We start from the raw sequence: 60,948 nt of genomic DNA on the forward strand, positions 1-60,948 counted from the left end.
GGAGGAGGTATAGCTCCTGTACGCCTCACAAGGCACATCTTAAAAATCATGTTTTAGAATCAGGTCGATCACTGCTGGGGAAAAGTCTCATAGCCAGAGCTCCATGGCTGCAAACACACCAATATCAGCATCTGATACATGAATTTTGGGTTGAACTGGAACCGCCACTTAAACATCCCATGACACGGGAAGAAGCCCACCAATTCCTCCCTGCTCCCCCGCTGTTTTAATCCAGCTACATGTTCTCTTAACTACACATCTTTCAATGGTTGGGCCTAATATTAAAGAAACACAAACACATTTCAATACCTAGCTAACTCATTAAGCTGGCTTTTGACAGGGTCCTAGCAAATTTAGCCTACAAGCAGCCTCGAGTTCCTCAGGACAGCATCTGAACCACAGTCAAAAAGTCAGTTAATCCATTGCCATCTGCCTTTATTTTGTTAGCCACCCAGTTGGACATAACAGTCCCAACGTTAGCAATTAGTGTGGCTACTGCTGCCTACAGCACTAATTAACAGCACCTTAGTTCTTCTAAATATACCCAGATCTTTTGACAGCATCAGACATGGGGAATTGGGGGAAGACGGGGGGAGAAGTATCTTTGCTTACCCTAGGTCAGAGATTCAACTTCCCAAAATCCTGCTCACCCTCCCAATGTCATGTTCAATCTTTCTTTCTGCTCATTTAAGCATCTTAGCTCTCACAGCACGCCTGGGGGAAGCAAAGAGATCCCCACAACTTTATAGTCGCCTTTTGGTTCCCTAACAAAGACGATGCTCAAGGGTTTTGACTCCAAATAGCATCCGCTCATGTGTGAACTGGCCACAGCTCTACTGACAGCAGGTAGGGCTCAGAAAGAACGCACAAACTGTGGTCATTACCGTGTTATTATGGTATTACTACAGCAGCAGCAAAGCTTCCTGTTAGTCCCCCTTGATTTCAACTAGATGATCAGAAATAAGGCCTGAGAGGGTACCTGTGAATGCACACATGAGAAATGAGACTACTGAGCTTTAGCTTGTGCCCTTGGGATGGTACCAAGATCAGAACTGCTTTCCCAGAGGCACCAAGTTCATTTCTTACATCACACAAAATCAATAATTCAACTAATGGCTGACCTGTTTTCAAGTGTTTTCACTGGAGACGGGACACCTTTGCCATACTGTTTGTCAGCCAAACAAAACAACACAAAAAACCCAGTGTGTTGACACAACGAACTAAAAATATAATACACATTTGTGATCAAGTGTTCTACACTTGAAATTAAGCCCCTTTGAGCTTAACTTCAACAGGCCTCAGTCCATCAGCCAGGCAAGTTTCAACCCAGTACTCTCAATCCAGACACAATTAAAATATTTAGACTATTACTTGCACACTAATTCCTTTCCTATCTCCCCTCCTTTTTTAAGTAGATAACTTTGAAGCTGTTTTTTCCTCCCCCCTTCTGATTTCCTGCTATTGGCAAATAAGAATTTTGGAAAAAATCCTCCTTAATATTCTTCCTCAGGGCCTCAGAAGAGGACAGTGTTTTCTCCACATTTAACAAGCACAGCTGCTGCTTGTCATGCAAAAATCCACCAACTTCAGATTTACACATTTTTAGAACAACATCAGGAGACAAAGTAGTCTTGCAGAGCTTAAGTCAGACTCTCTGCTCAGTCCCTAAAAAAAAAATCCCCCCTTCCCAAAAAACCTGCAACAAAACACCTTCACTCCACAGCATGAGATGTACTACTTGCTGAGGAGCACCTGAACACTTCCAAGGATCATCTGAGCATTCTCAGTAAAGAAAATTATCGTCTTCAGAATCAAAATTCATGTAGATATTACAGCAAACGTCTTTCCCACAGAGGTTTTGGACTTTTTATTACTATTTATTTGTATTTTATTTTACTATTTATTTATTTGTAAGACTGCTTTGTCCTTGTGGTCAGGTAACAGTCTCTTCCATCCAGCACCAGGCTGCAGGACAAGTTGTGTCAGTTCTTCAGTCTTGAGCTCCAGTTGCTTCTACACAAGGACTACATTGAGTCTTAGCTTTGACAACAACAGAGATGCAAAACTAGATTTGTGCTCCCTTCAGCCCAATTTCCATTAAGCCTGCTCCTGTGCTCCAATAGCTCTTTCAGTGCTATAACAAAAGGAAAACTAGCTTTGAGATCTTTAACTAGCAGATACATATCAAGAGCGTTCAGATAACTGGTAAGGGTGCTCTTGTGACTGCATAGCACTGCTGAAGCTGAGCATCAGCCACTCTCTCATTTTTTTTCAGCTCCACCACTTTTCCTGTTCTACTAAACCTCAGTATTTCTCAGCCCTGGCTCTTTGCCCATTTTAATTTCATACGCTGCACAAACCTCAACATCTGAGTATATTATGAAGATGTTTTCCCTCGCATCAGTACTAACATCAGCGTTGCTAATAGCTGTGGTTTTTCCTCCCATTGGACTCTGAGTTCTGAAGCTGTAAAAGAAAAGATAGTGTACTTGTCTAGAAGGGAGTTATTGTTCCTAAATTAATGTTATCATTTCCAAGGCTTAACTACAAAAAGAGGAGAGAAGGTTTATGTTGGCATATGAATGTACACCTCCAGTGCTGTATATGCATCTCTTCTGCAAACCAGGATCCTGTTAGGTATGTCCAGTCTGGAGGTGGATGCTCTACAGAGCCTGCCTCAGTGCTCAACAGTCCTTCCATACTTCTGAGACTGCTTAGCTCCTCAGACGCATGACAGTCTTTGTCCAGAAGACAATTTCATTTATTGCCCACTACAAATCTAGTTATTTCCAGATCCTCTTCTACCAAAGTCAATGCTCTTTGCTATTCAGCAGATCACTTATAAAAATACACGGCAACTAATTCTGAAGTCCTTTCTCCACTCTCAGACAGCAGTCTGGGTAGTGAACATTAATTCAACCCTCACGTGGACCCAGTTCAGCTTTTACCCACTGGCAGCAGAGACAAGCCCAAGCTTCATCTACCTTTGCTAGCTTTGGAACCAAGCATGTGAGGAAGCACGGCACAGACGCACGGCACAACTCTTATCTGTACACAACTTGGCTCAGATCTGTAAGAAATTTTACTAGGACCCGTACCTGAACTAACATCCCCTCTGATAGTACACAGTCCTATGCGTGGTGTTACTCAGATTTCCTCCAGTTTACAAATCTCGGCACTGCCTGCCACTGTTTTGTGGCAAGATAAATTTGCTCTTCTCGGAGCTTCAATAGGCTCAAATCTTGCTCCTCTCCTGAGAAGCCTGCCTCTGCTGCCTAAGGCTTTTTTGTTGGTTTTTTTTGGTTTGGTTTTTTTTTGTTGTTGTTTCTTAACCACAGGCTCCATCAGTGATTCCACAGGAAAAAAAAAATACACCAACACCCAGCTGTGAAAGCCCTGGGGAATCCATTCTGAATAACCTCCACCCAAATCTCAACTGCTTAAGCACATCTTTTTCTCAGCTTCACTTTGTGAATTCTACAGATCAAGTCTTCAAGGACATGCAACACAAACAGAAGAGACAGGACTTCTGAAGTGTTTCTAAATTCATTATGCATTAGTTTTATTTCCAAGTAATTCACGCATCTAGACTACTTAAGCTTACCTGTATACTATTCCCCGTCCAACTGTTTTGTATCTGAAGAGTTCGGAGCGTATGGCAGATAACCCTTGGGAGTCTGCAATTCCCCGGTCCACAGTATGGCTCTACAGCTTGAACTGCCTCTCCTCCAGCTTCCTTGTAAATTGGCTGCATGCTTGAGGCTCCAGCCTCCCTGTGTAGTTACTCCTTGACCAAAGGTGACCAACCACCTAGACAACTCCTCTCAAAGATTAAATAAGAACTGATGGACAGAACCCATCTCTTTATCCAAAGATATACAGCAACTGCTGGCAACCTAAGTTTAATAATCTTCTACACTTGGCACCGCAACAGCTGTTCTTGGAATTTTACTTCAATGAAAAGGCAAGTAAGAAAGACTTTAAAGCAAAGATAAGTTTTAAAATCAAACAGAATTTGCAGCCTCAGGTACACATTGCTCATCAGCTCAATTAATTCATGAGGCATACGTCAATCTTCTACGATACCTTACTACAGCTTTAGATGACCAAATAGCTAGATGCTGTTAACAGAAAAATCAAGAGCGACAGAAGCTTTGTTTCAACTTCCCCTGTTGCAAATTAAAAGCAAAAAACAGTAGGGCTGGAGCATCTATGCCCATTGCCATTTTGGATCCTATTCCAAAAGGAACAGGACAAGCAGCCGGACTTTACTGAACCCATTCTGACTAAATCTTCTACATGGGGAAAAGGGATCAAGAGCATTGAGGTCTGACATCTTTACATATCCATTATTTGTCATTCATTTTTCTTCCACCAACTAACTAGATTTAATCCTGATTACAGTTAATGAAACAACAGCTAATGTAACATCAAAGACTGTTCTCAGCTTTGAAGCCTTGATTCTAGTTTTTGTAGCTGTGACAACCTAGTACTAGAAACTTACTCCACAAACTGTGCTTTCCCAAGAGAAGAAACAGCAACCTTAGAGATGTTTTTACCCAAGAGAGAGAGATGGAAAAGAGGACCAACATGACAGAAGGTTATTTTTAAACTGCCTCCTTTAACACAGTTTATGATGGCTATTTACTAGCCACGCTTAAGTGGTTAGAAAACAACACATTTCATTAATATTTTCTTAACAGTAATAAACTTTCAGATCAGTTGCAATTTAATTCCCTGAGCAGGTCTTTTCAGAAGCACTTTCAGCTAGCACGCTACTTGCTCTATGTGTAATTCTTCTAACAAAGACAGTACCTCACTGACTCTTCAGAGCTAGTATTGAAGCTTCAGTTTCCCCAAAATTAGGTTATAGTCAAACTTGTTTTAGTAAAAAGAACACTGCTTCATACTCACGGAAAACACTGTGTGGGTGGAGTATAGTGAAATCCTGTATTTCACAATATTTTAACTCAAAACCCAGCTGCAGTAAAATTTCAGTTTGCAATGCTAAAAAAAAAGCTGTAACCACAATGAAGCATGACAAGTTTGAAGGTTAAAACAAAACACAGTTCACTGTGCCAACAATTTAGAGCTGCAGATGATTATCAAACCCCCAAACTTCACACCCTCACACTTCAACATGAAAAGTCAAGTTGGACACATGAAAATAAAAAGCTTGGTGAAGTACGGTAGTTGTGATTTTTAGTTTTCACTGTGTAAATTAGCTTAAAGCTATTATTCCTAAACACCTAAGCTGACTACTTTGATAGCACCCAAGAACCTTTCAAGGCAGATATTCATACTTTATGCATTTAAATCAGGCACCTCAGCCAACAGCCTAGGCTATCTACCAGAGAGCAAATTCAGACTTTACCTCTCCCTGCTGCTCATACAGGGAGTCTGAAGTTAAAACTATTTACGCTGCTTGCCTGCAATCAGTCTCAAGGAAGTTAAGTTCTGATTAAGCACAACATCCTGAATAAGAACAAGAAAACACCAGAGCTCTCACCATGTTCTAGATTTGTGTAACAGCAACTGCAAGCCAAAGGACTCCATGCAAGACACTAAAGTAACAGCAGAGAATTCCTGTTGCAGAGAGCTTACCACCTAGATAGGAAACATGCACAAAAGGAAGAGGGAAATACACAGAGATGATGCTCTAATATCAATTCTCACAGTTTAAAGGTGCAAGAGTGAAGGCTTTTGACATTGTTCTCAAAGCCTCGGCCCTGGAACAACGTCTAAATGAAACTGGGTTTTTCTTTGGAGGGGGAAGGGTTCTGAAATGTCAGCTCAGTGCATCCAAGCTGCTAAAAGGCATCTCAAAAATAATTTTTAGGCTCAGGTATTTACATCAACTACCTGATTTTTCATTACTTAGCTTTGGCAGTACTACGAAAATCAGGCTCAGACAGGGCTAGTGACAAGAGAGAGATCAGAAACCAGGCAGACAGAACCCCAGTCCAAACTTAAGGCAAGTTACATACATAGTTTTTCCAGCTTCACGATACAGGTAAGCAGCTGGCTACCCACACTTAAAGTATCTCCAGTTACGAGTACTCCCTGCTTGGCAAGTATTTTATTTAACAAAACAGCCTCATCAAAAAAAATAATTCACTTTTCATTTGTACTTTGGACATCGATACTTTGACTGGCAGAAGAGAAGAGGGATGAAGTCACATTCCTTACGTACCACAGGCATTCCACATTAAGATGGTTGAGCAGGCACTGGTCAGATTTTGAGGAAGAGCAGAACAGCAGTAGGGTAAGTCAGAAAGGCACTGGATTAAGAAACAGGAGTAGGTTAAAGTTACTCAAGAACTGCCAAAGGCATTTAAATGAAATACAGGCAAGCAAACATTTTAAATGCAGATAAGCTCCCTTGTTCCACTAAGCACTGGCTGAAACAGTAATGGCAGAATATTTTAGTAGTACTAACAGAAGTCAAAAAAAGTGACTTCTACACAGACTGAGATGGCCTTGCATGCAGACAGCACCACAGGTCCACAGATAATGCCTGCAGTGTCCTTGTACATGACTTGGAAGTCCGCACCAAAAAAGGGTACAGTCAAGGTTATTACAATGTTCAAGGCAAAGCAAGTAATATCGGCGTAACTGAAAGAACACATACAGAAATCCACAGTAAAGAGACTACAGAATTAGGTCACCCAACTGATTCAAGCTGCAACCTGCTCATAAATGCAATGGAGTCTTTCACCCAGACAAGTTGCTCTTATCTAACTGTTTCACAGGTGAAAGTAAACATCTGAGCTAGTAGGATGTAATTTGATCATGGCAGAAAAAAGCAACTGCTTTAATAAACTTGATCTGGAGTAGAAGTCTGTATCACTAAACACACACAGATCCAGAACCTCCACGACAGCTATATAAGACGTGATTTTAACATCTAAACTATACCTTTCTAGCCACAATGTGCGGGACACTTCTGCCATTTATTTGGGTGGGTTAGAATGATTTCTAACCTTCCAGAGAAAATACATACAGCAATTAATAAAAAAAACCAACCATCATGAGAATTAAAACTTTTATTAGTGTATTCACATATTAGGCAAATGCAACACGCATGAAGCTTATTTCTTAGGTTCACAAGTTCTACCAATACATTAGTCTACTGGTAAAACTAGCACAAACTGGTAACTGCTTTGCCAATTTTTTTAAAAGGTGTCTGGCCCACTTTTTCAAGGCTTGATTTTTGGTATTGCTTCTATGCCCTAGTCATTATGGCATAAAAATATCCATCACTATCATCAATTCAGTCAACTGATTAAAAGCTGTAACACTGGCCACATTTTTGTTCTCAAAGCTAAATTATCACTAGCTGTACTTACAAAGTACAGTACTAGTGTAATGGATGAAACAATGGGAAAAACAGACAAAGGCAATCCTGCTACTGCCACAATAACAAAAGAATGACAGACAGCTAGATCACAAGATTGTTAGTAAGATGTATATTTTTCAAGTCAGAATAACCCTTCTATACAGTTTCCCAACCCTTCCCCAACCCAGACTTATTTGTAGAATATATTTCAGAATATTTTTAATATGGTGCAGCTGTAGTGTCCAAGGGTTCACAATAACATGCACTGTCATGAAGAACCTAGAAGTCCTCCTTCGCTGGTCATACCTCAGCAACCACTATCCTAGAGGTTTTGCAGAAGCAACTACTTTTAATAACAAGGCCCATTATGACATAATGAATGCGTATGATCTGGTATGTAAGTAAGCTATAGAAAGCCACTCAGATCAGAAATTTAAACTCTGTTACTGAAATATGTTAAGAAGCTGCATCTATTTAAAACCTATACGAAAGAGTCTAGTTTACCCTGGGAAAGGATTTTTCAAGGTATTTGGCTCCAAAACCTAAAAACCATGATTTTTAGTGACATCTGTTTAATGAAAAAATACAGATGTAAGGGGTAAGCCAATAACCTTGTGTACTTAATCCAGTATCCAATGCTATAGTAAATTCTCATTCCATGAGAAAAAACACTAATTTCAATGATTCAAGGTACAAAAAAGTCCCAAATTACATCAGTGCCAGCAATACTGCTGGTAACAGATGCATCAACTCAGATGGGTAGGGAAAAGTAGACTCCTAGTGTGATGGATACTTGGAATTTATAGTATGAATTCATTTTAGGCCCCATTAAGCATATAAAGTGTCTTAAGATTTCACAGATGAATCTCAAGACATTTCTTTCCCTTCCAATGGAGGGATTTTCTTTTTCTTTAAGAAGGCAGCAAAAAGTTAAGCTTTTCTACAAGGAAAGTCTGCTTTTTATGTTTAGGACAACTCGAAAACCTGCTTATATAAAAAAATATAAAAGAATAAAGGAGTAGAGTCTTGGAATTTCATGAGAGATTTGCCCCAATCAAAAAAAACAAACGACTATTTATGGGAACTAAAATGTAGAACAGCACAATACCGTGATATTTGAGATCATGATACATTACCTGTACATATACTTAGCTATTCCATGTTATTGATAAACCATTAGGACACTCAATTATATACCCAATAAAAACACCATTAAGAGTCTTTAGAACTGTCCCTTCTTCTTTCTGAAGAAGGCATTTCTATACACTAAATTTTCATCTAGTATCAGAGTATAGGAAACAGAATCCACAAGGTGCTTTAATTGATGAGACCTCAAGTGCTGTTTTTCTTTTTTTTTTTTTTTTTTTTTAAAAACCTTTTTGGATAGTAAACAGTTCATGGGGACCACACACAAATACTACGACAGACGAGCTGTTATATTAAGTCTGTTGATTGGACTCGATATTTAGCCCACTGGTAACGGAGGAAGGAGTTTACGACATGCTGGAGCAGCGTACTGAAGGGGAGCCCATCTGAGTCAATACTTTGTCCAACCATTGTAGAGGTCCATTCAGATGAAGTTCAATCCAGCAAGGAGTGCTTGTTACTGTTTGCCGCCTAGAAAATAAAGAATAACAGGAAAGTCAGAAAGCAGCTTTGGCTGCCATAAAGTTCTCCATCATATGATCAAATATGTTTCCATCTGCAGAAAGATAAAAATCTGCAACCATAACTATTACTAAGCTTTTTTCAGACAACCTTTGAAGAAAAAAACCCCAACCAAATAAAAAAAACCCAAAACACCCCACATATATAAGATACATCAATAATTACATGCTTATCCACAGTACATCGAGAATATTCTGCTCTGGAGAATAAGATAAGAACTGCAGCATTTGCTTCAAGTGCCAGACGAAGAGCCTTACTTCTAAAAAGAAATTCAAAACTGAAGATTGTCCAACCAATGTAGTGTTCACATCACAGATAGCTGTGTGCAGCTCTATCTTAACCTTCAAAGGGTCTGCATGCATAACTGGATTTGAATTTTGTAGACAACTACTGAGAAATATGGAATAGAAACACTTGGCTCTGCACTGTCAGCATGGTCAAACAGCACAATGCTATGGTGATCATAAGGTCTGGCTTTTTGGAGTAATTGACAAGGTAAATGTATAAGGAAACTGCTAGATGTTGTCAGAAACACTACATCAAAACACAGTGTGTGGTTATACTGTGCTAACTGATGCTATCTCAAAGGAACACCAAACTTCGTCTCCGATTTCCTGTGATCTTATACTTCTACATGTGTTTTGTAGCGTAACATCCTCACACAAACAATTTAAGTAAAAATTGTGTTTCCCTTCTCTTCTACATAAACTTGCCTGTAATTTTCCACAATAGAAGCCCTTAATTAAACACCATGTAGAAAGCCTCAGTAAAGCTGAAGGAGTGACAATCATAAAAGCTTCATTCACTCTCCCATATATTCTCGTTTTAGAGACCTGTTTTTCAAAAATCCCCCTCCTCATCTCCAAAGTAGAGAAATCAGTATTGGACATACTCTGCCTGAGAAATCCTGTTATTTCACTGTACCCACTCCAGGCATGGGAGTTTTCTCAAACTAGACTGGCAAGACTACTGTTGCTAAGCCAGTTTTTCCTAGTAATTCTAGCTATCCCAAAGTCAAAGCAAGGAGGCATTAAGATTCAAAGGCAGCAGATTAGTCAGGCACAAACCCAGCCCCTTCATTTTTACTGTCAGCACTGCAACCCTTCACTTTAAGGAAATCTGTTTATATAAACAGAGGAACTGAAAAGGCAGAAAGATTAAGCCAGTGAGAGGATGGATTTCAAAAGCTGTCTGTGGTTTCACATTTTCTAGGAGAAGAAAGCAACTGGGGTCTCTGCTCTCTCAGCACTTTAAAAAACATTGTTATCTTAGCCCCGAATGCCTATGCCACAACAAAGTGATCCAATAGAAGAACAATCTAAACCACAGGAAATACAATTCCATTTAGTCTCAAATCCTCTCCCAAAGAAGGAAGTTCATTATTCCACCGCTGTCAACTCCCCTACAATATGTTCCACAACACACTTCCTCAAAATTTTATAACTGGTTCTGTTCAACAACCCTGGCTTTGCACCACACTGGCAAAAGTTGATGAAATAGTGACAGTCTCTCAGCAGCCATCTCAAAGCTAAAACTCAGCCTCTTCTACCCATGGACTTCCAGTTCACATATCACTAAGTCTCTGTTGTAATTACCTCTACTTAACTTTCTTCAGAAGATGACCCTAGACAGGGATAGTTCCTGTGTTAATGTGAACACTTGTCTGCTGAACTTCTACCACCATCCTCAATTCAAGCCAACATGTAACAAGCAAAAAGCTATAAACTATTTTGTCTACCAAGCTCATAAAATCTACCACCTTGCCATATCTGCATGTTTATGCACATATGCCATATGCCTAAAATGTAAGTAATGCTTTGGCTTTGCCAAAACCTGTTCTATGAGAAACATTCTTGACATAATAATGAAGCACAGAAGTTTTAACAAGAATGATGGATTTTACAGTGCTTCCTGGTCTATTTTGACAATTTGGACTACATTCATTTAAATTCAAGGTTGTGTTTGCAGGAACAACCTCTTCTTGCTTTAATCACAACTGCGGCATAACTTACAAGTTTTGTGCATCAATAATTTATTAGCATCATCTTAAACAGAGATGCAAAGAAACTAGTTCAGCATTATGTCAGTAATCAGTTTCTGTGCTGTTCTGGCAGCGTTTTCACTGCAGCTTTTTCAATCGTATGATCTCTGAAGGGCTTATAGACTACTAACAACCAACATTCTCCTTCCTTAGAAGTAACTTTACCAAAAGCCTCCCCACTGTTTTAACCCAGCACTTACACTCCATTCACTTCAAGTTGTGTCCATATAATCTGACTGATTAAGCCTCTCTTCTGTTCTGATTTGAATGTTGTATTTAATTATGCGTAGCATGTATACATACTCCTTTTGAGCCAAATCCAACAGTTCTTTAAACTTGAGCCAGATTCTTTCTTGTGTACCTCTTGCTAACAAAGAGGTACCAATTTATTCCATTACTCAAATTTCTCATTTCATCTAATTAGGCTTTTACAAAATTGGCTTCATTTAGCTGAGAAGCCTCCCCCACGTACTGACGCTGCTATTTACATGTATATATTTCAAGAGCACATAAAAGAATCAAAACCCCAGGATTCACAGTGGAACATACATGCCATTATTCAACTTTAGAAGTTATATGGATTTAAAAAAGCCATTATGTATTGCAATAGGATATTGATATGTCAGACTTCATTCTTTCAGGGGACAATTTCTAGAGAGGTTTAAGGGATTTGTTTAAAACCACAACCCTAGCTCTCCAAAACAATGAAATCTTTAATACTGCTCAGTTAAAAGTCAATTCCTTTTCTTCCCAAATTCCCATACTACATTGAAAACAGACACTGTCCTCAACTATAGCTCTTAGTTTGTGCTAATAGAGAATACAATTGGAATCTATTCAAAAAGCAGATAAAAGACTTTTTTCCACTCAAAAAACTGTTTTTAGCAGTTTTACTACATAAACACAGTCATCTTACTCCTGCAAAGTTTTTCCCACTACAAGTTCCAAAATATTTGCCATCCCTTAAATGTGTGTTCTCCAGCTGTTCTATTCTGCAGAACACACTCCAAGTGACTCCAATTCTTTCCACTGGGTACTATCAACTGCATCCTGCACCACAACCTAACGAACTCATTATACTCCATATAGAACAGAACAGAGACTAAAATGACTGTATGCCTAAACCAGCAAATAATCTCAGAGCACAATCTGTGAAACTTCCTAGATGTTGTCAGTGATTTCACCACAATAAGCAAGCAAGCAGGACTGAGCGAGGAAATGGAACTTTGACAACATTCCTTGCTCAACAGCTGACTTCAGTGCAATACCAAAATCAGTTTACTCCTCTTTATGACTTAGGAGCTCCACAGCTGAGGGGGAGAAAGAGGAAAATATGGCTTCAACTTGCAGACAGCATATCTACAATAGCAGTAAGAAGCCTGTATGTATGGCTTTCAAGCCAGACAGAAATAGTGTATTAGTGAAAGAAGAAAAATTAAGTCTAAATTTAAAAGCAAAGGGTTTTTTCTTACCTGTATTCAGCTCCCCATCCTTTAACAAAACTCATTCTTATGGTACACATTCTAGTAAGCTGGTAAACTGCTTCAAACCCCTGATTCACAGATTGAGCCAGAAGAGCAGCAAATTCTTGGTTATTAAAGATTTTTAGATTGCATCCTATAAAGAAAAAAAAAAGTCTAAAGGGTACAATCGATGAATACTTGTGTTTGCTACACAGAAGCCCAAAACTACGAAGGAACTGTCAAAAGGAAAGCAAATGTCATCCAGTGAATGCATTCACTGGATATTTTTATGAGACCTTTGGTAGGCTACTAACCTGGTGGAATTTTGCACACAGTTGCAGGATGCCAGCCATATCTTTGATTACAGTTGGGGCTCTGAACAAAAATCGCGCTATCGCTTAGGCACTCAGCAAAAACTTCTCCACCAATGTAATAGAGACGTACTCCCCTTCCTGTAGCAAAATTCAAAGGCACTCTCGTTATGTTATGACCCAAGCAGATTAACAAACAAGGGAGTATTTTGTTTCAGAGAAGGCCAAGGTTTTTCTTTACAAGAGAAACAGAAATCAATTATCTACAGGACCACACTGCTGGGCTGACAGCTGTAGCAGGAGGAGAACACAATTAACTTGCATTTTTCTCCCACGACACACAGTATTTGAAGGAGGAGCAGAATAATTTTTGGTCAAGAGTGAGACAGAATTTTCTAGCCATGTAATCCAAGTTAGGAAGCAGTGTTCATTACTAAATAACTTTTTCACTTAAAGAAATATCAAAATTGAAATAAAAAGATTAGATTCCACAGAATTAAAACTTGCGCCAATATTAAAGTGTTGTATGTGAAGTGGCACAGGCCACTATGAAAAAAAGGAAAACACAAGTATACCACTTCAACACTCTCCACTTACATGCATCCACACTACTTCACAACCCACTGCATACCCCTTCTCTGTAATACTTTGACAAAAACAACAGGACTTCATTTAGCCCTATTACAAAAAAACCAAACCGTACAAAATCCTATTGTTCACTTTTAAATTGTGATCTTGTGCTCTCTCTCTCCGAGTGGAAAAAAAATCTGTATGGGTTATTTCTATCATAACTAAGATAAGTAATGTACAACTGATCTCCCAAAGAAAACTATTTATAATTAACAGGTCCTTTGAAGGCCATAGTTTCTCTTCCCCTTTTTCTTTAAAAATATTTTTCAAACGAAATGCGAGCTGCTCTATAATAAAAAAGTGAGAGCTCCTTACATTTTTGCTTTTCCTCATCATTGACAATTTTGATCAGTCAGCATAGGCATAGCCTGGCTTTCTGCATATCTAAAATTTTATTAGACAAGCATTTGGCACAGAGGAAGTCAGAAAGTTCTACTAAAGAGGTTGAACTTTTACTAAAAAAGTAAGAAAAAAGAAAAAAAATCTCATGAATGTTGCTAAATAAAAGAATCGGGGGGGGGGGAGAAAGAAAAAAGTAGTTTATTGAAGAACTTAAAGCCAAGATGCTGCATTGTGGGAAAACAACATTCTTTAACTAACCATTACAAAGAAAATCTTAATCATGTCAAAACAGCGTGTTATCTCAAGGGCAGCTTCTCATTTCAGAAAAGAATTCAAGAAGTACTACCAATGTTCATTCTGCATTTTATAAATTAGAATAAACTAAGCAACATATTAATATTTTGTAATTAAAGCTTAAATTTCAATTATAAACAACTCTGAATATAAATGCTACCCAGGGCAGAGTGGTCCTATGAGGAGCCTGACAGCCACAACCCCACCCCTCGGGATGCTTTGGTGCATCGTCTTTTTGCAGAAGGCAGAGAACAGCATCGTGAGCAACAGAAATCCCATACAGCTGAGTGGCTTCCTCCTGTGTCACTCTCAGCCTGACAGCTGTGTAACTGCTGCTGCCACCAACTTAGTGACTACTGATTGAGGAAAGGCAGCTCCCTTCAGCTCCAGCCATCACTACATCTCTTCCCACCTGCAACTGGCTGCTACATTTCTCCCTGATTTCAGAAGTGGTGACCTCTGTGTCTTTCCACTTTTGTCGTTAGCAAGAGAGACCAAGCTCTCCTTGACAAGCCTGAAGAGAGAAGTTCAATGGCTGCTGCGCAAGGGTGAAAGGATCCCAACACACAGATCTGCCCATCCTACCCGGATCATTCCAGATAATTTCATGGCTAAAATGAAATTAAATAGTTAAAAGATCAGAGATATTTACCTATGTGTCGCCTTGTCATTTCCACTGTAGCATTTCTGTTTACATTGGAAAGCAGACCTAGACAAAATCGTTCTGAATTTGATGGATCTGTAAAGCCATCTACAGTCAGGGAAGGCTGTGATGCATGAAAGGTTTCTCCCACTCTTTGATTCAATTCATAATATGCTATTGAACACCAAAACGCAGGCTCCGAGTAAGTAACTGGTTGCAAATCTAAAAAAAAAAAAAAAAAACACACAAGTTTTTTTAAAGATAAGCTTAACACAGAATTTGAGGCTGAAAAGAAATCTATCTGCCCTGCTATTCATCTCTTCCAGCAACGACAGCGGTGGTCTTCTCAAACTACTCAAATTATTGTGCTTGCTGTCATTTTTACCTACCCCGGTAAACAGAATGGAATTCAATACTCCACACAAGGGAAGGAGGAGGGGGAGAAGGGGTGATCTAATCTGACCATTGCTCATGTAGTTCAGTACTTGCATTTTGCTCAGCAAAATGGTTAAGCTAATGTTACTGTGAGTGCCAGATGTTGAGACATTTCTGTTACCTTTCTATAACTTGCAAACATTTTGGCAACATTAAAGAAAAGGTTAAGCTATCAAACACTGAATCACACAAAGGAAAAAATATTAATATGAAAATGTTGTTCCCTTGTATTACACTAGATCTTATACTATCTCTTTATCTAAAGGCAGCTCTTAGCTCCTTTTATTCTCTCTTACTAGAGCTCAGTTATCTTCCCTGTGCATCTTCAGCTTTTCCTGCACTGCTTCCCCTTTTTACCTACCCTAATTACTTACTCAGCGTTCTGAACAGCATTTTCCTGTCACATCGTGTCACCATTCCTTAAACAAACCCAAGGGAACCTGATCTTCCTGAGGCATTTATACAGACACACAGCAGTGGCACCTGATCAAAGCAGGTGGGCAACTAATGCAGGAGCAACGATTATGTTGTGGTCACAGGTGGAACAGTACATGAGAAGAGCAGCAGAACACATACACAGGAGACAGCAAGTCTGGGCAGCACTATGGATAGGCTAATGTCCTTTAAACTATTTATTTTATAAATGCTATTCCCTGCACACACAACCATGTTATTCCTTCTCTTTGCTAGAAGCTCAACAGTTACAGAAATAGAGTAGTTATTAACAAGTTATTAACCCAGCCCTACTATGTTTATCATCAGGAAGCCAACCTAATAGTCTCCTCCTAATATAGATCTTTTTAAAAGTACATTTTCATTTTTAACTTAATTATATATATAAAGAAGAGTCATCACACACACAGAAACAATTAAAAGTATTTCCAGCTTACCCAAGCTATGATTAACTGGGGAGAGAGTACTAGGAGACAGCTCTGCTGGAGATCCTGTTGAGGCAATACAGATTGTTTCAGAGCAAATGATTCTTGTTATTTCAGATGGGTAGGTATGACCACTATCTAGATATACTTTTACATTAAAATTCTTTAGAATAAGAAACCTCAGAAATCCTACAACCAGTTTTCCAGCATGTCACATGCTTATTCTGAATTAAGATTACATTTAATTTTCCAGACTCCTGGGAACCTACCCCTTCTCATAAAGGCTCAATTAACATCTTAGTTGTTGTATTTGACAGAGCTCTCACTTCATGCACACTCTGTGAACGTAACTATTTGTGCACTTCTCCAGTGAGAAGGTAGTGACTTCTTCCAAATTCAGTGGAAAAAAAGCTAAGAAAAAGTGGACAAGACAATCAAGATATTACCTCTCTCTTCTCAAAGGAGAGAGTTTATCTCTAGAAAAGAACAAGCTGGATTTCCTCATTTGAGGAAATTATTCTTTCCTGGAAGGAGGAAGTAAAAAACTCAGAAAAACATGCAGTCTCCAACACAATTTGTGCACTAGTAGGCAAAATACAGAGAGGTTTTGCACAGAAACATTCCTACAAGGACTGCTGATGTCAAGCTTTTTTAATTAAGGTACCTATTGTCACATAGTGGGAAAATATTGCAGTTCTTACAGAAACTAGTACAGTTGATTCCAATTAACTGAAAAAGGTTGCTAACATTAGCTAACCAAACACACACTCAACTCTGCCAGCACACAGCAGGAGGTTCTTATCCAGCACATTAACTGTGCTTTGTCCAAGTCCAAGGCCAACCAGATTATCTAAAAACCCTTTCATACAAAGGCACAAATGCTTTATGTTTCTACTACTCTTTCAATAGAGCCTTCCATACAAGAATTAATTTGAAACACAGCAGAAGGGATAAGGTTGTCACAGTTCAGAGACAGGTTCTCAAAATGCAGCATTTCTGTAACTTGTTCAGGCCAACAGACATTTTGCTTCAATGAACCTGTTTCCAGAAGGTAAAGTTAGGGGTAGGTTGAAACCAGTCAGCTATTAAAAATCTATTTTAAGGCTTTCTGATGAAGACTTAATTAGACCTGTATGCTTTTGTTACGAAACAATTGAAATGTACTTAATATGGCACGGAATGTTTTGAAAGCATTCCCCTAGCAAAAACCTATTTTGTTCACAATTGACTGAAAGTGATATTTTAAACAGAAAACACCAGGTTGTACAGAGGGCTACTGCCGTCATCGTTTAGGCTGAATTCATGCTGCTATGCAGAGGGATCACAACTAGTGATCCCAAGTCTTCAGAGTAGTGAAAAAATAAATTTTACCTGTATCCATGCTTTGGTTCAACTGCTGGTCACTCGTTTCTCCATCTTCACTGATGTACCCTGGAGGTGGTGTTTCTGTCAAAAAAAAGAAAAAAACAAACATAAAATCCACCTATTGGTTCAATGACAGGGGAAATTTCTAAGATTTAGCATTTGAGGGTTTTGTCCTCAAGTCTTCATGAGCTCCATGTGATACCTGAACATTGAATTAGAATTTCATTTTGCTGTCGCTTTTTCCTTCCAGTGGGACTTCAAACCCATTACTTGCCTTATTGTCTATGTAAAATGTATCATCTCTTGTATGCCAGTCAATTGCTCAAATATGTTATATAATTAACAGATAATCCTTGTTTGTTCCATTTAAGACAAGATACTTTCACTACAGTGAGTAACAATTTTGCAATTGTGATCAACAGCTTTCACATTTAGTAGAATTACAAATGAAAAAAACCATCTGGTGACTTCTACCAAAAAAAAAAAAGTGAGCTGTCTTTATGTAGTATAACCATCAGATCAGATGCCCTCCCACACTTTATAGAAGCTGCTAGATTTAAAGGTTATTTTTCAGTTCAGTCCCCAAATCCATTTTTCTTCAATACCCAACAGTTGATTTCACTCATTAATAACTACATTATCTAACTAGTTACACTGCATAAGCTCTATTATCATTATTATTATTACTTCCAAGCTCTATTAAAATGATCACCTATTCTTTTAACTAGCTTTCTTTAAAGATGGAGTTTCACAGCCCAAAGTAAACTCAGTAACAAGTTTGAAGCATTTTGATATTGGAAACTGTGTCTAATTCCACAGAAATATCTTCAAAACCCAGGAGAGCATGGTTGTTCCTTTTTGCCATTCAAAACGTACTTTGTAATCCAGATAATGAGTTAACCAACTGTCTTTCAGGAAATAATTTTCTTTGAACTGGGCAAGTGTCTTTTCCTATATATTAAAGGCAAAACCTGGATTTCTTTAGTGAAAGTGTTTGAAGCGAACTATCTCTACAATCACCTTAGAATTGTCTCCAAGACATATGAGGGATTAGACACATTTAATTACATTATTACCAAACAGCAGAAATTTAAAGATAAAGCCTTTTGCTTAAGAATTAAAATTAGATTATATAAATATCATGCCTGAGATTTACAGCAATATAGTACGATCAAAAGGAAGTCAGCAAGAGGGAACTAGATTAAGTCACTTGATTAAATAAAAATGAACCGAAAGGATTGTATATTTGGTTCATTCTGTAGAACTAGTGTGCTAAATATCAATGTGACAAAATTCAAATGAGAATTTAAAAGGACAATTAAGGGAAATCTTTACTAGCAAGAAGTATGATGATAAAAATCATACTTGTTTTGAAGATTTTTACAGAATTCATTGTGATGAAGCGGACTCCACCCATCTCCAAATCATTCATGGTAGTTAAGCCCACAGCCATGGTAAAAGGTCAATAACCATTTCCAATCCAACCCACGCCTCCTATTTCCAGTTGCTAATCTAGGCTCTTTGGCACAGATTATTTTCCGTATCTAGTCCCTGTCTGAACAGAGAAGATTTCCTCCGCTGGGTACTATTAATACTGGTTTAGGGTCAGAGGTTGAACACCACCGCAGCTGGAAATAAATACTCAAGAGCGGTATTAAAAATTCTTAGCAGAGCTTGAATGCTGCCAGAAGTTTGGACAATGCAGCTCAACGCATCCACAACTTGAAAGGGAACATACAGCCCCAAAGGCCATCCTGCACCTTCATGAATGCCATCTTCCCAGCTGTAAGTGAAAACAACCTCTCTGTAGACCGAGTACTGACACAGTATCATGGTGCAAAACTACCAGAGCTGTTACTCTGGCCTACCGCTAAAGGAAACGGTTCTCTGAAGTAGGCTGTCAAGACACACAAGACTTACCAGAACCTAGCTAAGTATTCAAGATTAAGTTAGCAAGGCCAAATAAAGTAAGATGCCATGATATGACTTCAACAGGAGAGTGTCAGTGACAAAGAGAAGGCGGCAAGGTATGGTTAGCAGCATATACATTTGAATATAATGTGAATACCCACAGTCACCTTGAACAGACTTCCTGCAAAAAACTACCTAGAGTTGCTTTAGCTCATTTCCATAGCACTAGATTTTCAAATGGTGGCTTTCCAGTAAGTTGTTTACAAATGCTATCAAAAGCCCTCAGATTGAGTCAAAAAAGTATACATAAATTAAGAAAGCAATACCAACTTCTAGCACTTTAAATTGCTCTTTAAAGATCTCCTGTCCATAGGAGGAAACAAATGTGGCACAAATTAAACAGATGAGATCAAAGTAATTTAAAATTTTTTGGTGCCATTTCAATTCTTGGATACATTTAAAGAAAACACAAGCAACATCCTGTTTAAGACATGAGGATACAATTTGTACATTGCACATATTTGAGTTTTAAGGCAGTCATCTTATTCTTCAAGAGACTCCAGATCTGGATTTACAGCTTGTTCCTAACATAGCTGCTAAACATTTATGAGAAAACTTCAGCTTTGCTTGGTTTTACACTCCAGGCAACTTCCTGAAGAGATAGGAAACAGGAAGTTGGGGCAGGAAACAAAGGTCACTGATTTTGTGTTTCAATAAGGGTACAGGCTTTCGGGTGCACTGTAGCAGATTAGTCTTGGTATTTTTTTTGGGGTGGGGAAGAGGCAAAGAGGGGGAGGAGGAATTCTTTAAGAGTTCAATATTGTTAGGTTGTTCTTTCATACTAAGACAACAAAACTGTACACACACAATAGTAACAAATACACAAAGCAGACCTTGATCGATTGCGAACTACAGATCAAAACACTTTTTAAGTCACTGGTCTGCAACTTAAAGATTTCTCCATATACTACACATGGCAAGACTGAGCAGCAGTTTACTACTCAATCTCCTATACACAGCATTTGGCAACCCCTATAGGTAAAACAGGTTTAAAGCATAAAGTGAAAGTCTACTTTGTACTCATTAGCATTCTGAATCTTAAATAAGCTATTGAAACCAAGTAAGCTATTGCAAAACCACAGCAATGTGGTTTCACACAGGCTCATGTTCTGCAAACAACAGTGTTCAGGTATTTCCACTGGAATTAATACATAAAATCAACTAGATTTAGTCTAATGGTGCATCTTTCAATTAATTTGATCACTTAGGAGGACAAAATTACCATCTCTGTTCCAGCGGCACAATGTTAAGTATACTGTTTGCAGTAGGAGTTAAGAAAATACCTGGTATGTAATTGCTCTGTGGTTCAATTCCAGCTGGAAAGTTAGTGTTTTCAGGAATGGAATGGGTATAGTCATCGAGAGGTGGAAGCTCCGTTAGAATCTCAGTGTGCCGCGGCACTAGTACGGGAGGCAAGACTGAAAAAGCAAAATTCAAAGCATTAGTAATACCCTCAAAATACACACTTCTGTGAGCTAAAAGGAAAAAAAAAAATCTAAAACATCTAACAATTCCTTAATATGTTTTGAAGTTTTCTGACTCTCAGTACTGCTAATACTGCAATTGTACTGCTAGTTAACAGAAGAATCAGATTCCCAAGGTGCCTCTTGAGAAGACTATTCCACATTAGCAAAGGTAAGTCATCTCTATTTTCCTTTTCAGTCTGGACCATACTTAGCCAGCTGGAAACTGCTAGCAGTACTGAAGTATGTTCGTAAACACTTTTCAGTACCTTTACTACTAAGAACTTCCAGGGGATGGTATTCTCAAAAGCTGTGTCTCTTAAGAGTCTTGTACTTCTGGCAAGAGAAAGCATCATCTTTCTCTATTTTTCATTTAAAACATTATACTGAACAAGTATGTACAGATGTTGCTATAGAAAGTCAGAAGCAGTCTTCCTACCTGGTGTCTCCACTCTCTGGTAGTGGTAAGGGTTTACACATACTTCATCCTTTTTAAGATTAAAAGCATATTCACAGTTTTCAATTGCTTTAAGTTCATGGTGACTGTGGAGGTCTGGCCAGCGCCACAAACGACAGTAAATAACATGCGGTAATCCTTTACGATGAGATACCTGTAGACGGCCATCGAGAGATCTATATGGGAAAGACGTTGAGAAGTATTTACAGACTGCATGCTGTCTCTTAATCACTCAAGCAACAGTGTACACACATCGGATGGGTAGTTTATTTATTCTCAGAATTCAGTGGACTGACACCGTTAGTGACATTTATACTCTTGTTAAAAGGCTTCAAATGTGATAAAAATGATGGTATCAAGCAGTGCCTTAACTTATTTTTGAGCTGCTCAAATTATTGCCAGTGAATATAGAGTTCATTAAAAGCCACTTTACCTCCAACCAAGTATTTAGGATGACTGCTTCATATACTTTTTTTTAAATGCAGAAGACAGTTGTTAAAAAAAAAAATAATAAAATCACACACTTAATAGTCCCTTCCGCTGCTAAACCTCAAGGCTTTGCTGTGGCATGGATGCTTTATGGCTTTAAGCATAAGAATTCCCACAGGACTGCAAATAAGCCTATAAGCAGTCAGCTGCCCAAGTGATCCACATGGCAGTATAACTGTAATGCAAAAAGCATGAATGCACATCTTGTAAGGGCTGTACAGTTTATCTTCTTGACTTCATCTGCCTTGCTACCAGCTGAAAACGTTTTGCTAGTTTTAAGACAGACTGCATATGCTTACACAAATGCAGATGTTTATGATTGTTATGGGATGGGAGACAAACCTCAATACACAAATTAAGTAATGTGACATGAAAAAATAAAGACCCTGTTTAGAATTTGCCCACCATTAACTACTGAAGAATTTACAAACAATTCTTTCGTAGCTCGTATCTGAGCCAATTAGCAAGATTTAACTGAAAGCTTGTGGCATACAAAGCAGTTTAAACACTTTGTAAGATTAGGTCTAAAGAATTAAGTTTCCCAACTTTGTTAATATAAATACCAAATCACAGTAGGGCTTGCATTTAACAAGTCTTCCCATTCTTTCAATAGCACTGGCGTGAAAAAGGAATATTCCAGAATTAGAGTTTCATTGGTCAAAACATCAGCTGAGAACACTTGGATTTCTACACTGGCAAGCAAGTATTTTAAAATGCTGTACCATGAGAGGCCTAGGAAGCATCTTAGTCTATTTTACAGCTAAAGCATCCCATTACAGACCCTCCAAAGCCAATCCCTCCCACAAGATTTCTATGATGCGAGAGAGGGCAGAATATTCACCTGGTTTGTTCAGAGAAGCTGTAAAGGCCTGTTGTATCCCACTGATCTATCGTGTTTGGTGTACTCAGTCCCCAAATTTCAGAGCAAGTGCTGTGCATAAATTGAAAACAAAAACAAAAAATTGATATGAATATGGAACATGGTTATTCAAAACACCATGATGTCAAACATGGAAAAATGTACAGAATACTTCCTTTCACATAGAAGATAGAGCATCGCTAGACTTGCATTTAAACTGACATCTCATGCTATATTTTCTATATGAAGGAGGCTATCAAAATGGAACACGTGATTCACGGTAAATGATAATGTTTTTAAAAGGTGAACAAGTTCTCTGGTTTTAAGTAGTCAATACAGTTGTAATGTTCCTTAAAACAGGCAAAACTTCCTCAGCCTAGCTCTTAACAAAATTCAATTTTAAAGGGTAGTTTCTGGGTTGGGTTTTTTGTTTTTGTTTGTTTTTAAACATAAGCTTGCCTAAGACTTCAAACAAAGGCCATGTGTATCTGAAACTTAACATCACAGTCTAACTTTCAGGTACCATCAACTTAAGCATTAATCTCATTCTCCATGCACATACAAATTTGCTGCTTTTCCCAAAACAGGAAATTTCAGATTCTGAAGAAAAGCACATTGTAGCTGATACTTCTCACTGTTTTCTGTACTCTCCTTGATTAAACAACTAAGTATTCTTTTCCAGTGTATACAAAACACAGAATGTTTAACACGGCTTTACAGTATAGTATTTTAAGACTTAACTATAGAATAACAAAACTTTAATTGCTAAATCAAGCAGGAGGAAAGGAGAGACAACTAATTCTTTACCAAACTGGTTCAATGACAAGATCACAACAGTAAAGAAAAAGGAGCCTTCAGTCATACGCACAAACTAAAAGCAGTGGCAGATTTAAGCAAAGCAAGAAAACAGCATGGGCTTGTAAACTGGCAGCAGACTTTCAGAAGCATAAATCAATCTCAGCTCTATCATAGACTTGCTCCGTGACCACTGAAAACTGACAGTTTGTTTTATATAAGTAACACACAACTAGACTTTGCACCTCAGAAATGAAAAGAATTTGGTTCACAAGCAACTTACATCTCCACTTCCTAATTACAAAGCCTGAAGTTTGACTGGCTGCTACATTACCTTTAAAATTAATAGCCTCTGAAAAGTTACAACAGAAGAAAAAGAATCCAAGTTCACCAAACTCCTGGTTTTAAATATAGGTACTGCAGTTTAAATTTAAACTACCAAGCTTAGCTGATACAGTCACAAGTTTGGATTGAGTGCTTAAGGAAAAGGAAGTGAGGTAGGTATTTTTATTTCTTCTCCCTACACAGGGAAAATTTATCAGTGTTATGAAACTAAAGAGCAGAGAGCACAGCACTGTACTTAAAACCACTCTGAGGACTGACAGCTACCTCAATTCCACGGTGACTTTAATAAAACATAAGTGTGGGCTACCGATGAAGGGAATGAATGGTTCTTGTCCCTTTCTTGCCTGTCCCACACGCCTCATTTCTAATGTCGTCCCAGGGAGGCTGAAATGTCCATGCAATTGAGTGGCAACCCAAATCAATAAACTGGCTATCTGACCACAGAACATACGTGGCTGAAAATTTATGTTTTGAGAGTTACTTTTCAGCCAGATCAGTTCTTCTGTTCACTGTGGAACTACACAAGCACTACAAAGGAGGAGCAAGAGTGTAACTTTGGGCAGCTGCCTACATTTATCACAAATCCAAATCTTAAATAAAATACAGCCTTCAGCATTTAACTGATTATGGACACAAGTAGAATCTTGTACTAGATGACTTTTTGTCTAGTAGAGAGCAGCAGAGCGCCACATGTGAAGGCCCATTCTCTGACAAACATCCAGCTCTTCAAAATAGCTAATTGTCCTGAACAAGTTACATCCATCTCAGACATAGGCAGCATCACAGCTCTCCAGAAAGAGTGGGCCAAAGAGGGATGCTGACCATCACTGCATCAGTAGAGCCTGCAACCTCTCTTTTTCATATTCCTAAGATACCTCCAGGACAGTGGGCTTCCAGAAGCTGTGTAAGAATTGAAATAGTTGCCCTAAAGACACACAGGCTGCTTGTGGGACACCAGGGAACATCCCTGCACTGTACTGTGTCCTTAAATACGCACCACTACTGCCGGTAAGACAGATCATCACGCACATTAAATTAGAAGAACAATCAGCAGACACAAAGCCTGCTGCATATTAATTGACACAGTCAGCTCTGACGGCTTACTACCTTTGAGCAATGGATCCTTTATACAAAGCAGTGCTCCAAAGCTGACACTGTCATACAGATTACATGTTCCCAAAATTGTGGGGTGCATCACTGGTGTAAGCATTTGCTTCACAAGACTTTTAAAGACAGAACATACAAAAGTAAAATTTCACAGCCCTTTACAAAGCATGATGAATAGGAACAGTATTTTATATTGCTAACCTCTTCTCTCTATAAATATTCAAACTATCAAAGCTGACAGCATATTCCATAACCTACAGAAAGACAAAGAGCACTCTGAAGTGACTGTGTGACGGAGCCATAGCTTGCAATGAAACTCAGGACACCATAGAGGGAGGGCAGGCCAGGAGGTACAGAAAAAGGGATCCGTTAGAGCAAAACTGCTCCAATATTCGGCAGCTTACATGATATGCTGTCTTCCAGGATCTATGTCTGCTTAGAGCTGGGATTAATATCAATATTTTACTGGCTCATGTACACTAGGACTATACTCCAGCAATCCAGAATCAAACACTGAAGAGCCTGCAGGAAATCATCCTGTATGATCAATAAAGTCAGCTCCACACAGCTTTCACTGTTCACTGGAAGAAATACCTGAGGAAATAAAGTGGTGTCACCACTCTCCTGCTCACATAAAATATCCACTGCCTAAAAGATGCAAGACCGCCCCCCCCCCCAAGTCACCCAGACAGTAAACTAGGGCTCTTAATATTCACACACATGCACACCATATCAGAATGAATTTCCTCACAACCATAAAAAGCATACTTCATACACAGCACTTCCAAGAAAGGCCACAGTATGTTCATTCATACGCAAGCAATAGCCTGATGGAGGGCAGACACGCCTACTCATCCCAGAAAGGTGGTAGCTAGAAAGAAGGTGACTGCATTCTGAAAGGTGTTTAAACAACCATTAAAACCATCTAAAAGGGAGACAGGCGGTACACGCTTTTTAGTAGTACAGAATTACTGCCCCAAAATAAATAGGAGGCATTCTCCCCTAAACCTACCTTTCTCACACGCTCGTGATGTGAAGAGTCCTTCTATGCCTTAGTTCATAAAGAATTTAGAAGAATCAAGGACTAACATCTGTACTCATAAGTTAAGTCTTGTCTGGAAACATTCCCAGGCCCTGGAACATTATCATGTACGCTAGAAAGCAGCTAGGACATTCCCCAGCACTGGGCTGTGCCAATTACTGTTCTCCCACACAATTCCCAGGTTTGTGAGCCGCATGCCATCGGGACCACTCGCACTGGGCAGTTCAGATGCAGCCACCCTGCCCTCGTAGCTAAGAGTTTAAGAGTATGGACAAGGCAGTCCTGAGCCAGTTGGCCACAGTGCCTGGGAACATTCCCAGGCACGTTTAATTTATTAGGAGGGAGGCAGCCAAGACATATCACCATTTCACCTTTAGTAAGCAGACCGCCCTCAAACTGACGTCTAGAAGCACACTTTGGGCTTCATGTTTTACCAAACAGGGGGTTTTGGTTTTGAAATCACTGTACACTGCAGCACTGGTAAGCCATCATTGTTTCCAAAATATAATTTGGCTCCTGCATCCAAGCTGTACTTAAATCTTTCCCGTGTAGACAGCACTTAAATATACTCCAAAATACAAGCTTAAAGCTAATATCCTTCCTCTCAACAGAGCAGACACTTTCATTCCAAGGAGCAGTTTCACTGCTGTTCTCAAAACAATTTGTCTGTTGACAGAAATGAGGTCAACTATACAAAAGCTAATATTTTTATCTTTTCAACACTAGCTTAGATTAGCAAATCACCATGTTCTGTGGCCTCTAGCACTCCCAGAGCAAGCTTGCTTGAATACTAGATTGCTGCTTTTGCAGACCCCACAAAATAAGTGAATTTATTATAAAGGACTTCAGGGATATAAAGCATCAAATTGGCTCAGTTTCCCAGGTGTTTTGAAGTTCTAACAAAAGAAAACTATTTCCCAGAGAAAGGAGAAATGCTCAAAGGATACTTGCAAGGAATAACAACTACTCTTTGAGATCCGAAAAGTCAAAGTCTAGCAGACATCTGGTTAAGCTGCTACACACTAAACCTGGGACAACTCAGTCCCACAATTCCTATCTTGGGACTGACCAGAGGATTGATGTGGTGAATAAAGGGTCAGACAAATTATTACTGGGTGGAATCGAAGCTACTTCCGTCAGAGCCTTTCCCTAAGTGGAAAGGGTTGCAAGAGTTGGCGTTTCAACCTGACTTTTCATCTGCTTATAAGGAGCAGCATCTCAGATGATATTGTACAATTCTGGCAAGAAGAATCTTTAATGTGGCTATCAGCATCCAACAGCACACAGTATGCCTTCACTTCTTCCATTTCATCATTTCCTTTAACAGGAAAATCTGAGTTCCAAAAAAACCCTACTCTGGGCAAGAAATCACCTAAACAGCAAAGAGCTGTAGCAATGCTTCACAATTTTGAGACAAAGTGCCAAAACTGCCTTTCTTTAGTAACACAGAAAATAATGACACACACAAGAAAAATGTGGACACAGGAAAAAACCTAAGTATCAAAGATGACCAAAAGTATTTGTATTGCCTAGTCTACATATCACAGATGATGTTCCCCATCAGCATCAACAGTGCAAACTACCTTAGTGGAATAATAGTATCTGTAAGTCTAATACAAAATTGGTCTATCAAGTCCCAGTTCAAATACCGATGAATTACTGATCTGCCCATGAAGAATGGACATGGACAAACATGGTTTGTGCCACACTCATAAGTAAGCAACATGATTGCTTGCTTTAATGTATTATATCCCTATTGGAAGAATCAAAGTCCATATCAAAATCTGTAATAACCAGATATGAACTACATGGGATGAAACAGTCTAAGGTAACATGCTATAGTCACATTCAAGAGTCCAAAAATACAGATGGACATCATCTCAACTAGAACACACTGCCCAAAAATAGATTCTTGTATTTGCAATATGATTAGGTGGTAAAGGACACTGACCCATCTAGGTGAAAAAAGGAACAGCATAAGGCTGAACAGGATAAGATGACCATTGCCAACCAGCATATTAATATTAGCCTGTGACAGTACAACCTCATCTTAGTGAATACAGAGAGCCATTTGCATCCTGGCTTGCAGTGGCAGTAATTCTGAATTAGAAACTTAGGTAGTTGGAGATGCAGCTACACAGAACAATCCACAATCCCCTCACTGACATCCAGATGCCAACTAATAAAGCCACCTCAGGTTGGTACTCAACCTAGGCTGCTTAATTAAGTTCAGTTTCTCAGCACAGTTAAAAGCCCGATGTACCGATTTGCAGATCCAAGCAAGTATGTGCAAGTAGTGTCCAAACAGTCACGACCACAGCATGAAACAAGCTGGTGCCTATGCAGGGGACTGCGCTGCACGCACTCCAAGACATTCCCCAAGTACTTTCCCCAAGTGCATTTGCAAAATAGAAGATATAACCAGGGATAAAGGTGGTAGGTCTCGTCAATACTCAGTTTTATAGAGATGCTGTTTTATTTGAGGCTATAGTTGAAAGAACCCAAAGACAGCAGTTTTAAACAGTACCCTATGTGCACCAAAACTGTCACACACACATGCTTAGGCTGGTATCTGTAAATTACAGGTTGTTGCCACTATGAATTTATTACCAGTTTTTACTGAGACAGAATGAACAAAGCAACTATCCTACCATAACGCTATTTACAGTATTGGCAATGCTGCATGCTCTAGGTACTTTTTGTACTAAATGAAGTGCTTGCAACAAGTACATCAGATGAAAGCAAGCAGAACCACTTCAAAGGTATTTATGTATGAAGTACCAGAAACTATACAGAAGTTGTTAAATATTGTCACAATTCATACATAACTGCAATTCCACTTTCTTCTTCAAAGTCTTGCAAAGTGGAACAGCTCTAAAGGAACTAAAAGGCACAGAGTTCAGCTGACAGCCTCCTCTTTACCTGAAGTGGTAGCGCTAGAAAGACAACAAATAAAACCTGAAATGCAAATAGCATCATACTAGTCAAAGCCCATATTATACAGGAGTCATTACGGAATGGTCTTGGACATTTAACTTGCTTATTTGCAAAGTATTACACTGAACCCCTAACATTTTTCCTGAATCTTTCATACCCTTCAGAATCTACAGCCACTAATAAGTTTGCAAGTCCATGTTCAAGGCAACCTTCTCCGTTTGTCTTTCTCCTGCATCTTATAATCACAAGCCTTTCTTCCACTGAATCTAATTTGTCTGCCTCTGTTTTCTGAGGCATTTGTAGTCCTGGAGCTGCCACTGAAATGAAAAATAATTTCAGTAAACTGTGATAGTACCCCATTTACCCATTTTGAGTGGGAGAGGAGAATGAAAGTTAGTTTTCAAATTCTAGAATTCTCATGCAAAGTCTTCCCTACAGATGTGAGCCTGACATTTGTTTTTACTCATGTCTTCACTCAAAGACTAAAGAAGAAAAATGCAAAAACAATAGAAAAGATGATGAGGTTTTCACCAGAGCTAGAGAAGTAACTTAGCACAGACACACAAACATCTTTATACGAGCCTAACATTTCTAGGACTCACTACCTTCACTGATATTTTGTGAAGGGGGCAGAAGAGAGGTGCAGAATTTGCTTCAAGAGCTACACCAAGCTATCCAAAATGTAGTTAAAGAAGTAAGAAATGGCCACTAGATTTATGGAATCCCATTTTCTCATAACAAACGGGCAAATGCCATTGCTTTAACATTGCTCATGACTGCTTCTGTAAAATTTATCTGAGAAAACAGGTTAAAGTCTGCAGATTGAAGATCTGTACCTTGCATACTAGCTTTTTTTTTTTTTTTTTTTTTTGGTAAAACCTTGCTATGTAACATCTTAGAGCCAAGACTTCACATAGCAACATACTGAGCAGGAAACCAAGGTGGGAACACTGCTATATTCACTTAGGCTTTGGTTCATCACTGGTATAGCTAGATTGAAGTTGCATTCCTGTGAAGACACTGTCCATTACACTCCACTGATAGTAACATTGAGAAAAGGATCAATTAATTGATGGATGAAAGAACAGAATCCTTCCTCTCATACCAGTTATCATCTTCCTGATGCAACTGGGGATCAAGAACAGCTGGGAGGGAGATATACCAAACCTTTGGAAATAACTCAGAGAGGGTCTCGAAGACAACAGTAATAGGAAAGACTGATTTGAAAGGCTTAGGTGTAATATAGATGAAACGAAGTCAGCAATTAAAAAAGTTCATTGGCTTACATACAGTATTGTATTCAGCACAGATGACAGTTCTACCAAATCTGCCTGATCATGGTTTCCTTAACTCTGGATTTCAAATGAAAATGTGTAGATGCTTTTATATTCTGACTTGACAGTCCTTTCTATATACTTGCAATTAGCGTTTCTCCCTATTACGGCCTAAAATGTCTATGTACCAGCCAGTAGCAATGCTAATTATATTACCTCTTTGCAAACAGCACCTCAGCTAGCTGTATAGCCAGTTGTCTGAACAAAAGCTTACTGTAAAATGTAGCTTGGCTAGCCTCTAAGTGTCTCAACTACTGAACGCGTGTTGCTCATGGTTTCTTTTCCCCACACTGGCGCTGGCAGGGAAAAGGTTATTTGCAATATGCTCACTTAGAAAACATTAGAGATCTGCAATAACAATGCAAATGTTAAGTTTCATGAGATATCAACCCTACTTCTCTTTGAATCTTACATCATTTTGCATCCCTGCAGAACTGACCAATCTTTTTACTTGCATCTCCATCATCCCATATTACAGTGACAAAATGTCATCTACTCACTAAAATGTACATAACCAGGCATACACATTCATCAAATGGCATGACTCAAAGCTACAGCAGTTCATTCCTGCTTGTGAATGATGTCAAGTAACACAGAGGTCCTGATCTCATTTTCTTGCAACAGAAAATGTAAAGATTCAATAATTCAGTATGAAATAATGATTTTTCTTCCAAGCAGCTGCTAGAGGGATGAGCTAGTATCTTAACCGATGCTGAATACAAAGCACAAGTGTGAATTCTTCTTAAAAACTATTTACACAGATCTGCAGTGGCACTCATCCTTAAGTGGAGCTGGACAAGATTCTTCCATGAAGACCATTCTGTGATAGACACTGGGGTAGAAAAGCAGACCCTTAGGAAAGTTCTGTTAAAGGCTAGTATTAGCAACCAGAGTAAATTGATATTAAATGGATATTTACGTGTTATAAGTACAGGTGGGCAGTTAGTTTGCTAATGGATTCTCCCATTCTTCAAAGGAGAAACAGAGTCTGTTAAGTCTAGGAAAAGGATATTAAGTAATGTCTAAAAGAGCCCCGGACTCCAGAAAATAAAGCTCCTACAGAACTGAAAGGACAGGTTTCTCTCTCAGCACAATCTCAACAAAACAATAGTAAAACTGGCAGCTGGGGCACTCAGCTCCCACAATTGTAAGTGCTTCCCCAAGCGTCTCCAACCCCTTAGATTCACTTTTATTTAAGCAATTGGTCTTATATACGTAACAAAAAAAAGCTTGGTCTTCCCTATCCTCCAGAATCCAAAAGCAGACCTTTTTTCTTCGAGCCTATGCAACACAAAGATTACTTGCTCAGAACAGTAACTGTACCTTCTCTCCCTACCTCCCTCCTCCCCACATACGCATTCAGGACATACTACATCCAAGGAAGAAATCTTTATGTATGTGCATATTTAGTGGAATATAAACCAGCAACCATTACACAACTTCTCAGAATCAAAACCCTTTTACGAATAAAGTTTACATAGAATTTTACACAGTACATTCAAAATCACTACATCAAATACAAAATGCAGCATCTGAACTGAGGAAAATGACTTAAGTAACCTTCCTTATAAATGGATGTATGCTAAAAAATTAACACATCAAAATAGCCAGAAAAGCAGGAGGCACAGGATACAATTAACCTCTCTTAACACTGTGGGAAAAGAAAAAAGTCATTGAACAACTCCCATTTACTTCAGCTTAAACTTTAAGGATGTCCACAGGGGACGCAAAAGTGGAACGTGAGGTACAAAAGATACTCTGTTATAGCCTAACATCCGAGCCGCCCATTGCTCATTTCAGGGCCAGCAGCTAGTTTCTTCCAGTTTTGCAGAGTGCCAGGCCAACAAGTCATCTTGATGAACAGTATATGCTTCTGTTGCCTTTTCTAAAGGCACACTTCTTCCTGGTCACATGTGCAACAAACTGCCTACAAAGGCAAAAATACAGATTTAAGGCGGGCCTCTTCAAAGCACTTTATCCTCCCCCCTTCTCCCAAATCCTGACATGCTGCCCTGTGCTGTCAGACAAAATAGTACAGCCAACAACAGCGTTACCTTTATTTTTCTTTCGATGCTAGGAGATGCTGGAAGGATAGCACCTCAAAGTTCAAGAGCAATTTTTCCAGGATGCCATGGAAACCAAGCAGAAGTAAAATATTTATTGCTTTTCTTGTTGTCCATATGGTCTGTTCAGATGCAGATCCTATCAAGGAGTCTTTACTCTCTGTTCAAAGTTAGCTGGAGAGCAGCCTGCAAACTTGTAAGCTTCTAAATGGCAAGGTCAAGCAGCGCAGAGATGGCGTTCAGGACTGAGAAATAAAAGGCAGGCAATACAGCTCAGCCTCACTCAAGAGTCAGCAGGGAGCTGGCCACAAGTCTTACACTCAGAGACTGAGCACAGGGAGCATGCAAAAGCAGCCTATGGAAATCATGAGCTAACAGCTTTACTGGGAAACTTGCCCTACAGTTCCCTACTCTCAACATAACATCACAGCTTTCAGCAGCTGCAATTTGTATCTCACAAACTCTGAAGCAGTCTTAATGGAGATAAGATGAACCGCAACACAGATTTACTCCCCCCCAATCATATGTTCAAAAAAAGCCACCAAAAGCCCTGCATCTAGTGAGGATGACAAGAGTACAACAGCATTCACAATGGCAGCTCCCCAGAGACTAACCAGGCAGGGGGGGCAAGATTGACAAAAAAAAACCCCAAACCAACAACAACAAAGAAAAAAAGATGATCATGTGGACCCACAAGCTCTGAGGATGTGGATGTTTGTACTTTAAGATGGCATTCTTGAAATAACTTGGAATTCCTACACTGCTTTCATTTGTTACACTATTCTATCCAATAAAGGTTTTCTGATTGCTGTGTTGTTTTGCAGTTTCTCACAGTATCTTTAGAAATATAAATACAGCACTGCAACTGGGATAGAAGTTTCCAAGTTTGAAACTCCCATAGCTGAAAGTACCATGTTCATTACACAACTGAGCAAATTAATATTGAAGAGAAGTTATCTGTATTTCATCTGAGAATACCACACCGGAAAATGTCTTCAGACTTTCTGACAAAAGCTTTCCAGAGAACACAAGACCACCACCTCCTGAAAGAAATAAAGGATCAAAACACAATTATCAGAGTAAAGGAAGCATAACCAGGAACACATGCTCCAAAAACGTCCACTTAGGAAAAGAATCAGAGCTCCGTGTAGCTAGTGAGATGTTGCACCACATCATGTAGCAGGCAGCTATGAAGCAAGTATGTTCAGCAACTCAGACTAGCTGAGAAATCACCATCTGTCCTCCACTCTCATTAAACCATGCCTATGAAAACAGTTGATCAAGTAATTCCTTCCTAATATTTAAATTACCACTAAAATGCTCCAACTAAATAGACAGATGACCAGCACAGTCTTCCAAACCAGCAACAATGTCAAGCTGTTAAATACCTTTCTTTTACTTACAAGTTACATAAGGAATGAAGAACCCAACAGATTCATCTCAATTTCACTTCACACCACACATGGTTACTTTTTCTTTTTTCTGTTTTGTATTAGTAAGCGATATCATGCAGTGGGTTAAGATGACACCAAATGCAATTTCACAGATTAACGCTCTGCATCATCCTTAACAGACCTAAACAGAATCAGAAGTATCAAAGGACAAAGTACCTTTATAGGAAGACATATCCATCACAATACTGGCTGATCTATCCACAACAAATTGGTTTGTTAACAGCTGATAGCAATCGTACTTTCAAAAGACATAAACAGAGCTCAGCACACACATTTCAGGACTAGCACCAGACAGACATTAAAAAATGACCTTTATCTCAAGTTCTCTAACAACTATTAGTCATAGTAGGTACGGTAAAAGCTTTTCCCACAAGCTAAGAGGTACAGCTACCAAGGGCTAAGTCAAATAATTTTTCTCAAGTAGTCTATCATCCTCCAAGTGGGTGAGCGGTTGATGCTACTGCATGAGTGGGCTGTTTTGCAACTGATGGACAGCTGAAAAAAGATGTGACATTTTGATTAACCTTCTCAAACTAGTGGGTATTTGGGGTAGTGAGGGGGAGGGATTAGCTTTGCAAGACATTTATCTTGTCCATGTTCCTTGAAAAATATGCGAACTTGGCAAAAAGATTACTCTTAGAACAACAGTTACAGGATCTTTTAATATCTCATTTCAAACCGAAGCTGTCTCTGGACAGCTTTCCCCTATGAATTACACACCCATCTCAAGAAACCCAGGAAGACAAATGAACACAGGATATATAGTGTAAAGTCCTCAATGCAGGGAAGCCACTAAAGCCAGAATGACCCCTGTTGCAGCCCAAGCCATGTATACCTAGCAGAAAATTGGTGAAACAGAGAATACACTGAACTTGATCCATATCCCAAACAAGAGACTATCTCTAAAGACGAGGGATATGAAAATTCAAAGAAACATCAAGTATTATATAACTAAGGCATGCAGTGATTCTGTCCTGGGTGGGGGGCAGTGAGTGAGCGGCTGTGGGGTGCTTAGTTACTGGCTGGGGCTAAACCACGACAGTTTCCTATAAGATGTTTCAAATGAAGTTAAGGTTTGAGCCATAGAGGAAGCTTCCCCAAGCAACGTACTGGCGAAGAGAACTGAATGGTACTTGTGCTGTGACTGTTGTATCATTTTGCTAAACAAGTAAATACAAAAATTAAGTCCATATTTTATGAGAAATGTTAAAGAAAATTCACAACTAGCAAGGAAGCCATAAAAAGGCTTGAGTTTCATTGTTCAGATACAAGAAGGCAGTATTTTATTTTTAAAATTAACTTGGTGTGTTTGCTGAGAGATTGTATTGCCTTATGTGCTTAGCAAAGGCAAAATCAAGAAAGCAACTTAATAGTCAAGGTGCCTAACTACAGGCCTCTGCTTTCCTCAGGCCCAGAACAGAATACAGGACCCCATATTAGATACTATTGACAGAACATTCTGAGTATGCAGGGGACACCCTTAGAACAAGAATAAAAATCTGAGCATCACTGCCTAGAGCTAGACAGAAATGACGTGTTAAGATCACAGACAAGTCCTGAAGTCTTCGGCATCTTGCTCACGATCCACACCCAGAACACGCATCTGAAGACGATGCCCACAAGCGCTCTTGCCTCACATGTAATTGCTTAACAGTTAAAGCACTTTCCCAGGACTTTCAACAGTTTCCTTTCCTCACTCCACCTAACAGGAGTCAACCCTGATCTACCACCATCTACCCTCTGCTGACATGGCAGTTGCCCTGCTCGCTCTCTGTCCTATTGCAGCCATAAAGATGAGAGTTTCAAAGGCTTGAGGAACATTAGCATTCAAGTAAACGGTTACGTGGCTTCTCACTGCAAGGAGAGCTGCTTAAATCCTTCTTGGAATGTCTGTGGTTATAGGCCAAAAACACTGAAGAGTTCCCACATGATTAACAAACACACTGACACTGGGCTCCAGTAAAAATGTCTTCCTATCGTTCAACACACTATTACAGCATTTTAAAAATGGCTACCACCAATGCAGCTTGCAACAGGCACAATCACTTTAGTAGGCCTTCTGTCCTCCTACTATATGCATCTAATTGAGGCACACAGGGGACAGCAAAACATTGATTTTTGGTTACTAACTGTGCTTAGACAAGGCATCAGTCTGCAAGACAGGTACATGGGAAACATGCAGACCATCAGACACTCAAAATTTAAATACAAAGGAACTAAAAAGGTATGTTCATACTAGCTTTGTGGACACTTGAATTCTTTCCCTGATATAGATGTTAAGTTTATATTCAAATTCCCCCAATATAACAGAAGGGGAGATTTATTACAGAAAGACAGTAAAGAACTATCAATAAGGTTTGGTAATTGGAGGCTGCGCTGCTGTAGGCTTACACAAACACAGCAAGGTTCAGAAGGCACTCTTGGAAAATGTAGTTGGAGTCCATGAAACTAACATTTGAGCTATCTACTAAAGAAAAGACTTTTTCAACCAAACACCGCAGTCTCAAACACCGTTTCAAACAACTTTCCCTGCCAGAAAGCTGCAAGATTCCACATCGTTTGGTATCAGTCTTTCTTCATGTTCAAAATTTCAAAACTACAGCATGAGTTAAAATTATTTCAAATATCAACAGAGGAACTTGACTTGAAGCCTCCCACAAAACTAAGAGGAAGTAAAGACCAGTTCTGGGATGTAACTCACCAATTAACAGTAACTTTGAAATTCTGCAATTAAGCAAAACTCAGTTCAGTTCTTTTGCATCAGGCTTCTCTCTATCCAGTACCTAAGAAAAGATAACCAAAACATCCAAGGAAATGGTCGGTTTACCTGACCTGACCTTTACAGGCAAATGCTCCAAATGAAAGCTTTCCATTCTTAACCTATTGAAACTTGCTTGTATGTTTCAGAAAAAAAAAAAGCCACAATTTGGGGGATCTTTTCTGAACAAATGCTGAAGTCAGATTACTGTGCAGCAGTTGTCCAAGGGGATTTCCCCAATCTCATTGTTCTTCTGCCAATTTTGAAGCATATGCAGCGAGATGTGAACTTATTCCAGCTCTCGATTGTTCTCTTGTATCCTGCCGGTCTGCTTTAAACAATGCAGCATGACAGAAGCCAACGAAAGCTGTTCATGATGAGACTATGGCATTGTATACAGTAAATTTTAGAAGTTTTCCACCAATCAGCACTGCAACCAAGCCAGAGTAAGTGAACAGAAACAAGTAGTAAACAAGACATGGGAAATTACTTTTATTAAATTAGCAGGTGTGGATTACAAGCAGGATTAAATCAGTAGGGAGCCCGTTAACTGGCTATTTGTGTTCAAAGCTGCAGCGGTAAAAGAACTGTTGTTTACCCTATAAATTCTTCCTAGACTAACAGCCTGAGCTACGCAATTGGGAAGTTTTTCCTGTAAAATTGCTCTGGTTGTCATAAAACATTCACACTAGTAAAAACAGCACTCAGGTGTTTTGTTACAGTACCAAGAAAACTAAATTGGCTGACTTCTACAAAAGAAGAATATAATGAGGAGAGGAATCTTTGCCACGCTGAATAGCTGGCCTGATATAAAGACACTAATCACCACAGTAAGCCAGAGAATAATTTAGCATTGACTTGAGCTGACTAAAGCCCGGATTCCTTTATTGGAGGAAAAATAAGTACTATTTATGAGATAATTTAGGGCTCAATATTGACAAAGCACAGTCAACATATTTTTCTTGAGTGACCAACATGTCATCTTAATGGTAGCATGAAGTGTCAGATACAGATATTATTCTTCCTACTTAGAGCTTTGTACTGGGATCCACTGAGCAGGTAAGTCACTAAAGTAATCACAAGTAGCTATTTATCATTTGCTTAAAATTCAACAGCTCCAGTATTAGTTGTTAACCTAACAAACAACTAATGGCAGATAAAAATCAAGCAAGTTTTAACACTTATTTTTGATTCTGACTCTTCCTGCTTCTTACCATTAAGGCAATCCTAATGAGAAGCAACAGTAACTTGAAGATAAAGAACTTCCAAAAATTCCAACAACTCATCACCCCCAAATTTGCTTTCCACATCACTGATACTCCAATGGGAACAAAGCCTTAAACTTACACTCCCTAACCAAATAATACAGCTTATACCAGTGAGGTGAAGAAGTGGCATTATCACACGCCTTACAAAAATTCATCTCCATTTATAGACTGAAAAATGACAGCAAATTAAAAACTTGTAAGGTTACCTGGGAAAAAGCAGCAGAGCCAATGCCAGAATCCACATCCCCCAAGCCTTTATCCAGTGCTCCAGTTTGTATGCAATACAGTCCCCCAAATTCAACAATTTTTCCTCCTGACTCGCGAGGCAAGCTCCTTTGAATTATGCAGCATTTTGCTATTGGCTAAGTATCTTGCATATTTATATTTTTACATGTTGACCTACCTCAAATGACACACCAATACTTTCTGCCTGGCATACCAACTCTGTAACAAATTATGTGGGTAAGTCACGTGGCTTCCTGAATTGCACGAGCTTAAAACTGGCAGCCCTAAGTATCTTTGTTTAATACTCTAAGACTTCCTTTTTCAGCATGACATCAATATTGTAAGATGCTGTAACCTGAACTATGTCTACACTAAAGCTTAACCTTAGTTACAGCAATTCAGTCCTCAACATCAGCCACAGCCGTGCAACAAACCAAGTTAACAGTTATGTTTTAGTATTTTTAATAAAACCTCAATTACACTTGAACACAATCGCTACTCTTAATTTCAATCAACACTGTGTTAGAAGGCTAGAAAACTTAAGATTTCAAATTCACCTTCTAAAGAATGACCTACCTACACCAGAACAAGGCCCCAACTGCTGTAATACGCAGTGTCTGGGCTGTGCCTTACTGATGCACATATTTTCTTCTGTATACAGGTATCAGGAATAAGGTCTTGCTGCTAAGTGGCCATTCAAGTACAAAGTGTTGGTAGAGGAAAAAATATGCTATCAGAAAAAAAAAGCATTATCTTATGCTCATATAAATCCTGCATCCTACCCTACAGATCAAATACACTGATGCTATGAATCGAATAGGAGAAAGCAAACAAAATTTAACTTTAGGCTATAATGTGGAAGTTATATAGAAAGGGTTAAGGAAAGAGGGAATGACAATATTTAACTTCTTGGCTTACTCCGCTTTGACCATTCAGTGCACTCTCTCACACCCCCATCCATGATGGCTCCTCTCAGTAAACAAGACCTCAAGACAGTGTTGACCAGTTCACAAAGCATTTTGAGTAAGAAATGCTCCAAGCACTGTTTTCAGAGCCAAGCTTCAAAAAGGCATTTATTTAAAGTCAGTTTCTGAAGACAAGCACAACAGAAGTTGTACAGTTATCCAGCTCCTTCCCTGAGTAAGCATTTAAAAAAAATACATATAATTCAGGACTACTAATGCCAGACAAGCTGATATTTCCATATGGTTAGTTTGTCTGAACAGACTTATTTTTCTTTCACCAGCTTAAAAGAAATTGAGACATTTGTGAGTGACCACCAGTTATCTTATTTTTAAGTTTAGTTTTGTAGTTAAAGGAAATGCGTAAGAGTAGTTTTCAAAGAGATGCAGGTAATGCCACCAACACTGCCTTACTGATTGCTAACCTGAAGTTTAGAACATAAGCTTCATAGAGATGTGAAGTCAAACTTCACATGAATTTTTATTTCCCATCATATGTCCATGCAGCATCTAAAGGTGTTCTGCAACCTAGAGTGTGAACATGTCATTTTATACATATGTAATTAGGGCCAGCATCCTTTTATCTATAGTCACACCACCCTGAACATTTAGAAACTAAGAACTGGACCCATTTATCTTTGGAGAGGAGATGGTCTTGGAAAACCAGGTGCCAGCTTCTGCCACCCCAGCCCTGAGAAGGGCTCCAAGGAAATTAGTGCAATCTCTCAGAGCACTTTTGTTCTCTCTCTACACACTAATCCAGACTGCACAATACAGCACCACAGAACATGGACCAGTTGAAAGCTGCCATCATAAAATTATTGAAAAAAAACCCTCTCAACACAGATTAGAATACTGCAAAACATCAGAAAAACACCTCTAAACTCAACTGCTTTGCACTCGCCACTTTCGCAACAACGGATTGTTTTTCCTGCAGGATGATCTTTCCACATTTTATGTTCAGGCTATGCAGGTGGACTCTATTCACCTGGCAAGCAGCTGCCTGGCTGTTTTCTAGGCTTGAAATTCAGGCTGCACAACACTGTTTACTTAGAGGAAGTCAGGAAGCTAAACAGCAAGCTGCTGGAGGAGTATGTACGCATGGGGCCAACTCCGACGCGAAGAGATGTCACACACAACACGAAGCCACTGCAAAGCACACCATCATGCTGTCCTTACTGCCCTGCGGAGGCCAGAGCCTTGTGCGACACACTTAGAAAGCACCAGGAACTTCCTTTAGTCTTTTACGGAGAATGTAGAGACAACATTCAAGTCCCACCATAATTATGGGACTGAGAAGAACAAGGGCAATTTGATCCTCTTGCTACACCTTTCCAGTGAACGCATCCAAAGTCTTCACCCCACCAGCTATCGCAAGGAGGATCAGGGGATTTTGAAGCTAATCACAGCCAACACTCCCCAAAACATCAGCCATCTCTTGCCATACTTCCAGGAAAGATCTCTTTGGCTTTGATCTAAAGCATTATTTTTATTGAAATTCCAACCAGAAAAAAGCAGAGGGGGGCTCTGCTTCATCCTCAGTAATCCTGTCATGAGAAAAAGGAGTCAGCTTATCAACAAACAATTTACAAGCACGCTCTTCCTGTAATCTCAGCAATAAAAATGGTACTTTAGTGTGTTCTGATGTACTGTCTTAAATATCTATACCTATTTTAGAAAGCTTATGATGTTCAACTATAGTCTTCAAACACTTATAGAACCAATTTACATCTAAGTGAATGCATCCAGACTGAAATACGGTATATGGTCTGAGGATGTTCTTTATACATAGCAGTTCTCAACTTGTGAGCTATGATTAAGAATCAATGTCCATCCCCATCTTGAATAGTGAATTATCCCAGCTCTGCTACAAACAGACAGTGCCGAGTTCTGTTTCTGGGAAAACAGACTTCACCTCTGTCTGGATAGCAATATTATTTTAGGATCTAGTGTGCCAATCCAACTGCCTGCTGTTGTCCTCTTAGCTGTCTTGCTCATAGCTTAGCAGCAGATGTTGGGAACTCTAAAACAGTTTCCCCACCCCCCAGTGTAATTGTTGCAATCACCCATCTCCTATGGCTTTAACCTGAGGAACAAAGGAATTTCTGTATTGCTATCCTCTGAAGTAACTTATTTTGGGGAAAGATCTTAAAGCTTGAAAACAATCTATTCTAGAAGCCACTTTAGCTTGACAACTCTGCTCTACTAGTGATCAAAAGCATCCTTAAAACTAGGTTACTGCATGCAGCTATGTGATCACTTTCCTGAGAAATATTCCCAAGGAATTCAAAAAACATGCTAACTGGTAGCACAGGTTATATTCAAGAAAAACACAGTTTATATTTTTTCTTGAATATAACCTGTGCTACCAGTTAGCATGTAAAGGTGTCCTTTACACCTAAATTAGAAATTACTTTTTACTCAGTTATGTGAAGAAAAAGGCATAAAAATGTCATAATTTTGAAAGACTTGTTTGCTTTCAAATACCAGTTCCAAGCCAGTTGTCCCATCTTTAAACAGGTCGCTTCCCTGCCCAGTTTACTTCTGCTGGTAACTCCTTTGTAGACACTTTGATCAGCACTAATAAGTTCCATGTATGGAGGCTCATATTAACTAATAAAAAGAGCCAGCCTTGAAAAAGAAATTTTAACATGTGCTGTAAACTATGCCTAGGCTGCTTGTCTTATCCATAGTGCTAACTCACTGCAGGGAATGAAGAAAGGGCTGCAGGACAAGCAAGCAAAGGAATAACACTAGCATAATAGAGAAATTCATAGTTGCTTTAGAGAATTTTGACTATGTCAAACGGTCCTGCCTTCACATGTTTGATGAACTTTCACCAGATTCTGCAGTTTTAAATATCTGAATCCTTGTAGGATACATCAGAAATACAACAAAATTAAGATGTACTGGATTTATTTCCTGGACACTGTAAGCAAATATAAGAAAAGAAGTCAAATGTCAATAGCATTAGTCACTTTAACATCAAGAGCAGCCTTTCAGGCTCAGAAGTCACACAGAAAAGAAACTCATGGATATGTAGATTTTTGCTTCACAAAAAAACCCACAACACATTACAGCCTCCAGAAGCAGTCAATATATACTACTACATTTTTACTTTCTTAAGGAAAAAATATTAAAAAGGTATTCTGAACGCAATGCTTGAATACCGCCACCATGCTATTTCCCCAGGAGAATCAGGGTGTGATTGGTTCCATGACAGCAGTTTAAAAAGTTAACCAACCTTCACCATTGGCTCAGGTGAAAGATATTCAACAGGTATGGCTTTAAAATATTACTATTTCATCCTAACAAGCTCAAAGAAACACCAGTGTTAGTGAAGTTGGTCAGTAAGTGGCTCCTAATTTCAATGCCAGCCAACCACTTCACTTGCAGCTGTCTGCTTTGCATTCCCAACACTCCCTCACAATCTTCCATATTCCCAAACCCATGGAATCCATTGCAGCATTTCTTTGCCTCTGGATGGTACAAAAATTCAGAATTCATCTCATATGTGAAGCAAAAGCTAGGTGCTTCAGAAGTCTTATTGTTGACTGTAAATTCCACAAATCAGCTACTTTCTTCAAAAAACAATGTCAGGATTTGAGCCCCTCTCGCTATCTCTCTCACTTAAGTCAGAATCGGGAGGCTGCAGAAAACAAAGCAAAAATAAGCTTCTGAAAACCAGGAAACATAGCACAGGGATGCTATCTTCATGTAAACAAGAAGGACAGAGGGCACATGTAAGACTACATTTTCTACATAATTATTGAACCATTAAGCAAGAAAAAACATTTTTCAGATAATACCTTCTAAAACTCCAATGGCATAGCAGGCTGGAAAGCAAGGGTTGACAGGGGTATGAGCCTTCTCTCTGCACTGGAAGCAACTGCTGCATTTCTCCTAAGACTCTAACGCACTTACATGGTACTAGCACCCCAGCAAAGAATCTCTGAATTAGGACTTCAGGAAGTTGGTTTTAAAATCTTACTTCAGCCAGTAACCTGCCAGATCACTTTTCATCAACATTCAACACGGCTTTGGTTGTGCACTATTGTTTCCTCTAACGTAAAGCAGTGATAAAATTTACTTCCTCTGCAGAAACTCAGGACCTCCCATTAAAGCTAAGTTTCAAGTGTTAAGTACTGTTTCACACATAGTATCAAAAGCAAGTTTACGCAATAACAATAATATAACCACTACTATTAATGTCAACAAAAAAATTATCTGTTCAAGAAGAAAATAAGTTATCAATCAGGAAGTTGTCTGATGCTGTATCAAACCCTTCTACAGTACTGAGATGAATATACAAAAATCTCAAAAGAGAAAATAGAAGTATACTGTTAGAGATGCATCTCTTAGCTGCCCCCTTCCTTCCAACTACAAACAGCCTTTGTCAGGGCACACATGAAAGCTATATTCACTACGCAAAGCTAAAATGAATGAAAGCTAGACATGCTGAGACTGATGGGAGGCACCTATCTCTTCTTTCTCCTCTTGCATATACTGGAAGAAAAAAAAAAGGTGCACCTATACACTGAGTGATCTCATATGCCTCAGTTCAGCATTGCATGGTGCAGACCATGTCAACAGTACAACAGGGAAACTGCCAGCAAGAAGATGAGATACAGCAGTGCTCTGCGGGTTCAACAACGGGTAAGCAAAAGCACAGCGCAAGATGGAATCTTCTGGGGAAGAGTGAATGGGTTATGACATGCAACAAATGAGGACTACAGTTGTACCTGGGGACTACTCCATATAGGCAGGTGATCTCCATTACAACTTATCCTTCAAGCAAGATAAGACCCTATTACAGTTGTCACATTACCCAAATGTTGGCATGGAAGCAGAATTCAACATGTGATATGGATGTACCCAGTTACAGCTCAGGATGGACACAGTCAGTTCTGCATTAGTTTTCAGATGTGTACTCTAGAGGAACATAAGACATCACAAAGGAGTCCTAAACTCAATGCTTCCCTTCCCCCAGCTTTTTTTTTTAATTTTAAAAATACAGGCAACCCAGGTCAACATTATCCCAAACCTGCCCCAACTAAACTGTTACTAGTTTTATCAGGCATTTTACAAAAGCAACTGCATTTTGGCAAGTCTTATTTAAAAGAAGCAAGAAGAAAGCATGAAGCATATCTATACTCTTTTTAAGACAGAAAAAACACACAGCTGATCACACCAAAATACTGGGACACTGAAACTAGTGACTTGTGTTTCCCTACTTTGGATTCCAATACTCTGTACTCTCAATACTGAAACGGCTTTTTAAATAATGAAGATAGACTATGAATATGCCAGTTGACTATTCACTACATGGCATGGTTTGGTTTGTTAAAGGCTGGGATTTTAGCTATCACTAGTTACAAAGTATTTATTTCAACAGAACAATCCATGCTAACAAGGAAGAAACTGTTCCATTAGAAGATGACTTATATAAATGGATGCTCATGCTCTGTTTCTTCACTGACTGCTTCTTGTGCTCCATTTGAGTCAAAACTGCAAGGGAGAGCATAAAGATGGATCCTAAATTCTACCAAGTTCACTACATATTTTAGAAAAGTGAACTCACATGCCAACATTTAGTTTCAGGATACACAGGGATTATACGATTAGAATCCCACTGGCTTGCTCGGAGGATTCAGCAAGATAACTACAAATTACTTAAAGGGCTAGTGTCAAAAGGACCTCTGTACTTATTTAGCCTCTGCTCTAGATTACTGACCCACTTATGAAGAGCTAAGCACCCCTGCTGCGCGATGCCAACACCCACTCCATCTGTTTGCTTCTGCTTTCTCAGAACCTCTATTAGTCTGGGTAAGAAGTTGTGTTAATTACCACATGAGCAGCTTTTGCATAGTACACACAGTATCAGCCTCACTTAGTATGTAGTCACCTTGACAAACAGCGCTGAAACAGAACAATCCTAATCACACCAGGATTATCAATGACATACCGTAAGCGTATGCAGATTTCTGAAGAGGCAATTTAATTCAACTGTTGTCCAAGCTGCTCTCAGTTTTGAGAAAAGCTTGTAGGTGTTTAGTTGCTTCAGGTTTCAACGATGAAAAACTAAACTGGAGTTAAGTACTGTATCAAGCTCTCTGGAAATCTCCAAGAGGACCAGAAACTTGTGAAACCACAACTAAAACTTCTGTTGAGGGAATAATGCAACAGTGGCAAGCAGAAGCATCCCACAACACTTGTCAATAACTACACTGAGTTGAACAGTGTTAGTAAGTAAATCTAAAGCTAGTTAAAAAAACCACACACACAAAACCAAACACAAAAACCCTCCCCAAGCAGAACAACATTTGGAAAGTTAGCCCAGCTGTCACATCAGAACTGCATCTCAGCACCTCAAACTTCCTGCTGACTAGGAAGAAAAAAAAAACTTTCAAATTCAGCATTTTATTATTTATCCCTGCTGATCTGCAGATCTTTAAGACATTCATTAAAGTGGGTCTCAAGCAGAAGTTTCATTAACTTACTAAATCCAAGAACAAGAAATCGCCAGAAGTCATTACAGTACTGAGTTGACATTTGTTCTTTCTTGGGAACCCAGACTACTGCTGTCAAAGTGAAATAATATCAACAGTCCAAAAGCCAACTATGAAACTCAAGAATTCTGTACAGCACTGCTGGCAACCCTGATATCATCTCGCCCCTTAATACCAAAGCCATTTCTTAGTTTAAAATTAAACCTTGTATAATAGCCAACATCACTTGAAGAGCTCTCTAGCTACCGGCTTACTCCTAAGGTAGTCAAGTAAAACATAGGTCCAGTCTTTTACAGCTAACTGGAAGATAGATGAGAACAGTTTTGTCACAGCGCAGCAAGAACTGCTGGTCACACCATGGAGGCTATACAGAGTAAAACAGAGCTTCGTATTCTGTTTTAAAGAATTATTTACTATGTCTACTTTAACACAAAAGGTCATGAAAGCACGAGGACATACTCAAAGTACACTAGGAAAAAAAACTGTGTATTAGTATACTGTTTGTATCTTCTAACATCTTCAAAATTAAATTTAGACAACTACTCTTCTGAAGTAGCAATATTTACTGCCCCAGTACCCCTCCAGGAGAGCTCTAAGAAGTCTAAGAGCTCTAAAAGAGCTCCAGAAGTTAGATACACATTTTATATCAAGTGAATCTCTGTATGGCATATTAGCTTCTGTCATATGAAACGCCTTCCAATTAAGCATTTAGTCTTCATTATGGTAAAGACTTGCTAAATACATACAGTCATCTCATGTCAAGTCAAGAAATATATATCCCTACGGGTTCCAATCTTAGTCTACTGATACACACTAAGACAAAAAAGCTCTAATATTTTATTTCTGATTGTTTTCCAGGTGGCGAAAGGAAGAAAGCAGAAGGGAAACCCAGAGAATTTTGGGACTGCTCTAGGGAAGAAAATACAAGCAGAGGGCAGCATTAGAAACAAAAGGTGGAATAGAAAAAAAGAGAGAACAGAATTAAAGTAGGCATTCGTTCAGAGCATACTCATGATTTTTCCAGGAAAGCTGTGTCAAATCTAAAAGAAAATGCCAAAACCATTATCAGATACACATTTGATATATGGAAATCATTGCTGATACCATCTAGTCTGCGCTATGATTAATACAAAGTTTAAAAGTAGCTGGGATTAATGTGCAGATACAGAAATTAAGGTCGTAAACCAGATGCAGTTTCTCTTCCCTAGAAATTAGTTTAAGTGTCAAGGCGCTAAGCGCCCAGAATAGTCCTGTGCCACCAGATCCTCTAACTTTTTCATAGAAAAACACACCTTGTGAAAGTGATTGGATACTTATGTCTCACATAATGAGCTTACACATGCACCTTAGTGGGAACTCTGTACACCACGAATTGAGAGCACACTGCATTATACTTACAAACATAACCCTTGCCTCTTGCACAGCAGTTGCTATGAATTAAGTTGAGAAAGTCAAAGGGGTAGAATGTAAGTTGTTCACCTAAATGTATATACGTATCAGGAGCAGAAGAGCAGTTCTAGAAATACTCAAGTTATTAAATAAAAAGCACTTTCATTAACCAATAACAAATAATAAATGCAGTAAATAAACTGGTCTTCAGACAACCTGCCTCCAAAGACAAAATTTCCCTTCAAAAGGGAGAATGGATGCAGCTTGTACAACTTAAATGAAACTACCATATACAATCGAAAATAATTAGGTGACTGAAGTGTTGACCAAGGAAAAACTAGTCTTTTTTTTTTTTTCCTCCTTTTTTAAAGTGGAAGTGTAGATTCAAGTATGCCCCTCTGATTATAGACAGGGTTATTACATAAAAGCATAAGGCAGTGCTACAAACGAAGAGCTGTGCTAGGCACCACCAGAATACATACAAATTGGAATCTACGTAGTAATGAAAATTGAAATGTAAAGTTATTATTAGAAATTGTGACTTTACAAAAGCATGCGATTCAGTTGTAGGCAAGCACTATATAAAACCAAAATAGGTTTTAAACAATTTTTTAAAGAATCAAAAGCATGCAACTGATTTTTTAGTAATTTGTTTGCAGGATAGCCTAAACATCCATTGAGTCATTTCTTAACTGCTTGTAAGGACTTCAAACACAACAGCACTTACCTTGGTATCGTCACACATTTTGTATTGCAATTCTGAGTGGTAATTGCCTTCTCAAGCTCATCCAGCTGTCCTGTTTTCTTTAGCTTCTTGACCAAGCTTTTCACTGCTTTTTCACACCACTTTTCCTCCTGACCATTCTGCTCACCGCCACCAGCCCCTCCAGAGCCACCAGCAGATTTTTTCCACCCCAGAAGTCTCTTCACAACTGGTGGAGTGAATGGCAATATGGATGACATGACTTTCACCAGACAGAACACTCAGCAAGCAATAAATTAGAGACTCCCGTCAGATCCCTAAAAACACAAACCAAAACAGACACATTAGCACTGAGGTTTCACATGAAACAAACACCTTGCTTAGGACCTTTCGTTACCAAATGCCATAGGACACTGCATCCCAAAACAAGTCAGATAATAGTTCAGAAGTAGTCTGGATCATGGTTAGGTACTTCATCAATAAAGTTCAAATGCAAGTTTGCTGCAGACTCTTCAACAGTTAGCACAGACTAAGGTTACTGTTGGATTAGACACTTAATTTTTTCCTCAAGTCTTTCCTAGACTCCAGAAAAGTCAACTCCAGAAAAATAAAGAAGTTAACTTGAGTCTAGCTTTGCACCTAGGCTGGCTGGTTTTAGTCATTTATTAAAGTTTTCCACAAGTGATTGACAAATTGCATACACATATATATGCATGTTCTGCCCGTCTCCAAATTAATTTAGCAAGCAAAATTGTGTTTGGAATGTCATGTAGTCATTACAGCTTGACAGAAGTCTTCCAACAGTCAGCCATTTCATAAGCCTTTTCTCATTTTGATTCTCATGTTTTAAATAACTACCAATTTTTGTTCCTCTGGGGACACCGATTTCAAATTCACTTATAAATTTGGTAATAAGCTTATTCCCACCTTTCAATCTAGAGTTCAATGGCCTACAGATAATGAATCTTCTCAGCTGGCAAGTCTTCCAAATTCATTAAAGGATTTTTAAAATCTTAGCTTGCAGGCACCAGAGTAGTAGAACTGTTTTCAATTTTGATAGCCTTTCTTCAGTATCAACTACCTGATCAGGACGTTTATGTAAAAAGAAAGTTAGAAGGGTTGCCAAAATTTGGGCTATGTTTAGCATTCACTGCAATTTGCACTTCAAATAATTTAAAAGAGAAATGATAACCATTTAAAAAAAAAAAAATCTTGTTTTTGCAGCTTCTATTAGGCTAGTTTTAGGTATTAAAACATAAGCCCCAAGTCAACCGTATTATTTCAGGCAGACAGCTGTTAGAAATTGCTTGAGGACATAATGGTCCTATGGATAGAAGTATGGCATTGAAGTCAAAAACGACCTTATTTCCAGGCAACAAATGGGTATGTGAACTCCAGAAAGTTACTTTATTTCCAAGCTGTGTAAGTTAGTTCAGTTAGCTGAAAACACCTTGTTTTAGCTAAGAGCCAACACTACCTTCAGGCTACTCAATTTGAGCTTTCAAGGCAGCTTACATGCCTCTCCATCCTGTACAGGCACACTCTTCACTTCTATCCAAAATATACCAACTTCATCTTACTGAAACTTCCCATCTACAAAACAGCATGGTTGATTTGGCATACTTCAGGCTACAGTGTTCATGGCTAATTTATGCCTTGTCATGTCTTTGCAGTTTCAGTGAGGACCAACAAGTCAACAAACACTAGATTATATTCTACAGGTAACTTTAAATCATAACTTTTCAGCTTCCACAAAACAGAACATTCAGTAGGAATGACATTTCAGTTTCAACTAAATTATACCTACATAAACCAGCTTCTGAGAGCACCTAAGATTACAACTGAAGCAAGAATTGTAGTTTTCTGGGGTCAAGGAGACAGAGGTTCCAATTAACGGACTCAAGATGAACACTGGTAACTTTAAGCAAGTCATTCAAAATAATCTATCCTAAATCACAGAAACATAGAACAGTTTGGGTTGGAAGGGGACCTTTAAAAATCATCTAATCCAACCCCTCTGCCATGGGCAGGGACATCTTTCACTAGATCAGGTTGCTCAAAGCCCCATCCAGGCTGACTTTCAACACTTCCAACGATGGGGCATCCACAACTTCTCTGAGCAACCTGTTGCAGTGCCTCACCACCCTCACTGTAAAAAACTTCTTCCTTATATCCAATCTACATCTACTCTCATACAGTCTAAAATTGTTGCTCCTTGTCCTGTCAGTAGAGGCCTTGGTAAAAAATCAAAGCATTCATTTTCACACAAGACTAATATGAAAGAAACTTTTATTCTTTCAATAATGTTGAATTATTACAGAATTGTCTCCACTATTTCAGACTGCAGGTTTTGCAGACTGCAAAAGCATTGCACTGGAGCCCTGGCTGCAGCAAACACAAGAAAAATAAACTCAGTATCCAACATTTTCAAATTAAACACTGACTAGGACACTCAGGGTACAGTTGCATAGGGAGCCAAGCCAATGCAACAAGTTCCTGCCACGGGAAGCCCAGGTCTCCTCCCTTTCTTTCCTGTGGCACTACCACCACCTCAGCACCAGTGCTAATACCTTTCCACAAAGACTCAGCTAGATAACCAAGTAAAAACTGATCAAGGGTGGTTTTTTGCTGAGTTGGTTCTCTTTCAGGTTAACAAGTTGCACCAGCTCACACACTGTACTGTAAGTACTCGAGCTGTTGTCAGGTCCGTTACAGGAGTGTGGATGGAGGACTCCAGCCCCAGCCTTCAACAGCAGTTTTAGCATTGACTGCATCGCTGGAAATGCAACCCGGGCATGTACTTTAATTTAGAACATTTATTTTGGTGGCAAAGCCAAATTAAGAAGCCTTACTCCCTTTTCCACATGTTTGGAACTGTTTGCAGGCCTGGGAGGGAAACACATTAGACCCCTAATCCAGTACACTGAGTAGCTCCAGAGATGAAACAGGAGGCTTGCATGGCCTCTGCTGTTTTAAGAAACACACTAGGTTTCTGAAACAGGGAACTGCAGTCACTCTGAGCTTTTATAAAAAGACTTCAACTTTTGAGCAAGGCCAACATTAGATGCTTCAGAGGCATACGCAAGAAATTGAAAAAGACGAAACCAAAGCTATTTTGCTTCAAGATCACATTTTAAACACTAGCAATTGATGGTGTAATATCTGAACATTAAATTCAGTGCTGACAGATACAGGCAACCAAGTACCACTATCATGGCTTATCCACACACCAATTCCTCTCCCGTTTATGGAGCTCACTGACACATAATATACGTATTTCCTGTTCTTTAACTTCAAATTTGACACCTTTCAGTGCCCCAGAATACTCCTTTGATTGTCAGCCTTATAAAACACACACTTCAGCAGGGTCTCATTTACCACCAAGGTAAATTGCCTATTCTTCCAGGCCCTCTAAACATTCTCAATGCTTTTATCTAGTTTTTCAGCTTTACAATACTCCTTGTGATGAGGTGTCCAATTTTGCAGTATTCTCTCCCTTAAGACATAACACTGATCTATATAGCATTTTCTGTATTCTCTGGTGCTCTCTTTTTTTTTTAAACTAAGAATTGTCTTTCTGCTTCAGATGCACATTGAGTGATTTAAGTCTTGCAGCAGGAAAGAATTTAGAAACCTCATACATTTCAGTTTATATTTGAACTCTCATACTACTTTGACATACTCAGAAGCAAAAAAAAAAAAAAAATATTCCTTTTCCCATTTCCAAAAGACTGTAAGCTCAGACCTAACTAATCAGAAATTTCCAGATATTATACTTAGTTTTAACCAGTTCCCTTACAGATGTGTGCTCATCCAGCTTCTGTAGAAGCTGTCAGAAAGCACAGGTTGATCAGCTACCCCTGTGAAAATAAGCTTTTTTTTTAAAAAACAAACAAACAAAACTCAAAGGAACATGCTTAAAGAGCCCTTTAATACAACGATTATTGCAGCTTAGCAGCTATTTAAAAAAAAAAAAACCAAACCACAACATATACCACAGCTGCAGACTAAGAGTCTGGGAGGCTTAAACTTCTTCCTTCTAGCTATTGTTTTGCCATGTCAGGGATTTGCCAGGAGTATCAATAAGAACTTCACTAAGTTATTCTGGTAGTGGCCCTCTATCTTTCAAAGGCTGAGCAGAGAGAATGTGACACAAGTAGGACAGGACTTCATTCAGCCTAATACTTCAGCTGATTGCAATGAGTACTCATAGGAGAATACTTCAGCCAGCTTAATTTATGCAAAAGTGGCACTCTGCTCCAAGTGTAGAGGAGGCCCTGCAAAGTGCAAGGCATGGTTAGGTTGAATTATGAGCTATTTGGATAAATGCAAATTATGCAAGGATAAAGCAGCAATAAAGAAATTAGTAAGAAACACCCTACTGGGTCAGAGGAGTGGTGCATCTAGCTTAGTGCTCCATCTCCAAAGGTGGCAAAAGGACATGCTACTCAAGGAAAGCATATGAACCTGGTTGTTTTATTTAGCTCATTCTCCTCATAATTCTCCAGCATCTTAAACTGTTACGGCAGGAAATTAAAAACTACATTCCTACCTATTCCCTTTAGCAGCCATTTATGGACCTGTTGTCCACAAATTCATCTAACCACTTTTTCAATCTGCCTCCACAACCTCTTGTGGTAGACAGCACCAGAATTTAACTGCCCACTGTTTAAAGAAGTACTTTTAGCTATTTTAATTCATTCTCTTCCTAGTTTCAGTAAGTGCCTCTTGTTCTACCACTGCAAGCTTCGCTGAAGAACTGTTCGTATTCATCTCGTCCGCAAGCTTCACAATTCTGTACATTTGAATCACGTCCCTCCCTCAAATAGAGGACTATCAGCCTTTTGTCACAAAGAAAGTATCTGAACACAGCTCATACAGTTTGGGAAGCTACTCTGGACAGATGCCAAGCCTGAGAGCTTTACTACTACAACTAAATTACAAGTACTTGAAGACATTGCATAAGGACTGATCTAAAGACCACAGAAAAATTGTATCAGTCTATGGTTATCTTTTCACTTATCTTTTTGGTCATGTTATCCTAAAGCTCTCAACATTATAATTAAAAGTACAAAGACATAAATCTACACCTCATGAGGAATCTGGAGATAGAAGGCAGACAGCAAGTTATCTACTGCTGAACATCTGGCAGGAGCTCAAATAAAAATGAGGAGCCCTACATTTGCATTGGGTTCTAACTGTACCCACCTAGACAGTCTCCAACACCATGTTTATACTAATGGGTTTAGGAGTCACTGTTGCAGCTCATTTTTGACCAGCAAATCCCGTTTCCATTCATCACCTGTAATTTTTGCATTCAAATTGACAGTGATATTAGTAGTTTTGATCATTGCTCCTAACAAATCATCTTCTCATACACTGTCACTGTTGACACTAGCCTTTTGCTAAAAACATTCCTCTAGTCTTTTTCCTTGTACACTTTCTTCAGCCACAAAAAAATATAAAATGCTTTTTCACCAAATGCACCCAGAAAACAACCTTTGCCAATACTGCAAGAAACATTTCCACATTGCTAAAATGGCCGCAGATTCAATACATGCCAAATATGTAATATCCCTTCCTCCTTGCAATATAGTTTTTGTGATTTCCTTGTAGTCCAAGCCAACCATCTCCAAAAACTGCGTACTAGTTTATGGCCTTTGCTTTTAAGGACCTTAAATGTGCTTTGCCATTGCTTATTCTTTGCGCCATCTCCCCTCTGCTCACTCTTTTCTACCAAGGCCCAACATCATAGCCCAAATCTGATCTTTTACCTTCCTGTATACTATTCCCACTACAACACACCAACATATTGGGACTCTGTGAATAACTGCAGGGAGATTTTTCAACACCCCTTTCTGAGCTCAACTACTGTTGAGCTATTAGTATCAAGGCAGCAGTGCAATACATAGCAGCAAACTTCCACTATTTTATCCCTTTCCATGTTCTCTGGATTGTGCCTTAAAACTGCAGCTTTGAATACTCAAGGAGTACTCACTCCAGAGTTGCCCAGAGAGGTACAAGTGTTTCTTTAGATTGCTGAACATAGGGAGCACGTGCTGTTATTCCCAACAGATTAATACTGGAAAATTTACAAATTGCCTAACATTGGTGGTATTTGTTTCATGTCTGCCCCCGTAGTGTATCTCTGCTTCCTGATGCACACATGTTTCTATAGTTGGTCAAACAGTGTCATAGTTGGCAACTTTTAAAGTCACAGTTTGAGTCATGTCTGCTATTATTCCATTCTACTGTGGTTCTCTGGAACAAGTATTAAATATTAAGCCCATGATCCCAGCAATAACTAAGCATAAAAGATGAAGAAAACCTTAAGGGCAGCATGCTAGCAGACTAAAATCTTCAAGGGAAATTTTCCTTTCCTGAGTGTCTGGAACATACTATAAACACACTGGTGCTACCAAAAATATCAAGTGATTTCTGGCTAATTTATTCTAAAGCCTTATGCAACATATTTCATATCAGTCTGCTTATTCATCTTAAACGTGAAATAAAGAAATCTGATCTTTCCTGGTTTTACTAGAAGTATTCTGGCTTAGAGGAATTTCATTTGCGAGAGCTCTTCTGGAATAAAGACGACAGAAGTTAAGCTCCTGAGGAAAGAAGATCGAGGAAAATAATTTGCGGTATTTGAGAGAGAGTCTACAAGCTCACTTCCTCCCTATTTTAGTCCCATTTTTGTGATTTTTTAAAAGGCAATGTTTTTTTCATTAATCCTGGAATTTGGACAAGATTCTTTATCAATTTCACCAAGTGCACAATGTTTCAGATCTTTCAGAAGGTGAGGGAATATCCACCCTTTCCCTTCACATGTACCCCTGTGATATTACTGGCTTCACAATAAGGTAACATGAATTGAAGCACAGTCTATTTAAGGTGGTATCAAGACCTTACATTAGGCTAAACGGTATTGAGAGTTGAAGTTTTAAAGGGCATAGCTTATGCAGTACTGCATATGTCTCCTATATTAATCCAAAGTCATTAACACTTAGAGAAACAATAAAGCAAGTATTTCATCTTGCATTGAACAGAAGCAAAACAAAACTAATTTATGACCTGCTTCTGGATCCTTTAGGCTGTGTTAGTCCAAACAAGGAGACAGTTTATTCTCAGCAGAATCTGAGAAAGTTCTCCCCAATGTTAATGATCCCAACTTGCAGGAAACCTGAATTTTGTATGAAGTTCGAACTAAAATCAAAGCCAGTCTTTTCCCTTTCAGAGAGAATACACTCTAGCTAAAGCACTCAGTGGAATAGACAAGAGAAGACATTTCACTACTTCTGTTGCACCCACAACCCCTCAAAAAACTGCCGTTTGGGATTCCAGAAGGGCTAATTCTTTCTTCTTCCCCTACAAACGCATATTAAAAGACAACTGGTTTTGTCATACTCGAGAAGCTCAAACCTGCTGCCACATACACACTTTTCTGAAGAACACGAGAAACTGAGATGGTACCCATCCTTCTCATATTCAGGTCAGAGTGGGACAGCTTCAAGTATTCCCTTACTGGTTTTTAGGTGTTTGGGGTTTTTTTTGCTTTGGGGAAGGTGGGGGTGGCAAGCTGGGGGAAGGGGAAGCCAGCTCTACCGAGCAATGCCCTCAGATCCACCCCCCAGTTCAGCTTTTCAGCCAATTAGGCCAGCAGTGGGGAGTGGTTCTAAAGAGCTCCCTCCCAAGGGGCTCCATCTGGCCTGCAGCTCCATCTGGCCAGCTCACAGGCCAAAGCTTCGAGACATAAAAAGCCAAGGTCCTGGTTCAGCTTTGACACGAGCCGATGAACTTCAAGGTGGACTGTGTGAGATCTGGGGGGACAGGAGCAAAGAAAATTCTTCCTCTGGGTCAGCTTTAGAATGAGGATTTTGTAACGTGCCTATATACAGAATCAATTTACACATTAATTTTTAGGTTTATTTTGCTCTAGTATTGCAACGCATCTTGAAACTCTGCATAACTGTATCATCTTTATACAGCTCATTGAAAACAGAATTACCCACCTACTTTGAAAGTAGACTTTTTTCCTCTCACTCATTTCATGAAGTTTGATTATGAATCAAATGCGAAAAAACTCGTATTTCTCATACACAAAGCTAAAATAAGCGTGATCATGATGTTATGAAAGCTTCAGAAGCTGGATTTTTTTTCAATTACTAAGGACTGCTGCAAATTACAGACAAATGTAGTAATGAAAAGCTATATTGCTATTAGAAAATTAGCACACTGTAAGTAACACATGCATTCATAGTATACTAAAATTGCACGCAACTGGAGACATGAGAAAGAACAAGAGATGTTAATTTTACTGACCTTTGATTAAACTACTAATAGGACTGATGTATTTTAGCAACTCTCCTAGAATTACAAAAGAGGAAAATTACCACAACTGCAGTCGGCCAATCCACCTGTCTCTGCAAAGCAGCAAACTCCTTCCACTTATTTAGTATTATGAACAGCCTCACAGTATTGCTCCTTAAAACTAAAAGGCTTTAATGGCCCCACAAAAGCACTGAATGAGCACTCCAAACCACAGCAGTTCAAGCCCTTCTCACCTCATTTGTTTTGACTAAAATTTTCTATGTGAAGCAGGCAAGTGCCAGTTTCATTATTTTAGAAAATAAATACTCCTGGGCTAAATTTGACAGGAATATTCAGGATTATCAGGTACCTGTTTCAGTTTTTATCTGTATAGCTTAGCAGCTTCTTCACTTTGTTAAACCACAAACAATTGCATTTAACAATTAGTTAATGAAAGTTCACTTTCAATACAGGCCTAAACTAAGTGTTCTTCAAACAGGTCAGCCGCCCCACCTCCTTGATAAGCAGAGTTCACCCTGCACTGAAGAGTGTCTTATGTTAAGCTCGTATGGCTCCAGTGTAATTAAATCAAGCTTGAGCCCCAGACTAAACTGATAGGAGACCCAGGAACTGCTCTCTGGCAGTCTCTTCTTGGTCTTAGTTCACACTATGGCTGTCAAACACACATAATCATAATAAAATGTCATCTGGAACGAGGCCTTACTGTTTGTAACACAGTTTCTCTACTGGAAGTGGAGAGCAATGTTTAGGAAGGTTTTCCGCAGTAGCCAATTTCTTCTAGCCCAGAGAGTATTGAACACAGGGCTGCCTGTACTCTCCATTCTATTACAAAAAACTAATCCCATCGCATGACCTGCAGCAATTCAGTTTAACAAATCAACAATTACAAATATTTTGGCAAAGTAAGCTTAGGTATTGTTTGCCTCTCGGCACAGTTCACAACCAGTTTGTGGCTTTATGATAAAAGTCATTAAATCCAATCTGAAAAGCAGAATTTACAGCTCACTTAGCAAGTCAGGCCCATAAATGGATGCTTTCAATTACAGGGCATTTACATGCACAATCATTAAGGCAGTGTTGAATACGTTTGAAAACTCTAGAATACTTTTTATAATAATTAAAACTTTGCGTACTGTTCTTTATATAAACAAAACTTAGGAATTCTCTTCGGTCTCAAGCAGAGCTTAGATTCATCGTTATCCAGAACCTACTACAAAGCCTGTTCTCCCAGTACTTTTGTGGGAAAGGGATTAGACAGATGGAAACAAGTTTTGTTTTTTAAAGTTGCTCTCAGTAGCTGAGATTTTTTTTTGAGCTCCAATAAACTCAATTATATCAACTGGTGCTCAACACTTCAGAAAGATCAAGTAGAACAGGAAGATGGAGGAGGACCCAGGAGGGCCTTTCATTTGGAGATTCACCGTGTAATTCAAGCTTATTTGATTTTGTTCGTGAATCTAGCTTCTGGGTGGAGGAAAAGAAGAGATCAGTTAAGAGACCAATTTTTTTAACCTCATTTTTTCAATTGTGTTCTCATTTTTATCATCAAACAGAACCTCAGGAAAGCTGACAGATGCCTCTCCAAGATTATATTATAGACGTCCAGCTTCTTCCATAAAGAAAACTGTATCTTCAAATGCTTTTGTTTGTTTCAGTGACTGTCAGTATAGTCCAAGTCTGACCCACACAGCTGCAGAACAACAATCAACTACCAAGTTACTCTATTAAACAGCCCAATATATTGTTAAATATGTGCTTAGACTCATCTTTAAGTTTAAACCACCTTAAATGAGATCCTCCCCTTCCTCTTTTTAAAGGCATTTGTAACTAATGCTATCTTTCATCATGACAGTGCTAAGCAAACAGGGGGAAGGGGCTTCAAAAACCTCCCCTTTACTTACATTTGCATGCCCCTCTAATTCACCACAGTTTGAAAATGTTAAAGTTTTAAAGCTACGCCTCAGAACAAACACACACACAAATAATCTACTCACGCACCATGCAAGCTCCAACACTGTGATAAAGCACAGGAAAGTCTAAACAGCAACCTTGTTCTGCTAAGAAAAGCCTTTCACCTTCACAACAACGTGGGGTGGGGGGTCCGTCTGGAGAACAGAGCAAAGCCTAATCAGCCTCTCACTACAGAGTCCAGCCCCCACAGAAATAATGTCATGAATCAGTATGAAAGTACAGCTCTCCAGGCTAAGAAAGGAACACTTAAGAACCGACAAACCTGCTGTTATGTGCGGTCTCCTAATAAGCTGTCATTATAAACTTCTTGCTACAGATGGAATCTGACTCGTTTACAACCATGAACTGTGATAACAGGAGCTCTGCATGCAATATACACAGGCTGCAGCATTCACTAGCAGCGTTTTCAGAAATGCTTGTCTGGTAAACCTAGTAAGCAAAACTTTTTCTTAATGCTATTCACTTGTTTGTAAAGTATTTGAAAAGAGCACAACACACATGTGTTGGTTTTTTTAAGTCAAAACCTGTGATGGACAACCAAAAAGCCATGAGACTTGGCTGCGGTCTGAATCCCAGCTGTTCAATTCAACAGCTCTCCAAGACTATCACAAGGGCTCTTCACTCACCCACTTTTTTTCCTTCTTTTATTTCCCCAGAGTGAAGACTAAAAGACTGTACTGCGTCACACTTTTTCTCTTCCCCTCCACTCCCCGCAAAAAAAGCTACAAATAGGAACTCTACAACTCTGCAGTAACACCAACTACTTGCATTTATCACAACACGACTTCTCCCATGTGCTTATCTAGGCAGATGAAACACTTAACAGATTATGTTTGTTTACATCTTACAATGCATAGATAACTACAGCATTAAAGCTAGTGCCATGAAGAAAACCACTAATCTCAATTCTCATGTACATGTCTCATGTAGGCAGTGGGTACTTCACATCCACGGCTCTGCACTAGGAGAGGAACAGACAAAAGGGCACCGGCCGAAGCAAAGCCTTACAATCCTAAACACTCTTCTGCAACTTGCTCCTAACTTTCTCCACCACCCCGGCACGAAGTTTTACACACCTGATCTCTGCAAGACAAAAAAAGACCGGGCAGAGAGGGAGGGGGAGAAGGAGGAGAAGCAAAACTTTTTTTTTTTTTTAACTCCCCCTCGCTCACCCCTCCACACACAGACAGCGGGGACACAAGCCAGCCCTTCCCACCCTTCACCGCCCCGAGTCGGGGGGCTATTCCGCCCTGTGGGCGGCCGGGGGGGGGGGGGTATGTGTGTGTGACAACCACACACACACACCCCCCCCACTCCCCGCTTCACCTCACGCCGACCCAGCGAACGGCCGGCAGCACCCCCCCCCACACACACACACCCCCCACGGCCGTTTCTTCCCGCCGGGACGAGCAACCCCCCCACACACACACACACAAACCCAAGCCCCCAGCCGCCTCCGTGGCCCACCGCCGCGTCCCACCACAACAAAGGGGGAGGGCGGGCGTGGGGAGGCGCCCCCCCGTGTCCCGTCCCCCCGTCCGTCCCCCCCCCCCTCCTCCTCCGCCGCCGGGACCAGGCCCGTCCCGTTTCCCCCCCAGCCCCAGCCCCGTACACGGCCGGCGGGGCACCCCTTCCCGAGGAGCGGCAGCCCGGCGGTCCCCTCTCCCGCGGCGCGGCCGGGCCGCCCGCCGAAACCGCCCCGGGACCAACCTCTTCCTCGGCGAGCTGCGCGGCCGCCCTCCTCCCTCAGAGCTGCCTTCCCCCCTGCGCGCCCGCCCTCCCCGCGCTCATTGGTTCCCGCCGCGACCCGCCCCCCGGCGGTGGGCGGGGAGGCGGGTGATTGGTTCCTCCGCCCGTCACTTGAGAAACAGCGGGCGAGGATTGGGTAAAAGGCGCCGAGGACCGGCCCGAGCCGCCGATTGGCGGATTGGGCCGCCAATCGAGTGCCGGCGGCGGAAAAAAAAAAAAAAAAAATAAGGCGAGAGAAATGAAAAAAAAAAAAAAAAAATAAAGACGCGAGGCGAAGGGAGACGGAGCCGGTGGGCGGGGCGGCGTGCCCCGCGCGGCGGGGGCGGGGCGGCGGCGCTCATTGGCCGCGCCGGCTGCCACTCCTGGTCCGGCGCGCCCGCTGGGGGCGGTTGATCGGGAAAGGAGAACGGAGCGGAGGTTTGAGTGACCCGCAGGCGCGCAGCCGCACTGCCGGCGGCCGTAACCTTCCGCGCAGGGCGCGGGTGGGAGCTGAGAAAAAGTAGTGCGCTCCTTCCCGCCAAAAATTACCTCAGGGACCGCGGCGGGCCCGGCCCGGCGGTACCCCCGGGCCTCCTGCCCTCGAGCGGCCAATAAAGCCGTAACTTCAATCGAAGTTTAAATGCTCCTTGGACAAGGGAGGGCAAAACGTCTTCCCTCAGAGGGCCAGCGTGGGGCGGGAGCCATGGCGGCCCCTCAGCGGGCACGTCGCCGCTCCGTGTCCGCAGCCATCGTGAGGGCAGCACGGCCCTGCTCCCCAGCCTCTCACCAGGCCCCGTTTCCCTGATCTCATCCCAAAACGGATTTAAACTGCCCAAGGCTCCATCTGCGACGGCCTGAGAGCTCCAGGCTAGGACGGGTGCTGCCGTCCTGACAGTCCCTGAGGTATGACGCTGAGATAAGGCCACCCTGAAGGCTGCCCGACCTCCTTCTGCCTGCTGCTGCCTGCACCAGCCTCAGGGCTGCCGGCATCACCACACGGCGTGGGGGCTGCCCCCCTCGAATTCGGTGGCTCTTAAGAGAGCGTTTTTCCCCTCGTGATGTTGTTGGGTTTTTTTTTTTTTTTGTGACCGCCTTCAGTAAACTCTTCACAGCTTTAACCACCTGTGGTGTGGTAATGATGTAATATAACTGAATTCCTGCACCTAAGTAAATGCCCAGGCTCACCACAAGTAAATTAGAGCCTGCTGCCTGCAACTTTGCAGCCGGGGACCCGTCGGCATGCGAAACCCATCGCTGCTTTGTCTGCAGAGGTCCTCGCGGTGACGCCCAGCGGGTTCCCCGAAGCACGAGTGGGAAGCCACAAGATGGGAGTTCAGTGGGGTTGCTTTGGGCGAAAAGGTCTGTTCCTGCTTTGCTGT

The 60,948-nt window shown here is 39.9% G+C and overlaps 1 protein-coding gene across 5 annotated transcripts; it reads right to left on the minus strand.

Annotated features, from left to right (window-relative positions):
- Window positions 1-7,031: 7,031 nt before the first annotated feature.
- Window positions 7,032-59,625, minus strand: SMAD2 (SMAD family member 2). 5 transcript variants are annotated; one of them, XM_052776887.1, is made up of 12 exons: window positions 59,552-59,583; window positions 55,862-55,906; window positions 47,564-47,856; window positions 22,631-22,720; window positions 21,283-21,476; window positions 20,664-20,798; window positions 17,416-17,490; window positions 16,057-16,110; window positions 14,741-14,953; window positions 12,826-12,963; window positions 12,521-12,665; window positions 7,032-8,956 (listed from the first exon to the last, which is right to left on the minus strand). In XM_052776887.1, exons 3-12 carry the CDS (start codon window positions 47,797-47,799, stop codon window positions 8,833-8,835), a joined length of 1,404 nt encoding a protein of 467 aa, XP_052632847.1. In that variant the 5' UTR covers window positions 47,800-47,856; window positions 55,862-55,906; window positions 59,552-59,583; the 3' UTR covers window positions 7,032-8,832. The 5 variants fall into 5 exon arrangements, with proteins under 5 accessions (XP_052632847.1, XP_052632848.1, XP_052632849.1 ...); XM_052776888.1 differs by lacking the exon at window positions 55,862-55,906 and having other exon boundaries at window positions 59,552-59,625; XM_052776889.1 differs by lacking the exon at window positions 22,631-22,720 and having other exon boundaries at window positions 59,552-59,586.
- Between the last annotated feature and the right edge of the window lie 1,323 nt (window positions 59,626-60,948).

Source organism: Harpia harpyja, chromosome Z (genome assembly GCF_026419915.1).
Source record: "Harpia harpyja isolate bHarHar1 chromosome Z, bHarHar1 primary haplotype, whole genome shotgun sequence".
Classification (NCBI taxonomy): Eukaryota; Metazoa; Chordata; class Aves; order Accipitriformes; family Accipitridae; genus Harpia; species Harpia harpyja.

What these genes read in the sequence shown, in the direction of transcription:
- SMAD2 (XM_052776888.1), bottom strand. Translation starts at nt 47,799, where the DNA reads ATGTCATCCATATTGCCATTCACTCCACCAGTTGTGAAGAGACTTCTG. An exon ending in AGCTTCTCTGAACAAACCAG is followed by an intron (nt 21,477 to 22,630) that starts GTGAATATTCTG and finishes TTTCCCATATAG; the next exon opens with ATCTCTCGATGGCCGTCTAC. An exon ending in CCAGAGAGTGGAGACACCAG is followed by an intron (nt 20,799 to 21,282) that starts GTAGGAAGACTG and finishes TTGCTTTTTCAG; the next exon opens with TCTTGCCTCCCGTACTAGTG.